General features: G+C 31.9%; 2 protein-coding genes across 2 annotated transcripts; both read right to left on the bottom strand.

Moving 5' to 3' along the window:
- Window positions 1-21,191: 21,191 nt before the first annotated feature.
- Window positions 21,192-22,849, bottom strand: LOC149987991 (NDR1/HIN1-like protein 10). Its single transcript, XM_090254577.1, has one exon. It carries the CDS (start codon window positions 22,847-22,849, stop codon window positions 22,094-22,096), a length of 756 nt encoding a protein of 251 aa, XP_090110703.1. The 3' UTR covers window positions 21,192-22,093.
- Window positions 22,850-26,135: 3,286 nt separating this feature from the next.
- LOC112290019 (uncharacterized) lies at window positions 26,136-29,557 on the bottom strand. The gene is made up of 8 exons (XM_024535891.3): window positions 29,388-29,557; window positions 28,780-28,901; window positions 28,586-28,620; window positions 28,265-28,368; window positions 27,693-27,896; window positions 27,347-27,434; window positions 26,873-27,029; window positions 26,136-26,573 (listed from the first exon to the last, which is right to left on the bottom strand). Exons 1-8 carry the CDS (start codon window positions 29,492-29,494, stop codon window positions 26,455-26,457), a joined length of 936 nt encoding a protein of 311 aa, XP_024391659.1. The 5' UTR covers window positions 29,495-29,557; the 3' UTR covers window positions 26,136-26,454.
- Between the last annotated feature and the right edge of the window lie 42,532 nt (window positions 29,558-72,089).

Raw genomic sequence — 72,089 nt, 5'->3', positions numbered from 1 at the left:
ATAACTGAATCAATCATTCGTCCTCCTAAACTGACTTTTCTATCAACTATTAGTTTATTTTACCAATATCTTACAAAAACAAACTAATATCTATTCTACAAGGAGCGATCTTTATATGTTGAGTAAATGCAAAATGCAACAAATTATATTTGGCACAAACTTGGATCTTTGTTCTCTTTAAAGATGGTTGATAGGCCCTCTCAACCATCGATAGTGTTCCATACTAAGGTAAAAAGACTATCCTATTATTTAGTCATTGTTGAGGCCTTTGTAACTTCCTTCAAATAAAATATTTACAACACTCTCAAGAGTTGTTCCAAATTCTAATAAAATCACCAAACATCGAGAATCTCTTCTAAAGTTGTGATATCAAATACGTTGTATCATGCCATCTATTCAAGGAAGGATATATCATTCTTGAGGATCTTCATCTAGATTTTGTCATCTTAAAGGTTGTGACAATTATAATGTCTCATCTAATAAATCCGCAAATGAAAGCTCTTGAGTTGAATTTGCTCATTGTTGATTTTTCTTCTCCTTAAGATCACAAATATATAGAAGCTATAAAAAAAGATAGAAGATAGAATATTATCTTACTTTCATCTTATTTCTTTTATAGCAAAGATTTATTATTCTTCATCTTGATTTTGATGGATGTTGTTGATAAAAGGTTTCAACTTTCTTTGCTGCATTTGCAAGATTCATTGATGGCTTCCATGTGCATTCACTAATATCATATTTGTGCCAATGAATAAGCTATTATAACCTATTTTGATGCTGCCTTAGATCTAAGACTTCTTCTACCTCAAATTCTTCTTTATTATCCACTTCTATAGGAGGAGGTGGCATTTATCTTCTTCTCAAGATATTCATTGTCTTTTATGGCTCAAGAATAGACATGTGAAATATTGGATGGATCTTCATAGCCTCCAATAGATATAATCAATATGCAACATGCTTGATTTATTTACAAATAGAAAAAAGTCCTAGCCTATGATTGTCCAACTTATCATAGGGATGAATAGTCTTGATATTGCAATAAAATAACCTTCCTTGTCACCTTTGTTGAATTGTGGTTGTTCCTTGCAATAGGCATGTGTATTGATATTTGTCCTTCTTGAGCTTCCTTTGATTGTGTCTTCATTGTTATATGTAGCTCTAATAAACGATTTGCTAAATCTTTTGTTATAGGATTATCAACTTTTGAAAAATTAAAAATATTAAGTAATAAATAAATAATCATAATTAGTAAAGCAAGGTATTTATTGAATAGAAGAATGTACCAAATTATCATATGTAAATTCTGCCAATGGCAAAAGAGTTATCCAATCATCTTGATGATAGTTGATGGTACACCTCAAATACTGCTCTAGAACTTGATTCACCCATTCCATTTGTCTATCAATTTGAGGATAAAAAGCCAAAGAGAGCTTTATATTCATCTTTAGAATTTTGAATAGGCTTCTCCAAAATCTTGGTACAAATTGAGTTCTTCAAAATCTTGATACAAATTGAGTTTTCCTATCTGATATAATATCTTTTAGTAATCTATTATAGTGATATATATTTTCAATGAAAAGCTTAGATGTTTCTTCAATTGAAATAGATTTTGTACATCGTACATAATGTGCCGTTTTGGTAAAGCAATCTATAATTATAAATATAGAATCATATGAACTTGAAGTTAGAAGATCTATAAAAAAATCTATAGAAATAGAAGACCATAGTTGTTTAGATATAGGCAATGGTTGGAGAAGTCCATAGGATTGATGAAAAAGAGTTTTTGATCTTGAACAAATGTCACGTTGTCATGTTGTAACACGAGTATACCGTGAATATATAAAGAAAGGAGACTTTTATTAATATTTAGTTGCCTCGAATATTGGGAGCAACGACCAATTCCAGTGCAAATACTGAGAGGCTAGGTTCAGTCACCCCGTTACAGTCAGCCGGGGCATACTGAAATGCTCCATTCGATTCAAATAACTGGAGTTAGTAGGAAGGGAAAGGACCAATTCACACGACAGGTGAGCCTGGTTCGAAGAGCCAATTGGATCCAATTTCAAGACATCCAATCTAGATCCTATTATGGGCTCTTACCCAATATGAGACCTGACTTGGTTAGACAACCCAATGCGGACGAATTTTGGGAACATCCAGGTTACTATGGGCCTCTTAGCCAATATGAGACCTAAATTGGTCGGGCGACTTAATGTGGTCCCGATTACGAGGTACAGGGCTCCGATTCCGTTTCAGGCTATTCCATCCTTTGTGCCGTTCCGAGAACGTCCTTTCGGTAAAAGGATCTCTTAAAGGTAAAAACGGAGGAGAAACCTCTAACAGCGAGAGCCAATTTTGGATCCAAGCTCTGATGGCGGGAGCCAATTTTGGATCCAAGATGGAAGATTGAAGAAATTCAGAATTAAGGTTAAGAAATGAGGGGGGAGAGAATAAGTTTTTAGGGGGTTTTGAAGGATCGGGGAGCGAGCTTCATGCTTCGGAAAGGAGAAAAAAGACAGAGAATTGGATTTTTTTTCTTCATAGGATTTTGGAAAGACGGAGGCAATCGTTGCTGAAGTCAGTGTTGTAATGGTGAATCGGGATTTTTAATGAAGTGGGTTTGATTATTCTTGACTATTTTATGAAATCGAGTTACGTCTGTGATGAAGAATTAAAAGGATGTCTATAGGATTGAGTATGCAGAGTGAATGAAATTTATTGGATTAATCTAACGAGACAATCAGTAGATACAAGATCATGAGTACAAAGCGGTATCGAAGATTAGCAGTTTGGATTGTTTGGGGTTCTCTGTAACGTCTAGAGACCTATCGGTTGGGGCAAAAAGGACTTCGACGAGTAATCGAAGGGCAACCATATAGATTTACGATGTATTCTTGCAGTTGTTTATATTTCAACAGTCAAAAACTGATAAACTGCTTGAATATTAGTGAATCTCCATACTACCTTCTACAGCCAGACGTCCAGCGCATTCTCGAGCAGGAAAGCACGTAATATGACAACGTGACTAAACAAAGTCTTTTACTACCTTTCACATTTGCGACCATCAAAAATCTCTAGATATGAGCTCTAAAGTCTTATTGTTCTCAAAATGTCATACTGTTAGAAAGTCTTGATGTGCTTGAAGAACACTAAAATATCCTTCTTTTGAAATGTGTAGGCATCGTTCAAAGTAGAGTAGGTTATTTTTGAACTTGAACTTTGAAATATCATGAGACTTAGAAGAAATATTCTTGATATCATGAATAAGAGGATCAAAGGATATACTTAATTGAATTTGTTTGATAAAGATCAAATCAATAGTCAATATTGATTTCATTACTTATATATGAAAATGTCCTAGCTTCAATAGAATTATTCTTTGTTGATCAAAAGATACATCTCTATCTTTTTGTGTAAGGTAAGAGTATTTAAAAAGAATATTTGATAAACCTTGTTATTTTTCAAGACAATATGTGATCTTAAAATCACATCTTGATAATAATATGTTCCAATAAGCTTGGCGACGATTTAAAATATGTGTCGATATAAAATACTCAAAGGTCTTATGATCAATATATACTATGAGTAGACTTGAAGCGCCTTCTAGATAATGATGTCATTCTTGAAATGAATCCATAATTATAAGAAGTTCTTTATCGTGGATCTCATAGTTAATCTCGACTACTAAAAATTTCTTGGAATAGAAAGCTACTAAATGGGATTTGTCATTTGTTCCTATTTGTAACAATGGTGCATCCAAGACAAAGTTTGATGCATCTGTTTCTATAAAGAATATCTTAGTAAAGTTGACATAATACAAAGTTGGTGCAAAAGTAAATTCCTTCTTCAAAGCAACAAATAATGTTTAGGCTTCTTTATTCTACTTAAGTATGTTTTTATAAGTCAAACATGTAAGTGGAGCTACAACTTGAAAAAAATTCTTGATAAAGATTTGGTAATAATTTAGAAAGTCAAAAAAGCTTTGTAAATTTTTTACTGTTCTTGAGGTCTTTTAATCTATGATAATTTCCACCTTCTTTAGACCCATTATAAGGCCTTCATTGGAATTGATATATCTCAAAAAGTCAAATTAATTAATGTGGAATATGTACTTTTCTATCTTTGTATATAATCTTGTATCTCTTAGTTTTTGTATAACACGACTAATATGAACTTCATATTTTTTTATATTTTTAGATTAGATTAAAATATTATTTAAATAAAAAATAATAAAATCATTAAAAAAATCACAAAAGACATCATTCATTAGATGTTGAAAAGTAGCTGGTGCATTCATGAATCCAAAAAGCATGACATTATATTCAAAATGTCCATATCTAATTCAGAAAGTAATCTTCTATTCATCTTTTTTTTTTTATGCAAACTAGGTTATATATTCCTTGTAGATCTATTTTTGTATAGATCTTTCTTTGATTTAGTTGATCAAAAAGTCTTAAAATTAAAAATAGAAGATATCTATTTTTGATGGTGATCTTGTTATATCCTCAATAATCTACACATATCCACAAAGTTCCATCTTTTTTCTTCACAAATAAGATAGGAGTATGAGCTAAAGATTTAAAATAGTATATAAAGTTCTTAGCCAAGTTCTCATCAATGTATTCTTTGAGTGCAGCCAACTCATTTTGTAATAGGCTGTAGATTGGTCCAAATAGTGGTTGAATTCCTTCTTGAAGATCAATGGTATATTCACAAGGACGATGCTTTAGAACTATATTTGCATTCTTCTTTTCAAAAATACTTAGAAATCTTAATAATTATTAGGAATATCACTTGATATCCTTTCACCATCAACAATGGACATGGCATATATACCAAAAGCTGGCCCTTTATTTGTGACATACTTGAAAGCTCTTGCACCTATCAATAAGGATTTGGATATACTAGACTTATAGATTTCTACTTACCTAGCACAACCTTAAGCTAAACTATAGAAAAAATTAAGATTGCAAGAAATCCAATCTATCTAACGGTTATATCTTTTTAACCATGATAATCCTATAATGATTGGATTAGAAGGAGATTTAATTACATTCAATATTACTAAATTATTGTGACGACTAGTTACTACTTCTACAAGCATAGCTTCATGTATAACATCTCTAGAAGATAATGGATGTCCATTTATTACTTCTACATGCATAAGTTCGATTTTCTTAATTAAAAATATATCTTATTTTTTGACAAAATCTTCATCTATAAAATAAGCTGAGGCTTTTGAATCCAAGAAGTCTAAGACTTTGTGATTTTTTGGTCCTAAATAGAATTCTATTGTAAAATAAGGCGAAGGATGAGAAGAAAAAATAAGACCTTTATTAGATATTGTACATGGATCCAACAACATGGTCTCTATTGTAATTGGAGCTACTTGTTTTCCAAGACATTGTCTTCTTTGGCAATCATACTTCTTATTTTGTAATTGCATTGTTTCTTTGGACAATGTTGGATAGTATATTTATCTTCTCTATAATATAAGCATAAGCCTTCTTGACGTTGTTGACTCTTTTTTTGCTCTATGAGGAGTTTGAAATATATTGTATCAATTTGCATTGGTTCTAGCCTTGATGAATAAGTTTTTGAAAACTTAAGAGCTACCATTGTCATATTACGTGCTTTCTTGCTTGAGAACGTGCCGAGCGTCTGGCTGTAGAAGGTAGTATGGAGATTCGCCAATAGTCAAGCAGTCTATCAGTTTTTGACTGCAGGAATATAAACGACTGGAAGAATACACCGTAAATCTATACGGATGCCCTTTGACTGCTTATCAAAGTCCTTTTTGCCCAAGCCGGTAGGACTCTAGACGTTACAAAGAACCCCGAACAACCCAATCTGCTAATCTCTGATACCGCTTTGTACTTACGATCTTGTATCCACTGACTGTCTTGTTAAATTAACCCAATAAATTTCATTCACTCCGCATACTCAATCCTATAGACACTCTTTTAATCCTTCAATCACAGACGTAACTCGATTTCACAAAATAGTTAAGAGTAATCAAACCCACTTCATTAAAAAATCTCGATTCACCATTACAACACTGACTTCAGCAACGATTGCCTCAGTCTTCCCAAAACTCTATGAAGAAGAAAAATCCAATTCTCCATCTTTTCTTTTTCGACCCGAAGCATGAAGCTCCTCTTCAATCCCCTTGATCTTCAAAAACCTCCAATGAAAACGAACTAGTAACCTTGAAAAGAGCTTAAAGCTAGCTCCTCGATCCAAAAAGAAAAAATCCCCCCAAAACTTATTCTCCCCCTAATCTTATCCTCTGAATTTCTTCAATCTTCTGTCTTGGATCCGGAATTGGCTCCCATCGTCAGAGCTTAGATCCAAAATTGGCTCTCGCCATTAGAGCTTTCTCCTCTGTTTATACCTTTAAGAGATCCATTTACCGAAAACAACCTTCTTTGAAACGGCACAGAGAATAGGACAGCCTGAAAAAGAATCGAAACCCTGTACTCGGGTCTACATTGAGTCGCTCGACCAATTCAGGTCTCATATTGGATAAGAGTCCAGTACTAAGACCTGGATTATCCCGTAATTAGATTGCATTGGGTTGCCCGACCAATTCAGGTCTCATATTGGGTAAGATGTCCGTAGTAACCTGGATGTTCCAGTAATTAGACTACATTGGGTTGCCCGACCAATGCAGGTCTCATATTGGGTAAGGGGACCCGGATTGGATTCTCGAAATTGGATCCAATTGGCTCTTCGAACTAGGCTCACCCGTCACGTGAATTAGTCCTTTCCCTTCCTGTTGACTCTCGTTGTTGGAATCGAACGGAGCATTTCAGTATGCCCCGGCTGACTGTAACGGGGTGACTGAACCTGACCACTCAGTATTTGCACTGGAATTGGTCGTTGCTCCCAATATTCGAGGTAACTGAATATTAATAAAAGTCCCCTTTCTTTATATTTTCATGGTATACTCGTGTTACAACACGACATCCACCCCCTCTGAACCTGTGCATCCTCCGCTATGCATCAATTTATCCAATTGTTGTTTGATTTATAATATATTCTCTACGTCTTTGTCCAGTTCATCTTCGTCACCTTCATTATCCAAATCACTTTCATCTTCTTACTGTGGAATCTTTATACATTTATTAAGGTCTTCCATATTCATCTTCGAATGTCTTCGTTTAAATATTTTTACTCGCTTCCCTGCAATTGGTATTTTCAATTTTGTACCATCTAACTCCCGTAATGAGTAAGTCGCATTATCATGAACAGTTGTTACTACATATGGTCCAAACCAACGTTTTAAAAATTTCCGCAAAGTACTATGTTGATTATCCAAATTATTGTCATAAACAAGTACCCAGTCACCTTCCTCGATTGCTTTAGGTCTCAATCGATGTTGCTTATCGAATCGCACCTTGTTTTGTAACCTTGCTCTTTTTAACCTTTCCAATGCTATTTGCACATCTTTCGATCTTTGTTCCAATTATCAAATCCTAACAACCAGAAGTTCTTCTCTTGTCAATCCATCTTCCCATGGTAGCATATTCCAAGTAAGTATCTTTTCTTCAATCGGCATAATTGGTTTTCGACCTGTCATAAGTTCTACTGGCATATATCCTGTCACCGAACTATGTGTTGTTTGATCAGTCCATAATGCAAATGACAAAAGCTGTAGCCACTCTTTAACTTTCCCATTACAAGCTTTAACCAATGCTTTCACAATCGGTGGGTGACCGCGTTCGCTTTTTGCATTCCCTTCTGGATTATAAGCAGTAGTCAGTGATAGTTTAACTCCACATCTTTCAAAGAACTTACGAGCTTCTTGTGCATTTAATTCTCCACGATCTGCAGTGATTTTTCCTACGCACTCGTAACGGCAAATGACATCTTCGAGCAAAAACCTACAAATTCAGTCTGTAGATTTCGTCCTCAATGCTCTTCCTTCTACTTGATTTGATAAATCTTCACGAGCTAAAACCAAATATCTCATCTGCTATAATCCAGCTGGCATAATAACCAAATCAATAACCCATTTAAAATGAATAGCCAGAGGATACGTAGGATGAAGACCATCTCGATGTCGGATATTAGAATACGATTGACAGATTTCACATGACTCTACAAATGAGAGCACATCTCGATACATATTTTTCCACCAATATCGTTCCTTGAGTTTAGCAAAAGTAGCCCAGATTCCTCTATGCCCTGCCCATAAACTATCATGAAACTCCTTTAATAATTTTAGTCTTTCTTGCTTTTTGCCTATCACTCGTTGTGACATCCCAATTCCTTTCTTTAGTCTCTTCCATAAGAATCCATCTCGAAGTAAAAATCCATATGTTTTTTTTCTTATTTGTTTGAATTTTTCTGTAGACCAATTCCCCTGCTTAGTCAAGGTATTCAAGTAATGACCAATATCCAATAATTCTCCTTCATAAGATTCTTCAAGAAATAGCTTGTCTTCTCTGTTGAGATTTGATATTGAATAGTATTTCAATCCGACGTCATCAATGTCTTCAACCATTTCGTCTTCCCTCTCGTATCTTGCTCGAGATAGCATGTCTACTACTAAATTGTCCTTCCCAGTAACATGCTTAAATTCTAGATTTAGTGACTTAATATAAGCAATCCATCTCAACATTGCAATATCTGGCGTTGAACAGTTAATAATCATTCCAAGCAATGGCAAGCAATCTATTTCAATTACTACTACTGCCCCAATCAAATAGTCCTTTTCAGTTTTCATAGCCAAAACGACTCTCCAAAGTTCTCTTTTGACTTGCGAATATGCACGCTGACGAATACTTAAAACTTTAGTCCCAAACGAAACTGCAGATCTATTTCCACTGGAATCATCTTGACCCACTACCCATCCAATGGCAATTGGACTAGCGTCCACAGTAAGAATCACTGGTCTATTTCACTTATAATTAACCTTCCTCAATATTGGAGGTGACATCAATAATTTCTTCAATCTTTGCATTGCCTGAATATGCCTTTCTTCCCATTTAAATCGGTAACCCTTGCGTAACAGTTCATACAATGGATCTGCTATGTGAGCAAAATGACGGATCCAGATTCGATAAAATACACTTGCATCCAAAAACCTACGAACCTCTGTTAAAGAATCACAATCCTCTTTCATTCTTCCAATTGCATCAACTTTAGTCGGATCTGGTTTTCTTCCGTAAGATCCACATAAATGTCCAACAATCACAACCTCTCATACTCCAAATACGGACTTCATACCCAATAATGTAAGATGAACTTCTCCAAGCCGAGTTAAAATCTTTTCACAATCTTGTATATGATCAAGAACATATTTGCGACACCTCCTCGTATCTAAAGTTTCATCCTTGTCTCCTTCTCTGCACCCTTTTATAGGAACATCATCCAGAAAAGGCATAGTCTTTTTCAGAATAAAATCTCTCAATACCTTATTCATCCCATTCATCATATGTGCAACCGAGTTGGTCGCGCCTTGAGGAAGAGTGCACATTCTAACCAATCCAAGTGGTGTCCTCATTGTTGTCATATCTCTACTTCCTTCGGCAAGTTGAAATTGATCATAACCTGAATAAAAGTCACCCATTGAATAGATCGCCCTTCCAGCAAACGCCTCAGCAAATTCATCCACAATAGGTCCAATTCCTGTATTCTTGACAGTTACTGCATTCACCGGTTGCATATCTTGAATAAACCGTAGTGACCCATTCTTCTTAGGTACCGTAAACCATCGACTAGAATACGGCGCAAATGAAGGTTTCAATATTTTCATCTTTATCTTTTCTTTTAATAGTTCAACCAATTTAGGTAAATGTGCCCTCGGTACTGGAATCGGTCTTAGATTCCAAGGTACATGCGATACAGTGAAGATAACCATAGGTGTTATAATATTTGGATCCACACATCCAATTTCATAAAATTTGAAGGCAAACGATCTACCTTGTTTAGCCAACATCTTTTTGAAGCAAGTAATTTCCTCCGGCAATAAAGAACCATCAGAACCAATCTTCAATTCTTCAAAAGTCTCTTTAATAAACAGATGTCCAATACTCATTACATCTCTTAAACTTGCTTCTTTTGATGCTTCTCCCATTTGTTCTTTAGAATCTTCTGGTAATGGTCCGGCAATAGGCTTTACCTTCTTATCTGCCGTTTTATATCTCGTCTCTATAGTGACTTCTGGTGCTTGAAAAGATTCAAGCATGGTATAAACCTCTCTTGAATGAATCTCAACAATCTTATCATTATCCCCTAACCGAATATATGTAATCAATTCCAATGAATCTTCCAGTCCATTTTCTTCATAAACACCTAAAATCCTCTCATCATCTTGCAATGTACCTAACTTGCGTAATTGTCCTTCAATATTATATAATCTTTTTCTTTCTTTTCTTTTAAAATCATCAACTTTTTTATACATAATATTTCTATTCTCCAATATACCAATAAAACTCGCATCAAAGACACCTTCATCTCGCGAGAGTACCTCCTCTTTTGTACCTCCATAATCTCGCTTTACAGTGGTACCTCCTCAAAATCCTTAAATCCTTCAACAATCTTTGGCAATGGTTTCTCCTTGAACCTATCTCGATTCCGTTCACGGTTAGGAGGTACTGTTAGAAATTGTACAGCTTTCCTCCCATCTTCGCTCCGTACCCTTACATAAGCAGAACCATCGTCAAGTACTTTTGTTTCCATCCGTATTGCCGTAATATAAGGTTGTCCTAAAATCAACAAATAAGACATTGTATCTTGAACACAAAAATGTTGCTCCGTCGCAACATCCCCAATCCGAATTTTGACATCTGGACAAGCTCCATATAATTCGCCCTGTGTATTATTAGCTGCTCGAATTGCCCATCCATGTTCCATATCAATTGGCCATTTTTGCTTCTTATAAAGATCTTTAGACATGAGATTTATTTCAGAACCATGGTCGACTAAAGCAACAATTGGTTCTTCTATATCTCCTACTTTCACCAATACCTCAGTAGTTGCCCTTGCCCAATGTTTTCGAGTATAATGGCTCAAAGTTTCCATTTCCTTGTCACTAGAATCTTCGAAACGTACTCGTTGATTATACCCATTCTTTTCATTTGTTGGTTGCTTGTAACCAATATCAACTTCTTCTTCATCTTCATATATTTTTGCATCAATAGCACGATTCATTCCAGTTTTACCCATTAATTGCCTCTTTCGCTTAATGCTGTCAATGATAACATCATGAAATTCCTTCTTTGCTATTCTCAAAACTTCTTTCAATGTGAATTCCACCTTAGTATTTAATATACATTCTTCCAACACTCCTTTCAAATTTGTTGCCGCTTCAATGTCAGAAAGTTACTTATAAGCAATTGATTTGTCCTTATCTTTTGTCTCCCTTGTTTTTTCTTCCAATGATGCTGAGGTATCCTTTATAGGCAATTCTTGTGAAGTTGCCTCTTGAGCCTTGTCTCCTCGAGTTTGCCTCTTAGAAGAATTTCCTTCTCTAGTATCATCAAAATTTCCTCGTCTCTTTTCTTTCATCAAAGCTTCATGTTTGCTCTTAGCAATATATGCATGAACTGAAAGAGACTCAACAGGATCCTCCCAACCTGTTCTACCTCGTATTGTAGCTGCAGTTTGCAATAACGCTTCTCGAGGTAATTTCCCTTCTTGCATTGTAGAAACGGCAGAAGCCCAAAACTCACTAGTTTCCGTACTTCTACCAAGGTCATCATCTACTCTAGCACCATAACTTGCACTTTCTCGTGCTGCTGTTTCATGCTCTTTTAGGTAATTTTGAACCAATGCTCTCATTCCTCCCTTGTCAAAATTGGTTTGAAGAAGATCCTCTCTATTTTTCAATACTATCTTCCCATCTTTCCAGCAAATAATTCCCTGCCGTATCATATTATTAAATTCATTGCAATCTTTTCTAGTGTGTGAAGCATCATCACACCAAATGCATCTTTGTACATATCCTTGTTTTGAAACATTCTTCGAATTGTTTGTAGAAGTATTCTCTTCAAGTCTTGCTAATTTGATTTGAAGATCTTGCATTCCTCGTATAATTTCTTCCATTCCCATATCTGCTTTCTTTGATAAGGATGTCGAAGGTTGAACTGTAGGCATTGTTAGTGGTGTTGTACGTACTGGAGCTTTGGGTGCTTGTACTATTTTCTGAATATTGCTCCTATCCTTCCTCCTTTCTCTTTTTGTAAGCAACCCCACCGCATCTTCAATGTTCTTCCACTTTGTTGTCAATCCTTCATCTTCTTCTTTGTCTTCAAGAAGAAGTTCTAATTTCTCTTGCAATTCTCCATCAGCAGCTTGAAGAAATAGATCAACTTTGTTCGGCTCCAATGTCAATTTTTCTACCTTCGATAATTGAGAGTACTGCCTCTCAAAATCTCTTAGTAGCCCTGTTGCTTGCAAATTCTTATTGGGCCGTTCAATCCATTCCAGAAACAGCTTCTTAGTAACGCGATCAACATCTTCTAAGAAATATTCATCTTTCAATGCATGTGAAAAAACCTCCCATGAATTCCCATAACAATTCGTAATCGATGTAATGTGGTCTCTTATCTCCGGTATCGTAGCAAGTCTATATAGTGCAACCATTTTCTTCTCAGAAACTCGATTTAATTCCATTTCACGAACATAACATCTTAAATACCTTGAAATATTCCTTCCATCAAATTGATCAATTTTATTGACCACTACTTGCAATGCTTTGGTTGCCAAAGCTTCCTTTTGATCATTGCTTTGCTGTTGTTGTATTGATAATGAGAAGGCTTGAAACATACTAGTTATAGGCAGATCTATGTGCATACCTTGTCCTTTAGAAGAACCTCCACGAGAAACTGCTCCCAAAGATCCTTCAAAATTTTTATTTTCGTTCTCCATAAAAATAAAAATAAAATCAACCGAAATTCAATACCTTCCACCTCAAGCTTTCACATCGGGTTCACCACTTTTGTCGTATTACGTGCTTTCTTGCTCGAGAACGTGCCGGGCGTCTGGCTATAGAAGGTAGTATGAAGATTCGCCAATAGTCAAGCAGTCTATCAGTTTTTGACTGCTGGAATATAAACGACTAGAAGAATACACCGTAAATCTATACGGATGCCCTTTGACTGCTTGTCGAAGTCCTTTTTGCCCAAGCCGGTAGGTCTCTAGACGTTACAGAGAACCCCGAACAATCCAAACTGCTAATCTCTGATACCGCTTTGTACTTACGATCATGTATCCACTGACTGTCTTGTTAAATTAATCCAATAAATTTCATTCACTCCACATACTCAATCCTATAGACACCCTTTTAATCCTTCAATCACAGACGTAACTCGATTTCACAAAACAGTCAAGAGTAATCAAACCCACTTCATTAAAAAATCCCGATTCACCATTACAACATTGACTTCAGCAACGATTGCCTCAGTCTTCCCAAAACTCTATGAAGAAAAAAAATCCAATTCTCCGTCTTTTCTTCCCCGACCTGAAGCATGAAGCTCCTCTCCAATCCCCTTGATCTTCAAAAACCTCCAATGAAAAGGAACTAGTAACCTTGAAAAGAGCTTGAAGCTAGCTCCTCGATCCAAAAAGAAAAAACCCCCCCAAAACTTATTCTCCCCCTAACCTTATCCTCTGAATTTCTTCAATCTTTTGTCTTGGATCCGGAATTGGCTCCCATCGTCAGAGCTTAGATCCAAAATTGGCTCCCGCCATTAGAGCTTTCTCCTCCGTTTTTACCTTTAAGAGATCCATTTACCGAAAACAACCTTCCTTGAAACGGCATAGAGAATAGGACAGCCTGAAACAGAATCGAAACCCCGTACTCGGGTCCACATTGAGTCGCCCGACCAATTCAGGTCTCATATTGGATAAGAGTCCAGTACTAAGACCCGAATTTTCCCGTAATTAGACTTCATTGGGTTGCCCGACCAATTCAGGTCTCATATTGGGTAAGATGTCCATAGTAACCTGGATGTTCCCGTAATTAGACTGCATTGGGTTGCCCGACCAATGTAGGTCTCATATTGGGTAAGAAGACCCGGATTGGATTCTCGAAATTGGATCCAATTGGCTCTTTGATCTAGGCTCACCCGTCGCGTGAATTGGTCCTTTCCCTTCCTGCTGACTCTCGTTATTGGAATCGAACGGAGCATTTCAGTATGCCCCGGCTGACTGTAACGGGGTGATTGAACCTGACCACTCAGTATTTGCACTGGAGTTGGTCGTTGCTCCCAATATTCGAGGTAACTGAATATTAATAAAAATCCCCTTTCTTTATATTTTCACGGTATACTTGTGTTACAACACGACACTGTCATCATTTGATTTATTCTTCTCTAGCCATATCTTTGTTCTTAATATCTTTCAAATAGTCAATTATTGCATATAATAGCTTCAGCAATAAATTCTTTTAAAAATTCTATCATTGGTATTTTTAGTAACAAATCTTTGATATTATCCTTCAACCCATGTTGAAATTGATTGATAAGGGCTTTTTCATTCCAGTCTACGTTGCAAGCGAGGTTTTGGAATTCAGTAGCATATACGATGGCTAATCATGATCCTTGACATATAAATAAGAACTTAATCTTTACTACTCTTTTTTTATCACATTTTCTAAATGTGGCCATAAGCTTTTCTAAGAATGAATTCAAATCATAAAGGAGTTATAAATCTTTTTTCATTAAAGATGCAAACCAAGAAAGAGCACTTCTTAATAGAAGTACAGTTATAAATCTGACTTGAGTAAATCTATTGGAGTATTGGAAATGATGCAATCTTAGATAGAGCATGACTTATTGCAAAAATCTTCAAAATTTTGATCTTATTCCATCAAACTTCTCAAGCATATTAATCCATATCCCTGTCATACTTGTAGAAGCAAAACTCCAAGGATTTGGTTATAAGGTCGATCTATTTGCTTCCTTCAACTGCACAACTTCTTGCTGCATACTCTAAACTTCTTCCATATGCATAAGCATAGTGCCTCCATGATTCACATTGGAAATATGTGAGATTTCCACTCTTAGAGTGTTCACAAACTCATGCATATCTATAATAGTTGTAAATCTATTTTTACTTCTACTAAAAGTAGCATCCATAATCTTTCCTTCTATAGACAACTTAAAAAAATTTTAAAAATGAAATTAGAGGAAGGTAATTTGCAACCTCTAATAAAAATTTCTATAAAGAAGAATAATCTACTTTCTTTAAGAAAAAGATTTATGTTAAAAAATAAGATTTTTTGTTTAAAGGTGGATAGTCTGTAACCTTCAAAATACAATAGTAGAAGTGGAATAATCCACTTACTTCTAAAATAAGACAAAAATAGTATGTTGGTACTCTTGTCAAACCATTAAGGACAAAAATCTCAAAGAAATAAAATTTTCAATACACTTTTGTGTCACTGAAGAGAACTAGAAAGTCACTCAAAAGGTGATATAATATTAAATTGGAATGGCTATTGCCAAAAATAAGAAGACTAAAAATTCTTGAAATAAGTCTAAATTTTAAAAAGGCATTGATGAGTGTGAAGAAGGCTTCATTCTTAACTCAATATATACTCTTAATTAAGAGTTCCATGGCGATGTCTTATAGGACCTTGAAAACATGTTGACTTTACAAGATACATATCTTAACTTGCAAGGCAAGTTTTCTATATATGCGCTACATAGTTAGCTTGTTTGACAAGCTACTAACAAGTAATTAACTTGTTGACGAATTTTCTAACCTACTAATCAACTATAAATACATGTAAAGTCAAGTAGTGTCTATGAAACTTCTAGGAAGCTTTTCTAAAAGGTCTTATGAAATTAACCTAATTTTATCTACTTTTACGTGATCATGTAACTATTTACTAGAATACCTATGTATTTCTATGACACATTGGCTTTGATATTAAGCAAAAAACACACAATTTTTTTAGTATTTTAGAAGATCAAATTTAGGAACCACTACAAAATAAATATATCCCACTAAGTAGAAAATGTCAACTTCAAATTTGATCCATCTTGTACACCAAGCTAAAGAATCAATAGCATTTTTTGGGCCTCAACTATGGAAAACTTCAAGGAATGAGAATAATTTTTCCAATCAATATAAAATAACCTCCATAGTCACAAAAATATTTTTTAAAATTTTTATTTTTATTTTTATAAAAAGTAATAAAGATCCTTGAAATCTAAAGAAGCCACAAACCTTTTTCTTTATAATCTTCTATGCAAAGTTACAAAAAGAATGAATATTAATTTATATAAGTCATTTATTTTATATAAAATTAAAAAAATTACTAGTAATATGATTAAAGAAAAAGTGCTTAGATTAAATAGTATTGGTATCAAATTTTCTAAAACTTTTTGACATATCTTTGAAAACAATTAAACATTAATGATCAACCAAATTTTAGGTAATGGCCAATTTTCCTATAGCATTGTGAAAGGCCATATTGCTCTCTAACATAAAAGTAATGGTAAAATTTTATTAAGCAATTAGAGGCCTATCATCTTAATTAATATCTCTTATAGAATGTATATTAAAATCATCTATTAATAGATTAAATTAATATTCATGAATATAATTCATTCTAGCTAATTTATATTCGTCTTTCTAATATTTATCTTAGACAAAATGCTACTTATTCAAAAAACTATAAATTGAGCTAAAACTTTAAAATTTAAATGTCTTTTCTTTCTATAAATTAATATTTTTAAACTTATGACATAGTTTAGTGGAGCTTTATATTCAAAGACTTAGAAAAAATTGGTTTTGATGCTTCTTTTCTTCATATAACTAAAACTAGTCTCTAAAACAAATATTGCAATTAGTATTAATAAAGATTTTTAAAAATATTTTTTAATAAAAAAAAGTATTAAATAAGATTGTTAATTTTTGGTATTTTTTTAAACTTACATGATGTTCAATAGTTCTTAATAAATAGAATGACACATAAACAAGACTATTGATTTCTATCAAAATCAATGTAGAAAATAAAGTTGTTATTATAAATAAGATTCTATTTTTATTATTATATTATTTTTAGCCATAGGGACCAAATTTATAAAGGCTATTTGTTAAATTAAAGATTATAAAGATAGTAGTCTTGATATCATTGATCTAAAAAAAATACCAAAGTACTTTGTCTAAATGGATAGTTGGAGCCTTTCAACCTAATTAAGTAAATATTTAATAATTTCTTAATTCTAGAATTATGAATCTTAAATAAATTGCTTATAAGACTTTGGTACCATACTATATTTAGTCACTTATCTTAAATCACAAATACAATACTAGGTCAAAAACTTGAAATAAAATTAGAAAAGTATAGACATAAATGTGGAATATCCTTTAACTTAATCTTCTAAATTCTTTTTATAATATTTAGAATCATTTCTTATGGTAGAATTTTTATATTTCGTTAATTAATATTTATTTATAATTCCATCAAGCTAAAATCTTATATTCATTGTATCAAAAATCTTTTTAAAAAATCAACACTTCCTTTCACTATAAAAAAATATTATCTATATATTAAAATTTACTCTATAAAAATCCATATTTAAAAATTCTTTTATACTTATTTTTTAGTTTTTAAAAATATCTATTATATTATGATAATTCTTTATTAAAATTCTAAGATTGAATTGGCTTAAATAAATATGTAATAGTCTATTTATTAAAAGTGGTATTTCAACTTCTTATTTAATTTGTCAATGATGCAAAAAAAAAATGGTTTTCTTTCTAAGTATTAACCACCATATATTTGTGCCATATAAGCTAGATGAATATAGCCTATTTATAATAATATTAATAAGACCAAATATCATTCTAATTAAACAAGAAGTTTTCATCTAATAGTGAAATCTATTTGGCAACTACTAAGATAGAAGTAGAAGTATTTCTTTGAAGAAATTTCTTGCCAAATTTGGCAAAAATGGTTTATGCCATGGCAAAATCAATTCTTGTATTAAAATTATTGTTTTTTGTATTATCTAAAAAAACCAAGATCTACTTTCTATTGATTTTGGAAATGTCATCAAACTTATAACATCTAAAATTCGGCCACCTTTTTTCTATATTCATTAACATCAAAGTCCTGAACATGAAAATTGTAGAAATCCTTTACTTAGAATTAAACCATGTTTGCTTAAGTTATATCTTCTCTATTTAAGTGTTTTGCAAAATATGGTCTTTATTAAGAAGACTTTGTCTATAGACAATTTAGAATTTTTTTTTAAATATTTCTATTTAAAAATAGAGTTTGAAATAAAGTCTATACTAAAAACCTGATTCAAAAAGGATTAATTAAGTAAAGACAAATTAATTAGAAGTTTATAAAAAAAACTAAAAAAATCTAAAATGTGAAACTATTATTTTTAAGAAATAGGTTAAATTATTGATGACAAAACACATATTAGGTTCTAGATTGGACTAGGACATAAAATCAAGCTTTAGAATATCTTAGTTTAGTGTGATCTTATACAAAAGTGTAAATTAAATTAATTCTAGTAGCTATTTAATTATCTTAATACTTTTATTTCTACTTTTTTGATATAAGGAGCTATATAGTCTAGTGTGCTTTTATCATTTCATTAATGCATTAACTATACCTCATTTTATATCATAAAAATAGAATAAGATAAATCTCAATTAATTATTCAAGTGTTTGACATATTGATTTATCAAGGTATCAAGCTACAAAATAATCTATCTATAGAAATAGTCTAAAATGGATTCATATCCACATTGTAGTAAGTATGTGTGGCAAAATATCATGCAATCTAATAGAAATTCATTTGCCCTATACATAATGATATTATTCATATAATCAAGGTGTTACAACATTAAAATATTATTTTACGTAATCAAGATGTTCCAATAGCAAAGTATAAATGATATTATTTTTTAAAAAGATTATTAGTTTTTAAACATTAGTTTAAGTATATGTCATTTGTAAGCAATATAAATTTTATAGAATTAGTTTTAAATTATTCTTTCTAAACAACCTTATGCCAAATCTTACTAAGTATGTTTTGTTTTTAAATTTTTTGTCACAAACAAGAAAAATAACTAAAGATGTGCTATTGTAGTAAAGTAAAATTTATAAGTGTATGTATTACTATTTAAAACTAATATTGGATAAACTATAAATAAGTATACTACACAAATGAATTTTTGTGTCAGTTAATTAAACTATTTCTTCTATATTTTATAATTTAATATATAGTTCATATTTTATTCTACTATCTAAGAAAGATTGTAAAACAAATTAAGATGTTCATAATTGTTTTTCTTAAGTTTATGTCATGTGATCCGATCCAATTGTAATTTCTAGTATTGGTCTAAATTAAATATCTTAAATAGGCATTTCTTTAAAAAATAATTATTATATTTATTATTATATTTATTTATTATATTTTTATTGTTCATATATGCATAACACAATATTATAGTATGTAAAAATAGATTTTCAAAATTGGTTTTAGATATTAGAGCCTTTATAGAGCCTTTTTAGATCCCTTCTTCAAATTAAAAACTATGCACTTTTGCTGTTTTTATTGTTTTTTAATATTTCTCTCTTTTCATTGCAACCATAATATTATTGTTCTTCTATTTTGTAATTGGAATTACTCTACTTCTTCCTTATTATAAACATATGTAGTGTACATATAATCCTATTTTTGTAGCTTTAAATCCAACTCTAATACTAGTCATCAATTTAGTTGTTATAACAAGCCTTCAATCTCTTTGTTTTAATTTTGCAAACATTGAAATAATATGTACATTTTGTGCATCTTATACTTTGTCTAGATTATATTCGTTTGTTGCAATCAAACACAATGAAACTAACTGAACCACTTCTAGCCACCTTTTTTTTTATTGATACTTTGTCTCCTAGAAATTACAGCTTAACAATGTAGAATAAATCAAACTTCAATAAATTTTTGTCATTTTTGTTATCTTTGCCATTTTTTAACATAGTTTAAAATTTTTTCACGAATACATATGTAATGTAATTTATAATACATATTATCTTAAAAAAAATTAGCAACTAAATATATATTAAAATTAAAAATTCCTTCTTTTTTGTAGTATTTTCTAAAACATTAGAAGTTCAATTAATTTATTAATTCAAACATGATTCCAACAAAAGTGTTTATTTTAAAAGTTAAAAAGATATTTATACAAATTAAAGTTACATCTGCATAATAAAAAAAAAAAAAAGGATACTTTTATGTGCAAGAAATAAAGTAAAATGTATTTAAAATGATTATTTGATTAGTAAAAATTATAATAAAATAATACTGAATTTCATTAAATATAATCTATTTAAAATTAAATTAAAAAAACTAACAATCAAAAACTAAAAAGTAGTTAGAGGCGTCATTTTAAAAAAAAAAAAATAATAATGTAAACTGATCTATTTTATAAATCTACTGTCCATATTTTACATTATTATAAATTATCACAATAATGTAATAATCTATAATAACGTTTTCTAAAAAGATCATATTAAAAATGAATCAAGCCAAATATAAAGTGGCAAAGGATGCATGACATTGTGTTTATATATATTTTTAAAATTGCACAAAGATTATTTTATTACATAAGAATCAGAGGAAGTGTCAGAATCATTAAGAATAATAATAATAATAATAATAACCTTATTAAAACTATGAATATATTTAATATGTATAAATGATACAAAACTAATTTCTTTTAATGCATTACAAATAAAGAAGAACACTGATTAAAAATTCAAATTAATAATAAAATCACTGATGATAATAGTTTTTTATTTTTTATTTTTTAAATGATATTTTTATTAAATTAAATTAAATTAAAGATAATATATCATTTTAGGAGGTAGAAAAGCACAAAGATGAAACAAACCTATACAACATTTTATGTGATTAATTTCAAAAGTATTTAATTTCATTAATAGAGTGAAAAAAATTTTACACTAGGAGAATCATCAAATTCCAACTTTACCCCTCACCACACACAATCCTCATCTCTAAAGTACAAATGCGTTTGTAGCAAATTTAGTGTAAAATCTCCAAAGTCCATTTACTTAGTAATGAAACAAAGTTATCCTTGCAATTCAAATTCATCACGAACTAACTGAGCCACTTATTTTCTCATACAAAGATTTCTTTCACACATTTTCCTATCCAGCGCCTACTGTTTCACATCCCAAAACCATGTGAGTTTAAAAAAATCATATATATATATTGTAAAAATGTCTCATATATTGTGATATATGCAGTACCTCTCACTTTAAAAGCCATCGCAAACACTATCTACCAAAATCCAATGTACTCTCCGGAAACAATGTGGAGGCATTCAATGGACTGAACTATCAATCCATCTCTCTCTCTCTCTCTCTCTCTGTGCACACAATTCGGCACGCATCTTTCGATTCATGCCGTCGGTGACGACGTCGGCGAATGGAGGACGATATTCACGGCACGACGAATGCGTCCCAGACACGAAACTAGCTGCTCTGCTCTCGTATGAGAACAACAAAGCAGCGTGCCAAGAGGAAAGAAGATGACAATCTGTGGCGAAAAAACACGTTGAAGCTCATTGCTCATGTGAGCTCGTCTGAGTGAGCCTGGAGCACGCACCGCACCCTCCACAATGACTAGATTTCCATCGCTAGCGCTGATGGTGGCAGCCTCGTGCCTTTGCGCCACTCGCAAGAGCCTGCACCAACGTTGAAGAGCTTGCAACAAGAGTTGTTCAAAATTGGATGCCTAGATGGGACCTGAAACTCGGCACTCGGAAACCGATGACTCGCAGTTTGTTGTGTCTACTTCGGCCAAAGATGCGGGGTTTTGTTCATGCTGGTGCAAGAACAGCGGTCGCGCTCTACGCTCTTTCCAATTGTTTGTGGCCCACGCCCAAACTATCGGCGCACAGTTGACAAGCACTGCAGTTCACTGGGCTCTTACCCGACTGCGTGTTCTGGGAATTCCTGCTCGATGTTGTGAGGGTTGCAGAGGATAGAACGAAGAATCTACTTAGAGGTTAGAGTAGGAACTTGACTTGAAGTGGAATCGGACCTGAGGCAGTGTCTAAAGATCTGTTGAAGTCAGCGTTTTACTCAAACCTTCTTGCACGTCGGGGCTCGAAGCACCGTAGCGGAGGTGGTTGCGGTTGGAGGTTTGATGTTAACATCGCAGTTGACTTTTACAGTGTAGCTGGGAGTCGTGATGGCGCCAATCTTGAGGTTAAATCTGGCACGCACGTGCAAAAGCAGAGGAATATCTCCTGTTGCGATGTGTCCTTGAAGCGTGGCACCTGTGGTTGGGTCCAAGATGAGTCCCTTTGTGGCGATAGTGACCGGGAACCTCGTGATGTTGCGGTGACCATGGTAATATCCAGCGGCGACGGGAGTGGTACCCAAGAACTGAGACTGGTATTGGGTGTCGATGTCGACCGACTCATACTTGATGCCGATCTTGCCATTCGGATTGTCGGCTTTGATTATGAAACTGACCTGAGAATCAAGGCTTCGCGGAGTAGGATTGTAGACAAATGCGCCGACTCTGAAGTCCTCCACGTCGTACTTCGGCGTGTGAATGGGCCGCAAGACGAGCCACAATATCAGTGCTGTAATCCCCAAGACGATCGCGGCCGTGATGAGCATCGAAATGCAGCCAGTGAGGCAGCAGCAAAAGATGGTCCAGCATGCGCTATGGCTCTTTTTAAGTTTGCTAGTGGTAGGTGGAGGCAGTGGAGTTGTGTTCGTCTGGTGAAGCCTCGTGAAGTGGAAGGGCTTTGGGGAACTGGAGTAAGTCCTAGAGAAACCGCTGTTTGAGAATGTCCTCGATATGTTACTCATAAATTTGGTCGCCATGGTTGCCTACTCGTCCTGATTCTACTTCTACCCTGTTAAACCCAAACCGTGTAATATACTGCCCTAACGTCTTGTCCTCTCAAGGAGCCACCCTGCGCATATCTTATAACCCTCACGTCGAAGACGCAACACCACAAACTTTATCACCAGGTTTCGATATCCGTCTCGAATTTCCCTCCGACAACGCAACGGAATCGCCAGACAACAAGAAGGAGACCTCCGAAACGCCAGAAAACAAGAAGAAGACGTACTAGAAGAAGTAGTAGTAGTAGGAGACACCAGTTGCTGCAAACGCAATACTGAGCAGGATGCAAAAATAAATGGTGCTCCAAGCGAGCACACTGTACTAGTATACAAAGAACGACACGCTGCAGTACGCGGTCCACCTAACACACAACACGCTTGCCTAGTCGTCAACTTGTAACGCTGGGAACAGTCGGTAATGGTGCGGAACAGTGGAAGATACTCCAACCCCATGCCGAACACTCAAGGAAACTGTAAGTCAATGAAGTCGTCCACGAAACCCCCTCTTCCCCCCACCCCCACGAGCCGAGCCAATTCCGCCATGCGGGGGCCACACGGTATGATTCCAGCTGCATAAAGCGGGCAGTATCCTGATCAGGAGCTGACGGAGACGTATGCGTCGACATCGTCAGTCATTGTTCGGCGGTTGTCACTTGAAACACGAAGCCCGGTCTCGATTTGACAATTCAGTCTCACCGCGTCCACTCCCCTCCCCCTCGATGACGCTGTGGGACTCAGGGACGTTTCCTGCTTATATTTGTTTATGCATGAGATCCATATCTCATAGTCTTCATGGTAGATATTTGTTATTTTCTTTTTCTTTGTTGAAACTTTTGCAAATAAAGGCATGACTCTCAGCTTAAAAATAAACGGCGTCGATCGAAAGCATTGCTTGTACCATTTTAACCTTTCGGTATCGATATCAATACACACGCACAAATATATGTATATATATATATATATATATATATATTTCTACGTATATATTCAGATGCAACATATTTTGTCGATTGGGTTCAGATTCCGAATCTAACATGCAAAGCACCGTCCTGGTGTTGGCTCTTTCGGGCTGAATTGACTGGTTGCATTTAACAATTTGACTAATTCTTCGACCACCATCTTCACCTCTTCTCCTGTAGCTCGTGGGGTTTGAGCATATTCTAGGAGGAGTTTCTGAGGATCTTCGCTGAAACCAATTGGGCAACTCTTGACCTGCAGTAGGCGGTACAAGTGGCTCCTAACAAGAACAAGGGAAATAAACAAAAAACAATTACAAAAAAAATATACAAAAAAATGAAACCAACCAACCAAAAACATTAATCATGCGTATGTATGTACGTATGTATGAAAAACTGAGTCAAAGTTCCTATACCATTTATTTGCTTTAGGGCACTTGTGTTATCGATTTAAACGATTTTGGAGTTCTTCTTCTTCTCTTTTTCTCTTCAAGGATAGTAAAAGATGATGAAATATCTCATATTAAGATATTCAAATATTATATGTTGTCATTCTCAATCTTTTTGATTTCATTAAGTATGACTTGTTGTTTCATTTTTAATTAATTTTTGAACTATTCAAAATCTAAGATCCTTATTTTAGATCAAATAATACTTTAAATCAATTTTTAAATTTAAATATTATTTATGAATTTTACTTGTTACTTGATTCACTCCCTTTTTCTAAAAAATATTTTGTACATATAATTATTATGTTTGTATGTATGGTTTCTTTAACATGCACAATCCACAATAATGCTAAATAATCATGTGTATTCTACATAAGTCAAAGAATAGCACCATTTTTTTGTTTCAAATTTATAAAATTTAATTATAACGAGTTATTTATATTCTTTTCACATGTTTCAAATACAAATATTAAGTTTGACCCATTTAAAAAAAAAAAAAAAAAAAAAAAAAAAAAAAAAAACACACTTAGTGATTGCAAATCAGAAACTAAAATAAATAAAAATAAAATAAACAATAACTATTTATTCATATGTGCTCTCTTGTTGATATTATTTATTTTAATATAGATTTTTTTATAATCGTTATATTTTATTTTATTTTTGTATAAGATATTGAAATAACTTACAATTATTTTATATTATTTTCACCAAACTATAAAACTTCAAATTTGAATTGTATACAATACTTCATATTTCAAACTCAAATTCGAATTGTAGTCTTTTTTATTTTAACTTAGAACGGTCAATTAATTAATTGGTTTGTTTATTCACAGTAAACCAGAACACTTACAATCATCAAAATCACTCATTAGTTGCTTTTAGATCCCCAAATTTTAAAAAATCTATAACCTCAAAAGAAAAAAGATGTCAAAGGTCGATGTGAATTTTATAGACCAATGTGTATTCTCCAAAAATAAAAAAATCCTCTACCCATTCTGGTCCTTTGAGGAACTAATAGAATTAACGCAAGAAAAATAGAATTCTAGTGATCACAAAGAATCTACGATCTCCTAGCTTTCAAGGTAACGACATCTCGCCTGATCAGCGGTTGTGAAAAGAGTCATGAAGCTTTTATGAGAAAGACAAATTCTTGGCATCAATGGAAGAATGCACTGCCTGCCGCGACAGTTAGAAGTGACCCATCTGTGAAAGCAACCCAAACACAGACAATAATTTCGTTAAAGACTGCTTGCTGGGTCAAACACACTCACTTTGTGATCAATCACTCCAGTTGAATTTGGTGTTCAACTATAGTCGTTCCCTAGAAGTAGCAGAAGCCTGCAGAGTGTCAAGAAATTCAAAATCTATGAGCTGCTCTACATCAGGAGTCAACACCCAGAATACTGTACATCACGCCCTGCAGACTAAACAAGAGGAATGAAGCCTAACTCCGCCTTCGATACGTAAATGAATTTGAACGATAAATTGGAATACAATCTTTAAAATGTAGAATCAACGGAGAAGGGCTTGACAAACTTCCCTCCCAGGAATGGATTTCACATTTTGGTTGACCAAATTACTGTGGACTCCTATTGCCAGGCAGCCCCAATGTCATTCATCAGAGGAGGGACTCAACGAATTCTTGGACATCGAAGGAATCAGCCAGGCTTTGAACTACATCTCAGCTTTTCAATTATTTTCCTATCATGACCAACGTTTGATATTCTGCATCAGCATTCGAGTGATGGTTTGGAGATCAGACTGCGGATGCAGTTTCTGTGAAGATCAAAATGAACGTCTGCCAGGGGAACAATTCCATATGTTCACAAGAATCCTCTTCAGCTAAGTGCTACTGGATGAATGAAACATGTTTATATTACATACTGTACTGATAACCTTCATACGCAGCCTCAGCCAACCTAAGGAGTTAGCTATGATACAGAATCTAATCTTTTATTCACTGCGTCATGAAATGCTCCTTTCGTTTCCATCCTGTCATTTGATAGTAGATCCTGGTGACTATGGAACATCGTGCTACATAATAACTGTCAGAACTATCAACTTTGATTTATCCTGTCTTGGTTGCACATTATGAAGTCTCGATGCCGCAGAAATGGAATAAAACCAAGAGAGAAACTGATCCCTGTTCCAGCGGTTCTGGAATACAAAGCACGCTCTAGGCTTTAAACTCTGAAGATGGTTCAACTTTTGGGAACACATTCGAGTCCAAAGGTTCGCCTGCTTTCAAATTTTGTAACTCCAACCCAGCATTCAACCACACATAATGCATTGTCCCTGCAATTGTTACGATAAATCGCTCATTCTTACGTAACACCAATTTAAGCTTTCTCGTATGAAATAATAGGAATCGGCTTCGAATTGCTCCTATGTTCAAAGTATCTGATTCTAGGATCCTAACAAAAAAAAAACCTTCCGAGATCCAAGTAAGCAATACAATCAACCATCCCAATTCGACATCTAAAACAATGTAATTTACGATATCAAGGTCAACACTGGGACATAGCAAATTAAATCATACTGGAATAAAATTACCTCAAAAAGAAACAACTCAAAGGTAAAGAGCAGATCAATACCAGGGCGAGGATCAAATCGAACATCTTCCCCAAACCAGCGAGTGGCATATGCTCTACGCCGTCCACTTTGTGAAGAGATACCAGGAGCACCATGAACAGCAAAGCTATGGTGCACTAAACAGTCACCAGGATCCATATCCCAGGTCAACAGCTCAAACTTGAATCCCACATTATTTTCAAAATCAGTTCGTAAACCCATCACGCTTTTCAAGTACATAATACGCATAACCCTTCTAACTGACAGAATGTATACTTCTTAAGCAACTCATCTCAAGTTCAGTTTCCGTGATTTCAAAGACAGCGTCGTCATAACAATCAAGAACTTACAACATGACTGAATGAGCATTGAAGTCATTATAAGATAATGATGATAATACTGTGAGACTTAATTAGTAAATTGTGTGTGTGATTCAGTAAGATCGTTATTGAAAGATGCAGGGAAGATAGTACTGAGTTATACATGTCCAAAAGTACCTCGTCACGTCTATTTTCAATATCTGGAGCATCAGGTAGGGCAGCGGACTCTTTGTAGCGCTGCTCATCACCTGAGAATGAGGCAATCCTAATTAAAAATGCGGTATCACAAGCGTCAGTATTGCAGAATTAAAAAGAATCTCACGTTTCAACAAAAGCTGCAACATGAACAATGGATAAAATCAATGCAGTCAAATAATGGTAAAAACAACACGCTGTAATCCCACAGTTATGTTTCATAGCGTGGTCGGGAAATTTGAAAGGTGTTACGATTGACCGTGACAACGAAGCTTGCAAAAACATATACAGGTTTAAGAACGTCTAGACAATGTGTTCAGGAACTTGCTTGTGAAAAAGCTGCCACTTGTGCGATCCTTTGACATACTTGACACAGGAGGATTTCGGGACGGGATCCAATGCCAGCCACAAAGAGACGACTTGATTACCCTTCAGTTGCCAGTAGCTGTGATCATTGTGCCAAGGGGTGGCCTTGCGTGTGCCAGGCTCCTTCACAAATAGTTGATCATAAAATAACTGGACCTTCTCTCCCCTGCATCAAGTTCTTCCCCATTAGTGATCAATCCATCAACCGAGGTTCAAATTGAAGCTGTAGAACTAGAGTACTATCGATATGTAAAATTAAAAATTCTCAGCTGCATTAAGCACATACGAATAGAACCAGGACTAAAATATTATTCAAATGAACTTTACTCATCAGTTTAACAAGTTTCAATTCAAATTGCACGCCATTTGATGCTCCACAGCATTTCAGATAGGATTGGTTGGCTGGTAGATGAGATCTGCTAGTAAAATGAATGCATTGGCTGCTACATATTAACTGGTGTGACAAAAAGAGCACTAAAATCATCCTAGTGCTGCTGTTTCAAAAAGACGAACGATGAAAAGAAAGTGGCCAACCGCATCATTTGTCGTGCTATTTCGGCGGCAGGAGACTCGTAGATGAAGCGCCGCATCGTCTCATGCCGTCTCCAAAGAAACTGATCATCATGAAAGCGTCCTGGCTGACCACATTACCCGTACTCCATACATCAAGCTAGCTACAAGCTTCAAACGGTCCGTGGGCAGAGATCGTAAGCGTAATGAGGTTTGAAATTACAAGCTATCCGATTCGATCTATGCCACTGCACTTCGGCGATCCACTTGATGAAATTCTATAAGTTAGAATTTGAACCTAGTATGACAGAAACATGAACGTGATGCAAGGAATGAGAATGCCACCTCGCCTGGTTTTACGTGTTCGTCACATAGTATGCCTGCAAAGAAGTCGAAAGATTGACGGTCAGGGGCTATGCCTTTCAGGTAGAATTGGTTGGCTGGCAGATGAAATCTCACAACGATGTCTACGCGGAGACACTAACTCCAATGAAACAGTAATTTCCATTCGAAATCATATCACATAAACGCAATACAACCTGGATTTTTCATGTTTTCTTCGGCCGCAGCGCGAAGTTGATCGATCCACTCAGGCGGGAAAAGTTGACGCACCACAGTGGCCCCATCCTCCTCAAAACGCCGAATCTCTTCCTCAGAAATACTGTCATATGTTCCAGACACTGTTCGTTACGCAAAAGCCTAATTCTGTTCAAGATTCTATAACCTCACGACAACAACGCTCACTCTAGAATCCGTTAAGTTTGATCAGTTAAGCAATGTTCACTTCACTCCATAGCCGCAAATAAATCATCACAAATTCATTCAAATCGTAAGCATTTCGATATATTCCTCAATTTCACTCCAATAACTTAAAAGAGAATCCTTCGACCTTGCTCTAATCTCCAGCCATTGGTTGTACACCTAAAGCGTGACACCTATGTTCATCGTAGTTGGTCACCAAAAAAATTTGAAAACTCGAAAAAAAGATTTACTAAACACTTTCAATTACGCTTGCGACCTCTAACACCACATTCTATTCGATCAGCCTTACCACAGAATCTCGCCACAAGAAAAAAAAATGCGCCAAAACTTCCTGCAAAATCCTCCTAAAAGCGACGAAACGAAATCGAGAGCACGGGGCGCTTACGAGTTTGAAAACGACGATGAGAAGGCGCGAATAGACAGCGTACTTCGCCTAAACGCCCCTTGTTCAGTCAAACCACGCCATAGCACACTCGTGAGCGACAACGCCATCGCTCTCCTCCTCCTCCACCGCCTCCGCTTCCTACACCTTTGTCTAAGAAATCACCGAATATCATCGAATTTGAACATGGAACAACACCCCTATTTGGCATAAATCCTCAGAAGCCTGGCGCAGACAGGACTCACACAGCGACACTGTGCGATCGATGAGCATGAGCGTTTTCGGCATGGAATCTGGCAGAAAAGAACGATTCGGCTCCCTTTGGTCCCCACACTTCCTTTTCGTTGAGACCTCGACGAAGGGTTTCTTCATCGTCGAGATGGAAACGGAAAGCTATCGGACGTCAACTTTGAGGACGTAAGAACTTGTCGTCCAACACTTTCGTTGTTTACCGAAAAACTACAATGGAACAAAGGCATTTTGATTCGCCGAGGAATGGCTTTGTTTGAGCATGTTTAAAATAAATCATTGGTGCAAATATAACAAAAAATTTGTAATTAACTATGTAGTTTTTTTGTACCTGGGGACTGTGAAATATTGATCAAAATCTAAACTTAATTTTCTTAGAAAAGGAGAATTCTAAAAAGAAAAAAAGAAAAAAGAAATAAACATTATATTGACTTGTGTATAAATAAATTGTAATAAATAATTAATTTTTTATAAATTTTATAAAATTTAATTTAATTTTTTTTACAATAGAAATTATATATATATATATATATATATATATATATATTCATATCATAGTCTTTGGATCTGAAAGTAGAAAAATATATTTTTAAAATTATCATTATAAATTTAAAAAATTATTAATTTTTTATAATTAAAATATTATAAATATATATATATATATATATATATATATATATATTAGAACCATTTAGTATTATATATAATTATATGATGTAATGGGATATGGATAAGATATTCGTATTGTTGATGCATAGAGATAGGTAGTTGGAGTCATGTTTGAGAAGTTTCTAGAAGTTTCTAGAATTGGAATTAGGTTGGTGGTTTATATGGGACCTACCATAGAACTTTCTAGAAAGGGCTTAGGATAGTTAACTAGGTGGAACTCACTATTAGGAACATTCTAAAAAGCTCTAAGATAGTTGGATAAAGTATAAATAGGACTAACTAAGATCATTAGGATATTTGGTTAGATATAGCTTTGATCTCTTTCTCTTACAAAAATTTGGTTTTGCACTTTTTTGTTTAATTTAGTTATATTTTCTTTTACTTTGTTCTACCTTTCATAATCTATTTTGTTTAGGTTTGTTTAGTTTTGTTCTGTTCTATGCTATTCTACATTGTGACGAGATTCATATTGCTATGGATTGAAAGGATCATAGATCTTAGAGATAATTCAATCTTGTTTCATATGATGTTTTATCAAATGCTTTAAGTGCAAAACTTTAGAATTAGTAATTTTTAAAAAAATTCATTGTCTTTACAAATTAAATTCAACAAGAAAATCAAATTAATAAAATCTTTAAAATCTATTTATATATCATTTTTTTAGTAAAATGATTTAATTTAGTATTTTATAAAATATATCTAAATTTTAATATATATATATGATTTTATTTAAGGTATAAAGACAAGAGTCAAGAAATTGATAATTATAAGGAGATACGTCTCTAAATTTGTAATAAGATTGTATATAAGAGTGTAAGCCAAAACAATTTAGGATTATATTGCAAAATACCTTTTTTATCTTATAGAAACTTCTAAATGAAGCTTTAAGGTTAAAAAAACATTCTAGAATTCTAAAAAATCTTCTATGATTTTTTTTGAAAAATTAAAAAATATTTTATATAACTTTTAACAATTATATAATTTTTTGAATGCTAAAAAAAGACTAAAAAAGCTTCTAGAATCTTCTATAGATTTATTGATAGTAATAAAAATACTCCAAAAGTCTTAAAAGGTTTAAAATTATTTCTTTGGTCCTTTAAGGCATGACATTTTGTTAGTTTGAAATAGATTTTAAAAATTCTAATATTAATAGTTATTTTATTTTTCTATTATATAGATATGTTGATATTGTTGTATGCATTAATTTTTAAAATTTTTAATATTATTTTTTATAATTTTGAATATTAATCTTTAAAATTAATTATATTATTTTATAAGTAAATGAATCAATTTTTTTATCTACTATATTTAAAATATCTACTCTTATTTAAAATAATTATTATTTTAAATAGTAAATTTATTTTATATTTATCATCAAATAAAATATATTAATTATTTTTAAATCATAATAAATTATTTAATTAATATTTGATTTAAATATAAAGTAAAAATATTCAATTTTAATGGCTTATTGATTATACAATATATTATACATAAAATACTTATTTTTTGATATGCAAATTATAGTTAACAATCTTTTGAATAATATAATTAAATATCTTTGACCATTATTGAAAGTATTTTTGGAAGGAATCTTCTTTATAGAAAACAAGCTATTATTGTGTATTTAATAAAATAATTTATCTTAACCATTGTTAATTCTTCATTAATGATTATTCCTTTTATTTTTGTTTAAATGTTTTTGAAGTACCATAGTTCTTTTCACACTTCGTCAAAAAATATCTCACTAGTAACCATTCTAATTTTGTGATAAAATAACATGTTTTATTTAAATTAAATATATTTACATATAAAATATTCTTATATTTTTATCTAAAGAAAACTTAGTATCTATCATTAATAGGTCTTTTTAATGCATATTACTATTGAAACATAGCCAATTCACAATTATGTACTAAAAATCTAAATTCTTAATCCTAACTTTATTAAGAAGGGTCATAAGGAGGTTTGAAGTATGTCAAAAAAATATAAAACTTGTGGGATTTAATTTACCTACATAACCTCACAAGTATTCCATCTTGCTTTTCATTACCAAATATTACCACCTCAAATTAAATATCCAACTAGAAAAAAATCCTATTCCTACAAAGTCACCTTTCATTGTTGGCCTACTTCTTTTTGGCATCAAAAAAGGTACTATGCTTTGCTCATGCCTTGACGTGCTGCAACTTCATGTATGTTGTGATGTTATTTTAAGGCATCTTACAAACTAAGGTATTTATCCAAAAAATCCTAATTTAAAATGGCATAGTTGTGATAGTCATTAGATACCTAGAAAATGCATGTTAAGATTGCCAATTTTCATGATATTGCTTGTCATGAGGTTTTTCTATAAGAAATTCCATATTGCGGTTTTTATTTATCATCACCACTTGTTCTAATATAATGTGATCATAACGTCACAGCTCATCTAAAGATTAATTGAGTTCTTATCAAATATGGAAACTTACCAATTCAAAATAGTTTCAAGGAGTAGCATGTGTCATGGACATATATATTTACTTTAATAATTACTAAGATAATATAAATAGTTAGAAATAAATAAAAGTAGATTAATTTTATAATATCTTCTAAAAAAACTTCTTAGGAGCTTTATACATATAATTGCATCTTTATACATGTTTAAAAGTGATTGATAGATTATAAATTTGGCCAAAAAATTAGCCACATGATGCATGTGTTTGTAGCTTGTGATAAAAACTAATGATGTGGCATATTATAAAAGGGGTAGAAATTTGTTTTTGTAAGATATTGGTAAAGTAGATTAATCTTTCTTAGGATAGTCGATTCAGTAAGACGATGATTGAATTAGTTGTGAAAAACAGTTAAGTAGGGAATGACGGTTAGAATTTGGAATTTTAGAAGTAAAGCATAAGTACGTTGAAGAAGATATAGTAAAGACAGATTGTGATAGTCATGAGCCAACATAAGCTTGGTGCTACATCTTTATTTTTTTTGTTGTTGAAGAGTAATGGATAGTTTTTGAATACTGAGAAGTGACTCTCTGGAATAAATCAAAGATTGATTTATGAGTTATTGATTATGTAATTGGAATACTGTGTGATTGAATTATATGAGAAGTTATTAGAAGATTGATTATGGATGGAAGATTATAATTGTTGTTTATTGAGAGTTGTGTGTATTTTGACAAAGGAAGTTTGTGATTATAGAAATGGTGTGAATCCAGATTGGTTAAAATGAAGTTTGTTATTTTTTGTGTTGGATGGAATTTATGTATTTTGAGCGATCTTTTGGGAGTACAAGGTTGCACCTTGTTGTTATAACTTGTTGAAGGAGTGTTATTACTAAGAGAAAGCATTGTAGTATTTCTTGGTGTTTTAGTAGTTTGGATTAAGATGAATTGTGTGATCCTAATGTGTAAGCTCATGCAATACTCTTTCCTTGTATTCGAATACCCCTCTACAGATTTATTCTGAAAAGAATTTATAAAATAAATAAAATGATAATCACATTTTGGCACCGCTGCCAAAGATCGATAATAATATTGAGCATTAGGAATTAACGGCCAAACAAGTAGTTTTGGATGTTACGTGAAGAGGTTATAAAATTGAAATTAGTTTGAAAGTGAAGAGAATTGTATAGTTAGATGGAAGATAGGAAGCAAATTGAGCAGTATATCATGAAAGATTATGATTATTAAGAATGAAAATATTACAATAAAGAAAACATGCTAGTCAAAGGAAAGACAAGAGAGAGTATAAGCAAGAGAATTGTTGCAAAACGAGCAAGAACGTAAGTTAAAAAGAAAGTGTTGATAAAATTAGATTAAGCCATGGTTGCATGCCTATCGGCATATCTGAGCATATCTAGAAGGTGATCGATCTCTAATATTTTAAACATATTTACCATTAAAAAAATTACCAAGAGTACTTGCGGACAATTTTGTCCATAGCCCAGCATATCTCTTGAGCTTGTTAACTATAAATGGAGGAAATACAAAAAAATTGGATATTCCATTAAGTACCTTCCTAATAGTGGAAATTGTGGATTCTATTAAAATTGGTTCAATAGAATGGCAGAAATTCCTTGCCAATATGGGCCAATTCTGCATATTTTAAAATTTGTCATTTTCATCTCTAATTCAACTAATAAACTTATTCAAGGATACTAATAATAAATTGAGGAGGTCAAAAAGTTTGAAAAAGATAATTGGAGAAGCCAATGGTAATTTTAATAAGAGATTAAGCAGCATATTATCCTCTTCAATGATGACGAGTGGTCCAATAGTTCTAATAGTAGTCCAAATAGGTGACGTAGGTGATTGCACAACTAGAGTGGCTCCATTACCTACTTTTAAGAGCTTCCCAGGTATAAATCTAGATCAACACTTGTCTCAACCCCTGATTGCATGTATAGCTAATAATGGCAGAACTAAAGATATTTAGTTGTGGTGGCTTTCAGCGACCTTAAAAGACACAATGTTTGAATGATATAACTGCCAATCAATGGATCAATTTCTTAATTAGAAAGCATTGAAGAATGCATTTTTAATCCATTTTTGCCTAATTGGTTTTGAGAATCGACTTCAAAAAAGATTAATGAATAGCAAAATGAGTCCAAGTGAGGCAGTGAAATTATACTATGGCCATGTGGCAAATATACTCCGCAAGTGGCCAAATCATCAAATGCCAAAGGCTTTAGTATTATCCATATTAATCAACAGATTGCTTCCAAACGAACTAAAAATGTTTGTAAAAGAGGTTCAACCAAATACGATAATTGTATCTCTTAATCGAGCCAAGGTTTGAAAGGAATGCCATTATGATCAATTTTTAACTACAGGAGCTACTATGATTCCAGTTCAAGGAGGTTATCAAATCTGAGTATAGAATAGAGCAGTGGTTAGTTATCCGAGAATGTTCGATACAAGGGTGAATTCATGTACCAATACATACGAAACAGTTAATGTTACCCCATTGCAAGCTATACCACCAAGCATGGTAATATCGTAGTTCCCATACTTCTCTTATCACCAGCAACCATTAACTACGACAGAGTTGCCAATAATATCAGCTCTGAAGGATTCAAATAAAACCTTGTTATTAAATTTGACTAAAAAATAGAAGAAATGGTAGTCAATATGGAAAAGGATAAAGAAAAGAGGCAAAACTTACCAATACTAGGCCCAATGTATGGTGTAGTAATTATAAGGGTCAGAGTCATTTGGTGACAAAATGCCCCTCTCCTCCACAAATGATTGTGTAATGTACATTCTCTTCAAGAAAGCATTTGGCAGCTTATTATTGGAATTATAAAAAGTAACAATAGTTTGGTAATTAGATCATGATTCTATTCACGTAGTAGAATATCAATTAAGTTCAAACAAAAAATACATTGTCGGAGTAGAGAGAGTTTGCTTCAAGAAAGCATTAGGCTTCTGGCTATCACTAATAGTTCAATCAAGCTTCAAAATAAGGAAAGCCCTAAGTTTATATATAAATTTTTCCTTTTGAGCAATTACACCAAATACACAAGCCTCAAGTAACCAACAACATCCAAAATATGATAAAATCCTCTAAAACCTTGTATATCCTTATGTGGAAATTTTCTCGAACTTCAACATGTCATATCTCCTAATCCGACAGTCCAAAAAAACTCAAATTTTACATGAGGCATTGATATATTCTTATTAACTTCTACAACAAATTTCAACTACAAATTCATTGCTCATCTTGAAATATCTTGAAAATCCTAACAATCGCTTTAAACCCTTGACTTTATATACCCACATGTAATTTTCTTCATATCTCACAAAATATAAGCTCAAATGCTACGAAATTTATATGTATAGCTTCTTAACACAAAACATTGTATTTTCCAAAAAATATTTGAGCCGAAACTTTGTCCAAAAATTGAAGTTATGGCTCCAACCATTACTATAAATAAAACCACTCACTTATTACCTTTGATTTAGAAGCACCGCCTTCAACTCCTTATAACCCCTTTACATGAACTTCAAAAGCAATAATTCTTTCATAAAAGATGTAGGCCTTAAAATTGCCATTCCAGCTACATATTTCAAACTTCAAAAGCTATCGTACAACTCTTTGTATCTTCAAAAGAATAAAAATATGTCTTAAATTAATTCCTTAACTTTGAACACCTATATCTTCTTCACAAAAATTCGAAATTACACAAACTCTTCACCCAAATTATATCCAAAATCCTAAACTTATTGACTCTAGCCTCCAAAGCTCGAATGACTTCGATAGAGAAATCCTAATCCATAATAAGGCCTCAGATAGCCTCCTTGAAGCCCATTGGATATGGCCTTCGACCAATAGGGATGAAGTTTTCCATTCTTTTCCTTCATTCAACCATGCCTTGCTTTCATCCCTCCCAATAAGCCTCCTATTAGTTGAGATTTTCTTCTTTAGGCTCTAATCTCCTTTCAAGGCTTTATACTAAACATTTACGTCTTACAATTATTTTAAATGTTATAATCAAAAAAGATAAAACTCAAAATAAAGTTTTTAAAATCTACTTTCTTTAAATTAATCTACTAACCATTCTAACATACATCTAGATTTATTAACATATAATATATTTTAACTAATTTTTACATATTGTAAGATTTTCTAGTACGACATCTACCTCCTCTAAACTTGCACATCGTCCGATATGTGCCAATCCTTCCATCTCTGTTTTCTTCATCTTCATCTCTTTTTGCATCTTCTTTATGTTTTTTGTCCAAATATTGAAGTAAGAATTCTCCAAGGTCTTCTATTTGAAACCACTTATTTCTTCTCTTAAAAGTCTTCACCATCTTTCCTGCTATTAGAATTCTAATGATAGCTCCATATAACTCACAAAATATATATGTTTCATTGGATTGCAATATTGTAACTATATATGACTCAAACTATTTTTTTGAAAATTCTTCTATCTATTATATTAGTAGTCTAAAATATCCTTCAAAACCTCTATTCACATATCTTCCATATTATTTGAAACTCTCAATATCCATTTTTGGCTGATATCAATAGACCATTTTCTTCTATCAAAAATTCTCCTAGACATGATTTTTTTCTCAGATTCATGAATAATCAAAGCTAAAATCATATCTTCAAGCTCTCTAAGCTTTATTTTTGTCCAAAATAAATGATAATAATCCACCTTTCCTTCTTTATCACACTCAAAGTTGTAATTAATAGCATAAATAAATACCTTTGTATCCTTGTGAACCATCTTTTCATTTGATATTTCTTCAATCATGCATTCTTGAATTTAGATGGTCTGGGCTTCTTTTGTTAAGCCTTGTGCTCTTCTATATTCAAATTCATCTTGATTTTGGATATATGTTGTATCCGTAATAATCCCTTTATTAGTCATATTTATTTCAGCAAATATTTGTAAAACCTCATTTTTCATTTTTCCATTGAAAAATTCTTCTATTTCTTCAATTTTTTCTTCTTGAACTTCACTAGAGTCAATTTCTTACTCTTTTTTGTAGCCTTTATTAATCACAAGGTCACATTTAAGAGCAAATACTTAACATTTTTTTTTTTTTTTTTTTTTTTTTTTTTTTTCTTCTTCTTCTTCTTTCATTGTGTAAGTATCCAATGCCTCCACTATAATAGCTTCAACTTTGAATGTCCATGTGTCATCCTTCTCCTTCTTTTTGTCTTTTTCCTTTCATTCCTTTGGTATTGATATATTTCTAAGATGAGCAGAAGAAGGCACCTTAACTAACTTTTGTCCTTCATAAGCTTATTTATTACTTAGAGACCTTTTCTTGCTTCCAAGTTCAACATCCTCCTTATAAATAGCTCTATCTCTTTTTTCCTCCACCATGGCATCATGTAAATCATCATCATGTTTGTTTCCACATAAATATGCTTTAATACTAATAGCATCAACTGGATCATTCTACATAGTCATTTTTCTGATAGCTTCAGCTCTCCTAATCATGACTTATGTAGTTGGTAAGGAACTAGCTTTAACTACTATTTGTTCAACTATAATATAGTAAGATTCAGCTCCTTCTCCTTGTATGGCATTATTCTTTGATGTTTGCTCCTCCATCAATTTTTTCATGCCACCTTTTCTAAAATTAGTCTTCAAAGGCTCATCTGATCCTATGAGTCTTATCCTACCCTCTTTAAAATATACAATACCATCCTTGATTGCAACCTTATAGCTGTCACACTCACCATACTTATGATTTGAATTATCACACCACATACATCTCTCCACAAATCCTTTTAAACCTTCAACTATCTTTCATGAATTTACGATCTGGGATTTTTTTAACTTAGTCATTTTTACCTTCAAATCTTATATGTTCTTGATCAATTCTTCAAGAATAACACCATTAACAATCTTGATCATCCTTTGAGGCGGTCCTTGATTCTGAGATGTAGGCACTGGTTCCAATCTCGATATTAAACCACAAGTCTTAAACTTCTGTTGTTTAATCAAAAGTCTTACTGTCTCTTTTACTAGCTTTCAATTATTTATAAAACCACTCTCAGATATCTTATCTGCTAGATAAAAGACAAGCTTGTCTTCCAAATATTCATCAGCTGCTTGTAAAAATAATCCAGTTTTTCTTGTTTCCAAGAGCAACCTCTCTTGCCATGGTAATTACTCAAATTTGGTCTCAAATTTCCTGATTAATTCATTTGGAGCCAATTGATTCCGTAGCCTTTGCTCAATCCACTCCAAAAAAGTCTGTTTTGTCATTCTTTCTAGATCTTCTTCAAAAAATTCATATTTCAAGAGTTCTTCAAATTTCTTCCATGATATAGTCTCCGTATGTAACTCTTGCATCCTCTCTTTGATTTCTGGTACTACTGCCAAATCAAAGGTGGTAATCATCTTTATTTTTTAAACATGATGCACCTCCATTTTACATATATAAATCCTTAAGAACTTGGTGATATTCCTCCCATGAAACCTCCCAACTTTGTCCACTACTACTAGTAAGGCCTTAGTTATGTTCCTATCCTCTCCATGCATCTATTGCCTTTCTTCCATAAATTGAGCAAATACCCTAAATAAATCATGGGCATCCACTCTTCCTGATAATCTAAACCCTAGATTTTAATCCCCATTTCAACTTCTTGAAAAAATTAGTGCCTTAAGGCTCTCTCAGTGGAAGTACCAATATGTCGGAGTAGAGAGAGTTTGCCTCAAGAAAGCGCTGGGCTTCAGACTGTTATTAATGATTCAATTAAGCTTCAAAATAAAGAAAGCCCTAAGTTTATATATAAATTTTTTCTTTTGAGCAATTACACCAAATACACAAGCCTCAAGTAACCAACAACATCCAAAATATGATAAAAGCCTCTAAAACCTTGTATATCCTTATGTGGAAATTTTCTCGAACTTCAACACCTCATATCTCCTAATCCGACCGTCCAAAAAAACTCAAATTTTACATGAGGCATTGATGTATTCTTATTAACTTCTACAACAAATTTCAACTACAAATTCATTGCTCATCTTGAAATATCTTGAAAATCCTAATAATCGCTTCAAACCCTTGACTTTATATACCTACATGTAATTTTCTTCATATCTCACAAAATATAAGCTCAAATGCTACGAAATTTATATGTATAGCTTCTTAACACAAAACATTGTATTTTCCAAAAAATATTTGAGCCGAAACTTTGTCCAAAAATTGAAGTTATGGCTCCAACCATTACTATAAATAAAACCACTCACTTACTGCCTTTGATTTGGAAGCACCGCCTTCAACTCCTTATAACCCCTTTACATGAACTTCAAAAGCAACAATTCTTTCATAAAAGATGTAGGCCTTAAAATTGCCGTTCCAGCTACACCTTCCAATCTTCAAAAGCTATCGTACAACTCTTTGTATCTTCAAAAGAGTAACAATATGTCTTAAATTAATTCCTTAACATTGAACACCTATATCTCCTTCACAAAAATTCGAAATCAGACAAACTCTTCACCCAAATTATACCCAAGATCCTAAACTTACTGATTCTAGCCTCCAAAGCTCAAATGTCTTCGATAGAGAAACCCTAATCCATAATAAGGCCTTGGATAGCCTCCTTAAAGTCCATTAGACATGGCCTTCGACCAATAGGGATGAAGTTTTCCATTCTTTGCCGTCATTCAATCATGCCTTACTTTCATCCCTCCTAATAAGCCTCCTATTAGTTGAGATTTTCTTCTTTAGGCTCTAATCTCCTTTCAAGGCTTTATACTAAATATTTAGGTCTTACAATTATTTTAAATGTTATAATCAAAAAAGATAAAACTCAAAATAAAGTTTTTAAAATCTACTTTCTTTAAATTAATCTACTAACCATTCTAACATACATCTAGATTTATTAACATATAATATATTTTAACTAATTTTTACATATTGTAAGCTTCTATAGTACTACAATATTTGGTTGGAACAGAACTCGTTCAAATAGGCAAAATTGAGCCTTTAATAACTTTTAAGGTCTAAATTATAATCCAAATTTTGTATCAAACTCCCATAATTATGTGAAAGAACAGTTAGGATATCAGCAATATTTTCCTTCACCGCAATCAATTCCTGTTTTTTCCGTACCAACAGGACAACTGGGATCATTTATCAATTCAACTTGAAACAAGCCCAACTGGTATATATCGGTAGAGACACCCAATATGCCTGATAGAGGTGGAAGAAGACCACCTTATCATTATTGTTGTAGGTAGATTGGTCATTATACTAGTAAATATTGTAATCCAAGAGCCAATGATGACTATCCTCCAATTTGTGGAAATTATAAGCATTTGGGACATACATATTAACAATGTAATGCTCAGTTCAATTTCAACAACCGTGATCAGCAGATCTAGCTACAAAATAAGATCGAGGATAATAATCAAGATTCCTAAGATTCTTCAGTAAATCAGGTGGAATGTGTCTAAGTAGTACTTACTAGGAGCCAGTAAAAGGACAAAGAACCAATTCAACACTTGGGTGAACTATTTACAAAGGATCAATTTAATTGAATTATGGGGTCATCAAATCCAATTCTTATAACATATATCTTATTGATGATGAGACTTGGTCCGTCTACGTAAACTAATGAAGTTCCAACCACTGAGGTCTTGACTCAGTCTAAACCAATTTCATCCTCTATGCAGTTCCTGGAGATGTTTTACCCATTAAAAGATCTTTTTATAGATAGACATTGTGCGAAAGCTCTTTCAGTTGTTTCAATTCCGAGTCTAGGAAAGAAAACTATATTATCTCAAGGAGTAAAGTTGAAAAAAATGAAAAGAAAGTGGACATTGGAGATTTTGTTAAACATGGAGTCTTATGACATTTTGAAAGATTTGAATACTATTTAGCCTTTTATTTCAATAAAGCAATTTCTAGCAGTAGCACCAAAGTATTGTTCTATATTGAATTCATTGTTAACACGACGTAGGCAACGCAACAAAGAAGTTCATGAGGTTAGTTTGAACCTTGATCCAAGTGCACTAACTATCGACATATTGATAGACAATGTTATGATTTCTGGAGTCTAAGTAGATGGTGGCTCTAGTGTCAATTTAATGAATGCAAACATAATAGATGCTTTAGACTTAACACATTTAGTATCTATGACATTGGTATTACGGATGGTAGATCATAGCCAGGTTAAATCCATGGATATCTTGTAAAATATTCAAACCATAATTATCAATATTGAATACAAAATAGACTATATCATTTTTTGGTTGCAATGTTCAACTTTATTATATCCAATTTTATTGGAATAATTCTGGCTTTACTAAGCAAAAATCAAGAATGATTGGAGTCGTGGTACTTTGACAATTAAAAAAGGTGATGATAAGATGGTGTTATAAATATATCCAGTACACTATCATAGAGAATCTCAAATATCAGCATTTGAATTGACATCTAACAATGAACTCAATTCTGATGAAGATGTCATTGTATCAAAGAAAGGAGCATCCTTCAAGATAGCTCAATACCATGGGATAGTGTATCAATGTAGAGGACTAGGAGAATATTTGATATACCTGCTAGATATGGAAAATTTTGATCATGTTATTATAGATTGGATGAGTAAATATGATATGCATCGAGTCAGTGCACAAGAATTAGAATTGAGTACCTCCACTATGTCGGACTCGGCAAATGGATCAAAACCAACAAGAGAGTTGAAATATGAAAAGGCATCTAAACCTTCATATCAACTTATTAACTTGGTAACAAATAAAATGCCTCAAACAATTAAAATTTACAAAGGTATTCAAGATCAGGAATTGACATGTTGAAAAGAATTTTTCAATCACCATAAATCCGCTTTTGCTTGGACTTATGCTGATTTGAAAGATATCCCCATGGAAGTCTGCGAGCATTGGATCATTTTGGAGGAGAATGCTAAACATGTCTATCAGAGACAACATCGACTTAATCTAAAATATTTCCTAATGGTGAAGGAAGAATTAGACAAGCTTATTGAGGTTGGTTTTATTTATCCAGTACCAAACAGTGAGTAGATTTCTCCAATTGTGATGGTACCAAAGAAGAATGGAAAAATTAGAATTTGTTAAGTCTTTCGAAAATTAAATGTGGCTACTAAAAAAGATTATTTTCTATTACCTTTTATGAATGGTATATTAGATGCCAAAGCAAAGTATGAATGTTATTCTTTCTTAGATGGATTTTTTGATTATAATCAAGTTAAAATTGTAAAGGAAGATTAACTAAAGACTACTTTCACTACAGACTGAGAAACATTTGCTTATCAAGTTATGCCATTTGGATTATGTAATGCTTCAGCCATGTTTGAATGGATGATGACTCAGGCATTTTAAGATTATTTACGAATATTTATGGAGATATTTTTAGATGATTTCAATACAAAACAGGATTATTTGAAATGCCTAGGCAAATGTTTGGATCAATGTGTTACATATGAGATATTGTTGAACTTTGATAAATGTCAATTTGGTATTTTGTCTAGAAAACTCTTAAGACACATAGTCTCTAGATGTAGTATTGCCATTGATACGGATAAAGTTCAACACATAATAAACCTGCCAAGACCAAAGACAATGTCAGATGTCTGTGATTTTGTTGACCATGTCAATTATTATCAACAATTTATTCATTCATTTGTAATTCTCTGTCAATTTCTGACTAATATTTTAAAGAAACCTCTATCAAATGGAACCAATCTAATTTGGACCAAAGAGTGTACAGTGGCATTTGAAGAATTGAAGCAAAAATTAATATCTGCACCAATATTAGTCGGTCCTTCTTGGACAAAGCCATTTTGTATATATGTTGATGCATCCAATGTTTCTATTGGATTTTTGTTAAGTCAGAAGGATGAAAAGGGACTAGATCATCCAATATATTATATTAGTCAATAATTGATGGCTGTCAAACAAAATTACACTACTATTGAATGGAAAGCTTTGGACATGACATATTTAGTTCAAAAATTTTGGCATTATTTGTTGGATTATCCATTTGTATTTTATGTGGATCATGATGCCCTAAAATACATGATTAATAAGCCTTAGTTGAGTGGACATATTGCCAGATGGGTAGTACTACTACAAGAATTTAATTTTATTATTATCATAAGACCTAAGAAGAACCATGCAAATGCTGTCCATTTATCCCGATTGTCCAATATCTGGGACAATGAACCTATTCTTGATGTACTTCTCGATGCTAATTTATTTGTTGTGGATGTGATTTCTCTGGAGTATAGTGAAATAATTTAGTTTTTGACATTCCAAACATTTCCACCTGCATTTAGTGAGAAGCTTAAGAAACACTTAATTTTGAAAAGTGCACCATATACAATGATTGGTGATGCTTTGTATAAGCAAGAAAAAGATGGCATTTTATGACACTGTATCTTTCAAAGTGAAGTATAGTCGATATTAGATGGTTGCCACTTGGATAGTTGTGGTGGATATTTTATCGGTGATAGTATTGCTTGCAAAGCTTTAATGGCCGGATATTGGTGGCCAACAATGTTTTCAAATGCATACTAATATGTTTGTTGTTGTGATCCATGTTAAAGAATTAGTTGATCAACTAGCACTTTTGCTATGCCAATAGTACCAATTTTAGCCCAAGTACCATTTAAAAAATGGAAAATTGATTTTGTTGGACCAATTGTACTAATGTCACAATATGGACAGAAGCAATATATTTTAATGACCTGAAACTATGTAATCAAATAGGCAGAGGCTATTGCAATACGACATGGTAATGCAAACACTGTTGCTACTTTTCTATATAAGAGTATTATCACTTGTTTTGGATGTCCCAAAGAATTGGTTAGTGATTGAAGAATCGATTTCATTAATTCTACAATTATCGCTTTGATGGATATATAAGAGATCAAGCATAGAAAAATAACTCCATATTATCTTAGAACCAATGAAAAAACAAAAAAGACCAACAATATTTTATCCAAGATATTAACTAAGACTATTTCGAGGGCGGGCACGGATTGGGATACCAAATTATTTGGAGCCTTATGGGCATATCATAGAGCGTATAATTGGTCATTCCAAATGAAAGATTTTATGGACCACCAATTCAATACATGTATTAACGGGCATTGGTTACGGCTGTATTATACTTAAAACTTGGGATGGATTTCAATTTTTTCTTAGAGCTATACTTATTGGTATAAGTAGATTAGGATATAGAGGCAACTGAAAGGATAGTTAGAATTGTGATTAGTCATAGGTCAAATGGAATAGTAGAAGAAATGAATAGTATGGGTACCATGTTGTTGTTATCACCACTAAGTAAAAGTGTAAGAATGGAGCACCCTTCAAGGTGATTATGTCATGTTACATTTTGTTGTTATTTTTTTATATTACAATTTCTTGTATTTTGGGAGTACAAGAGAGTAGCATTGACAATTAGAACTTAAAAGAGTATGCATCATGGCGATTTAGAGTGCAAAGAGAGCTATGGACAAAGAAGAAAGTAGCCAAAATGTGAAAGCGTAGTACAAGGATACATTATGGATATTGATGAGAAGATCCTAAAAAAGGCACTTTATCTTTCAATTGAAGAGCTTTCAGTGGAGGCAATGGACTCAAGCAATTTCAGCCTAGGAACATTTTTCAAAGGTTGAATGTCATCATTTGAGAAGAACCAAGGTTAGTGGACAACTAAGGTAATTACACCAGAGCTCATGGAATAGATGCGCTTCATATTGAGGCATATAGGGTTGTATCGACACAACACGTATATGTCAAGAAAGTTAATATTTGCAACGGTAGGGATGCTTGACGGGATGGTGTTTAATTAGGCAGCTTATATAGCAATCAGTATTTATGTAGAAATGGAATCCAAAGAAAAAATAAGAAAATTTATAACATTTCTCTGTTCCAACTATGTATATGCCATGATTGCATTTACATTGAGTCAAGTAATACCAGTAGTAGAGAAAAATGTATCCTGGTTAGTGCCTCAACAAGGTGAACAAAATTTATTAGCACTAATTGCCAATTTAGAAGATATAGTACACAAATTGAGGAATTCAATCATACATTAGTATAGGAGGCAGTTCTAGAAGTTGCACTAGAACCGGCTTCGATTAGTTCGATGGAAGAAGAGGAGAATGAAGTCCTAATTTTGTTAAATATCAATCAATTGGAATTTCCATAGGATCAACTACTAGAAGGCATACATCTTAAGAATGCTTTATTGAAGAATATTTTGTAAATACATTGTATTGTAAGAGCATTGGATATAGAGGGCAATGTCAAATAAGTATTCGAGGCAAGCAAAAAAGTGATATCAGAGCAGAATTGAAGAGTTGTAGAAAAAGAACGGATCATTCATGTGAATGTAGAGTCCAAGTTGGCATTGAAATGAAGGTTTTTAAAATATAGAAATTATTACATTGTAGAAGATTTTAATTCAAAATATTATAGCAAATTATCTTAGAAATATAGATAATAGTCAAAGCAATAGTAAAACTAAAAAGTACTAATATTTCCTTTAATAAAATATTTACTTTTTATAGGGCTATAAATAAAGAAAAATAAAATAAATTAGAAAATAAAATGATATAGATATGTGTAGAATAAAATTAAGAATAGATTTTAGCAAAATTTACCTCAAAAAGCAAAGAATTAATATCCAAAAAGGACACATTGTCAACTTGGATCGAAATCAGACCCTAAGGTACAAAATTTCACACCTATTGCATCTTTGGAATTCTTTTGGAGATCAAAGAATGAGATTTAATAGCAAACTTGATAAGGTTTTTATGAGCATTTATTTTGTGTGATTTGGATTCGTAATAACTTTGTAAGAGCCTTATAAAGTCAAGATTATTTTAGATGACTCAAGTTTTTATGAAATAAAAGAAGGTTAATATTTTAGGCAATTTTAAGAATTTTGTAGTAGATCTATAGGTTAAAATTTGTAGGTCAATGGTTACAGTTGTGTTTAATATGTATTAAGAATTTTAGCTTGATCTAATAATTAAATTAAGGATTATTGAGGTTTAAGTGAGTCAAGATCTCAGAAAGTTTGATTTTAGGTCTAGTAAGGATTTCTAAGATTTCTTACAATCTACTACTTGGATTGGAGTGAAAGTTATATATATAGATAGTAGATTTATTTTCCTACATATATAAGAAATTTAAGATCAATTTAATGGTGCAAAAGAGAGATATTAGGACTAGAAGATCAACATCAAGATTAGAGAAGGAGGCCAACCAATATCTGAGTAGATTTTAGGATTTTTCTTCTATTTGGTAAGTACAATTGTCCTCAAATTTGTTATACTTAGTTGTTACTAAGAGATTTGGAGGTGTATAAAACTTTAGATAAGATCAATGATTTAATTAAAAGATATCGAGGTTCTAAACTAACTTAGGATTTAGTTTAGGGTTTAGGATTTGATTAGGTTTTAGGATTTGGTTAGAATTTGGTTAGGATTTGGTTTAGGGTTTAGGATTTTGTCAAGGTTTGTCTAGGATTTGATTTAGGATTTAGAATTTGGTTAGGATTTGATTTAGGATTTTAGATTTTGTCAAAGTTTGGTTTAAGGTTCAAGATTTATCTAGGATTTGAATGACGAGTATCATGGTTTCAACTAGGATTAAATTAAAACTTAGTTAAGATTTATTTAAGATATATTGTGATTATTTTAATATTTCTTAAAGCTTCTTAATGATTCTTTTAAGGTTTAATGTGGATTATCTTTTCACTTCTTTAAGATTTCTTATTGTTAGCATAAGACCAAGTATATTAAAATAAAATTAAAAATAACTAAATAGAATGGAATATAAAAGATACAAATGAATAAAAGAAGATAAAAAGAAACAAAACCAAATAGATTCAAATAGAATATAATAAAAAAAACTAAACTTCACTAAAAGAAAGAATTTGAAGCCATACATTATTGAATGCTCTAAATCGCCTTAGTTAATTCTATTTATATTTTATTCACATATCTTAAAACTTTCTAAAATATCCCTAATGATTGGTCCTATCTAGATAACTATCTTTTTAAAAGATTTTAGTAGTAAATTCTACCATGATAACCACCTTAAGCCTTTTTAGAAGGTTCTATGGTAGATCCTACATATACCACTATTTTTACTTCAATTCTAAAAGCTTCTCAAAAATGACTCTAATTATATATCTTTATGTAGAAATAATACAACCATCCTATCTATATCCTATTATAGCTAATTCTTCTCCACTAATGAAAAATATTCTTATTTTTCTCCCAATGGTATTTCTAGATGATTTCTTGACAATGAATGAGATTTTTTGCAAGTTTTTACATTGCATCGTGGATGGAATAATCTTTCTACAAAACTTTGTACTTAAATTGTGGATGTCTATTGCTATTATAAAGGTAATAATGCTCCAAAATACTGTCTACTTCATACTCCTATTGGTCATCAATCTCAATTGATGGTAGTAGTGGTAATTGGTGTTGGTCCAAAAAGTGCCTTGGTTCAATATGAAAGTCCTTGAGCTACAAAATATGGAAGGCTGAATAGACTTGAATATGTGGCAAAAGCTTAAGGCAATATACAACATCAAAAATTATTACAAAAATACGGAAAGGTCCAAGCCATCAAGGTATTAGCTTATGAACCTAGATTAATATAGCAAGTAAAAGATTGGCATTGGAGAGTAATACTTGGTCACCTTCCAGGAAGGTCTAGTATTACTGGTAGTTATCTGCATATTGCTTTTGTTAATTTTATGCAATAAAAAAATAATGTCATGTCTCTTACAAGGCTATTGTAAGTTATTGTATAAATTCCTTTGTTGTCGGATTGTTGGTGTCTATAGAATAATGGAAGGTTGTTGGCATAATTGGATATTGATCATATTTAAAAAAAAATGGTGAATGACCAATACTTACTTAAATACTATCATTGTAAAAAAACTTTGAAGATGTCAAATATTCATTTCAATTGTTATGGTGAACTGCCACAAATGTCCATAGCATATCATCTAGGGTTTGATTTACATGCTCTACTTATCTATTTGTTTGAGGATGGAAGGCCATAGACATAGCAAATTGTGTGTCTAGAAGCTTGAACAAGGCTTGCTAAAAATTCCTTGTGAAGCACGGATCCCAATCAGAAACAATGACATGAAGTAATCTATGGTGATGAAAGACAATCGAAGAAGACTTGTGCTAGTACTGGGGCATCAATATCAAAGTACATTACAACTAAATGAAGTTGCTTCAAGAGTCCATCCACAAAGATAGCAACTATGATGTAATTGTCAAGTATCTGTGATAAATATATAATAAGATCTATAGTCACTTACTTCCAATGTATCATAGATAGTAAAATTAGCTGCAATAGTCTAAGAGATGCTATGTTGCGTGCCTTGTTATATTGGCATGACTTACAAGAGTGTACAAAAGCTTAAATATCACAATTCAAATCTATCAAAAATTATATCCTTGAGATTTGTGCTAGAATCTTTTCTCATCTTAGGTATTATAGAATAGGCAAATAAAATTTGTCATAAGTTATTAGTTGGTTATTGATAACCTTAAGAATTATAGTGATAGTTAGGCAGTTTAGTTGATAACAATAGGTTGTTAGTGGAATAAATGGTTAAGAATTAAAAGGGTCATAACCTTTGGAATCCGCTGGCTGACGGATCATCTTTTTGGTAGGATAAAGAAGTTGAGGAAAGAGAGATCGCAGCCAGACTATGAAAGTCATAGTCGAGATTCAGACTGTGAAAGTTGTAGTCGAGAGTCAGACTGTGAAAGTCATAGCTAAGAGCTAGACTGTGAGAGTCATAGGCCGGGGTAAGCTTGGTGCTACCTCTTTGTTTTTTTTGCTTTTATTATTTGCTTATGAAGAATTGTAATTGAGAAAAGTATTGTTGAATTGATAGTCATAGAATGGATTATGTATTGAATTAAGATGAAAGTAGTAAGCCTTGGTATTTTGTAGTTTTATAATTGATTTCAAATAGCAAGAGTACAGTCAATTGTGACACTAATAGATCCAATTCATATAACTAGTCTTATCCCGTGTTTGAACCCACTTCTATCAGTTCAATTGCTTTAGTATACTAAAGCTTGGACACAATGAGAACAACATTTTGGCGCCGCTGCCAGAAAAATGATAACAATATGAAATGTTAGAAATTGATTGTATTGGAAGAATGAAAGATTATAAGTGATAATCATGAAGGGGAGGATTATCAAAGAATTAATCGATAAGTAAAAGAAAGACATGAGCAATTCTGCATAAGAAATCTCCTACGGAAATGACAAAAAGGATTTGTAGGTCCAAGTAAAATCAAAGGGAGAAAAATTCGAATTCAAATAGCAAGGAGACCAGTGATAACACCAATGGCCGTAGAAGTACTAGAAGTACCAATTGCAGTACAAATAGGAGCAGTAGGAGATTGAACTACAAGTGTGGCACCATTACCTACTTTTAGTGGTGGCCAGGCTCTAATCCCGATCACCATATATCTCAATTCTTGACAGCCTATGTGGCTAATAATGGTAGAACTAAAGATATTTGGTTGAGATGGTTGCCAGCAACTTTAAAAGATACAGCTTTTGAATGGTATATTCGGCAATCAATGGATAGATTTCTCAATTGAGAGGCTTTGAGGAATGCCTTCTTAACCCATTTTAGACCAATTGGATTTGAAGATCGGCTTAGAGAAAGTTTTATGAATAGCAAGATGTTTGCAGAAAAATCAGTAAAGTCCTATTATGGCCGGATCGTAGATATACTTCGTAAATGGACAAATAATCAAATACTAGATGCTTTTATATTGTCGACATTAATCAATGGTTTACATCTACTAAAATTAAAAATATTTACAAAAGAGGCTCGACCAACTATGGTAGAAGCATCATTGGCATGAGTAAAGATGTTGGAAGAATGTCATTATGACCAATTATTAACAGTGGAGGCCATGATGATTCTAAGTTTAGGAAGCCAACAAATTCAACCGGAAAATGTGTTGATGGATAATTATCCACAAATGGCTGCGTCCAATGTGAAGAATGTTAGGTTGCAACAACCAATTAATGCTACACCACTCCAAGCAATAGCACCAATAACAATGACACCTTATTTTACATCGCCAACCTATCAACAACTAGAGTTGTTCACAAATACAACTGTTAAAGATCCAAATGAAGCCTCGTTATTAAATCTAACAAAGAAGATAGAAGAATTGATCCTGAATTTGGCTAAAGATAAAGAGAAACGACATAAGCCTTCTAATACGAGACCTAATGTATGGTATAATAATTGTAAGGAACAAGGTCATTTTCATACAGAATGTCCATCACCTAGAGAAACAGGTGTTCAATGTATATTTTGTGAAGGAAAGCACCCTATCTAAAATTGCTAGCATTTACAAAGGCAACAACAATTCAATAATCAGACTATGATCCCACCGACTCAATGGAAAGTCAATCAAGTTCAAATGAGAAATACGTATGGATAGAATAGAAATCGATCTAATCAACAAAATCGAACATTCAATAACTTTTAAAGTTTTAATTTTAATTAGAGGTCTGTAACAAACCCTCACAACTATGAGAAGGAGCAGTAGAGGTATCAGTAATATACTCCATTGGTATCATCGAAATAAGTACCCTCCGTACCAATGGAACAACTAAGATCATTTTCTAATCCTATATGGAACAAGCCTAGTAGGTATATACCAGTGGAGATACCTAATATGCTAGATGGCGGTACAAGAAGACTACTTTGTTGTTTTCGGTACAGACAGATTGATCATCATGCCAGTGAATGTTCCAATCCCAAAGCTAGTGACGATTATGTACTAATGTGTGTGAATTATAAGCAATCGAGATATACTTATCAGTAATGTAATGCTCCATTCAATTTCAATAATCGAGATCAACAGATCCAAAGCCAAGGAAAAATGGAGAAGATAAATCAAGGTCCTCAAGTTTTACCAGTTCATCAAGTAGAAGTAGTCCAAGCTGTCCTTATAAGAAGTTAGCAAAAAGGAAAAGGACCAATTCAACATCTGGGTGATCCTAAAGTGAAAGACCAATTGGATCCAATTATGGAGACATCCAATCCAGGTCCTATCATGGACCTCCTACTCAGTACAAGATTTGAATCGATTGTACACCCTAATGAGGTACCGATTACAAAGGCTTTGATTCCGTTTCAAGCTGTTCCATTTTCTACACAATTTCACGAAATGTTCTTTCCGTTGAAAGATCATCTTAGAGGCATGAATTCCAAGAAACCAATATCAACCCAATTGGGAGAACAATCTTACCCATTGAAAGAACCAATTTTACAAGCTCCATCAAATTTAGTTCGAGTAGCTTTACCAATTTTTAATATAGAAAAAACCAATTTACTTGCGTTAGTGTCTAGGACTAAGAAGAAGAAACAAACATTAGAAATTACCACTAATACAGAACCATATGATATTCTAAAATATTTGGGCACCATACAGCCCACAATCTCTATAAAGCAACTATTGGCGGTAGCACTTGAGTGCCACACTATCTTGAATTCTTCATTAATTCATCGTGGATCTTGAAATAAAGAAATCCGAGAAGTAAGTTTGAATCCCGATCCTGATGCACCAACGATTGATGTCTAAATTGATGGAGTATTATTATTGGAAGTGCAAGTAGACAGAGGATCTAGTATAAATCTTATGAATGCCGTTATAATAGAGGAGTTGGGTTTGGATCACTTATTGCCTACTATAGTAGTTTTGAGAATAGTTGACTCCACTCTAGTTAAACCTATGGATATTTTATGAAGTATTGATATAGTAATTGCAAAGATTACTTAAAAAATTGATTATATTATTTTTTGATTGCAAAGATCTATATTGTCATATCCAGTTTTATTGATGCGACTATGGTTGTATCAAGCTAAAGCTTGAAATGACTGAGGCCATGGTACATTGACAATTAAGAAAGGTGATGATAAAATTGTGCTTCAAATGTACCCTGTCCAATATCACGGAGAATCTCAAGTTGTCAATTCAGAATTTATGTTAGATTATGAAGATGAGTCTACAGAAGAAGAAATTCGTACACTTGATCCAATTTATGCTGATACAAGGCAAGTTGACGATAGATATTGTCAATGAAAAGCTTAGTTGTTTCTTTACTTAAAATATATTTTGTACATAGTATAAAATATGCCATTTTAATAAAATAATCTAAAATTATAAAAATAGAATCATATAAACTTGACACTAGAAGATCTTTAATAAAATCTATAGAAACAAAAGACCATGGTTGTTTTAGAATAGGTTATAGTTGAAAAAATCCATAAGATTGATGGCAAGGAATTTTTGATCTTGAACAAGTATCATATGATTGTACAAAGTCTTTGACTGCCTTTTATATTTGATACCACCAAAAATCTCTTGATATTAGTTCCAAAGTCTTGTTATATCTAAAATATGTAGTTGCTAGAAAATCATGATGAGCTTAAAGGATATGTAATCATACCTCGCCTTTAGGAATATTTAGGCAATCTTTGAAATATAATAGGTTGTTCTTGAACTCAAACTTTGAAGTATTATAGGACTTAGAAGAAGCATTCTTGATATCATAAACAAGAGGATCAGAGGACATACTTGATTAAATTTGCTTGAAAAAGATTGAATCAACAGTCAATGTTGATTTTAATGCTTGAAGATGAAAATGCTTGGGCTTCAAGAGAATTATTCTTTATTGATCAAAAGTTACATCTCCTTCTTTTGGTGCAAGATAAGAACGTCTAGAAAGGATATTTAATAGAACTAGTTGTTTTTTGAGTCGATAAGAGATATTGAAATTGAATCTAGATAAAGACATATTCTAACAGGCTATCATGGACATATATATTTACTTCAATAGTTACTTATATGATTAAGTAGAAGTAGGTAAATATAGAATAATTTCATAAAGTCTTTTAGAGAAGCTTCCTAAAAGCTTTATAGATGCGATTTTGACTTTAGGTGTATTTGTAGGTTAGAAACTTGGCCAAAAAGCTAACCATATATTGGTAGCTTGTGGAACAAGCCAACTATGTGGCATATAGATAGATAACTTGCCTTATAAGCTAAGACTTGTGGCTAGCAAAGTCAATACATGTTGGAGGTCCTATAGGACATCACCATGTAGCTCTTAGTTAGATAGTATATATGGAGGCAAGAGTGAAGCCTTCTTTATTCTTGTCAATGCCTTTCTAGTCTTGGTCTTGTTTCAAGATTTTCTAATTTTTTTGATAATAGCCATTCTAGTTAATATTACATAATCTTTTGAGTGACTTTCTAGTTTTCTTCAGTGATTGAAGAGTGTATAGAGGATTTTCTTTCTTTGAGATTTATATCCTTGACAGTTTGATAAGAGTGTAAGTATATTATTTTTATCTTATTTTAGAAGTGAATGGATTACCTCACTTCTATTGTTGTGTTTTGAAGGTTGCAGACTATCCACCTTTAAACAAAAAATCTTGTTTTCTAACACTGAACTTTTCTTTAAAGAAAGTGGATTATCTCTCTTTGTAGGATTTTTTTTAGAAGTTGTAGATTACTCTCCTTTAATTTAATTTTTGAATTTGTTTGAGTTGTCTATGGAAGGAAAGATTATGGATGCTACTCTCAATGGAAGTCAAAATACATTTGCAACTATGGTAGATCTTCATGAGCTTGTCAATACTTTAGGAGTAGAAATCTCATGTATTTCCAACGTAAATCATGGAAGTACTAAGCCTACACCTATAGAAGAAGTTTAGAATCCATGGCAAGAAATTGTGTAATTGAAAGAAGTAAGTAGATCAACGTCACAACCAAATTCAGGGAATTTTGCTTCTACAAGTATGATAGGGACAAGGATTAGTATGCTTGAGAAGTTTGATGGAACAAAATCAAGATTTTGAGGATTTTTGCAATAAGTCAAGCTCTATCTAAGGTTGCACCCTTTCCAATATCCTGATGGATTTATCCAAGTCAGATTGATAGGTACAATACTATCAAGAAGTGATCTCTCTTAGTTTATATTTTTAATGGAAAAAGATTCACGACTCTTTTATGATTTGAATTCATTCCTAAAAGTGTTTATAGCTACATTTGGAGAAAGTGATCCAAAACGAGTAGCAAAAATTAAGCTTTTATCTTTAGAGCAAGGATTATGATCAGCCACTATATATATTGCCAAATTCTAAAACCTCGCTTGCAACTTGGACTGGAACGATAAACCACTTATCAACCAATTTTGATATGAGTTGAAGGATAGTATCAAAGATTTATTATTAAAAATACCAAAAGTAGAATCTTTGAAACAATTTATTATTTAAGCTATTATATGCGACAATCGTTCATTTGAAAGGCGTCAAGAATAAAGATTTCATTAGAGAAGAATAAGTCAAGTAATGGCGGCAGCTTCCAAGTTATCTAGAATATATATGTCAAAGCCGAAACTAATGTAAATTGATATGATACATTTTAAACCTCTCACGAAGTACAAAAAGACTTGACGTCACTAAGAGAGGTTATGTTTATATAGAAAAGCTACGTACACTGCTCAATATTGTCTAAAGAAGCAATGCAATTACAAAATGAAGAGTACAATTACGAAAGAAGATAATGTGTCAAAAAACGAGTTTCTCCAACTACAATGGGGCTGTGCGGTTAAAATCATGTGCAACACCTAATAAAGGTCCTATCTTCTTCTCAGACCCCTCACCTTATTTTATAATAGAAGTATATTTAGGACCTAATAATCACAAAGTCCTTATCTTATTAGATTTAGGAGCCTCACCATGTTAATAAATAAAGATTTTGCAAAAAATCAAAAAATACCTTTAGTGATGAAAGTTAAATCCGTATATGTAGAAGTCATAGATGGTCGTTTGTTGTCTTTTAAAAATATTATCCATGAAACTATTCCTTTAGATGTAGCAATTAAAGATCATAATAGCATAATAGTATTTAATGTAATAAAATCTCCCTTTAATCCAATTATTTTAGGATTATCATGGCTAGAAAAATATAATCCTCAAATAGATTGGATTTCTTGTAACCTTAACTTTCTTGATAGTATAATCCAAGATCGCATTAGTAAAGTAGAAGTATATAAGTTTAGTATGTCTAAACCTTTACTAGTAGGTGTAAAAGCTTTCATACATGCTACAAAAGAAGGATCATCTTTTGGTATATATGCTATATCCATTTCTAATGGTGAAACAACGTTGAGTGGTATTCCTAACCAATATCAAGAATTTCAAGATGTTTTTAAAAAAAAAATGCAAATATTTTATCCGAGCATTGACCTTATGATTGTTTAATTGATCTGCAAGAAAGAACTCAACCACCATTTGGACCAATCTATAGCTTATCGCAGAATGAGTTGGCTGCATCAAAGGAGTATATTGATGAGAATTTGGCAAAAAACTTCATACGCTATTCTAAATCTCCAAGAAAGGATCCTATCTTATTTGTGAAAAAAAAAGATGGATCTCTACAAATATGTGTCAATTATCGAGGATTCAACAAGATCACCATCAAAAATAGGTATCCTTTGCCTTTGATTTCAAGACTTCTTGACCAACTCAATCAAGCAAAGATGTATACCAAAATAGATCTATGAGGAGCATATAACTTAGTTTGTATCAAAAAAGGAGATGAATGGAAGATTGCTTTCTGAACTAGGTATGGACATTTTGAATATAATGTAATGCTTTTTGGACTCACAAATGCATTGGCCGCTTTTCAACATGTTATAAATGTTATTTTTTATGAGTTTTTAGGTGATTTTGTTGTTTGTTATTTAGACGACATTCTTATCTACTCTAAGAACACAGAAGAACATGAACTTCATGTTCGTCGCATGTTACAAAAACTTAGAGATACAAGATTATATGCCAAGTTGAAAAAGTGTGTATTCCACACTACTCAAGTTGACTTTTTAGGATATATCATTTCTAATGAAGGCCTTATGATGGATCCTAAGAAGATTCAAACTATCATAGATTGAAAGATTCTAAGAATAGTATGAGATGTGCAATACTTTTTGGGCTTTGCTAATTACTATTCAATCTCTATCAAGAATTTTTTTCAAGTTGTAGCTCCACTTAAACATTTAACTTATAAAGACAAACTTGAGTGAAATAAAGAAAGAGAAGCATCATTTGATACTTTAAAGAAGGAGTTTATTTCTACACCAATCTTACATTACGTTGTCGTACTGTAAAATCTTATAGTATGTAAAAATTAGTTAGAACATATAATTTATTCATAAGTCTTGTTGTATGTTAGAATGGTTAAATAGGTTAATTTAAACAAAGTAGATTGAAGAAACTTTATTTTGAGTTTATTTTTTTACTTATAGCATTTCAAAAAAAAATATAGAACTTAAATATTTAATATGGAGCCTTGAGAGGAGATAAGAGCCTAAAGATGAAATTCTTAACTAATAAGAGGCTTATTGGGAGGGATGAAAGGAAGGCATGGTTGGATGAAGGTAAGGAATCGAAAACTTCATTCATATTGGTCGAAGGCCATACCCAATAAGCTTCAAGAAGGCTACCTAAGGCCATATTAGGGATTAGGGTTTCTCTTTTGAGGTCATTTGACCTTTGGAGGCTTGGATCAGCAAGTTCAAGGTTTTGAATATAATTTGAGTGAAGAATTTATGTGATTTCAAGTTTTTGTGAAACATATATATGTTTTCAAAGTTAAGGTGTCAAATTTGTACCTACTATCACTCTTTGAAGCATAACATATGCGTACGGAGAGCAATGAAAGATTGGCAACTGAAATTAAAGAGAACATTTTTTTGGCTATACTTTACATAATCTGTTTGACAAATTTTAAGTCTGAATCAAGAAGTTATAGGATATTGAAGAGAGCACATGTAAATAAAAGGCAGTAAGTCAGTCATTTTATTGATAGTAATGGTTGGAGCCATATCTTGAGTTTCTAGATGAAAGTTTGGTTCAAATATTTTTTTAAATGTGAGTTATTAAATTAAAAAGCTATAGATCAAAGTTTTATGGTATTTGAATACTTATTTTGTAAGATATGAAGAAATTAGCATGCAGGTGTATGTAAGCTAGGGTTAAAAGCTATTCTTAGGATTTTAGTGATATCTCAAGATCTGTAATGAATTTACAATTGAATTTTTTTGCAGTAGTTTTTGAAAGTATATCAGTACTTCATGTAAAATTTAGAATTATTTGAATAGTCCGATTGTGAGATATGAGCTGTTGAAGTTTGAGAAACATTTTTCATAAGGATATATAAGGTTTTAAGATACTTTATCATACATTTGGTTATTTTCTTCGTACTTGGGCTTATGTTTTGATATAATTGCCTTAAAAGAGAATATATTATATATATAAACTTGATACTTTTATATCTTAGACTTCATTGAGTATTTAGTGGCAGACAGAAGCCCAACACTTTCTAAAGGCAAACTCTTTCTACCTCGACAACGTTGAGTTCTTCAAGGCATTTTTTATGGAAATAGACACGTCAAATTTTGCTGTAGATGCCATGTTGTTACAAATAGGAAAAGATGACAAACTCCATTTAATAGCTTTCCATTTGAAGAAATTTTTAGTAGCCGAGATTAATTATGAGATTCATGACAAAGAGCTCTTTTCAATCATGGATTCATTTCAAGAATGGCGTCATTATCTAGAAGGCACCTCAAATCTAGTTATCATGTATATAAACCATAAGAACCTCAAGTACTTCATATCAACAAGTATCTTGAATCGTTGTAAAGTCCATTAGAACATGTCTTTATCTAGATTCAATTTCAAGATCACTTACCAATCCAAAAAACAACAAGGTCTATTGGACGCTCTTTTTAGATGTTCTTATTTTGCACCAAAAAAAAGAGATGCATCTTTTGATCAACAAAGATCAATTTTTTTGAAGCTCGAGCATTTTTATCTTTGAGCTATAAAATCAACATTGACTGTTGATTCAATATTTATGAAGCAAATTCAATCAAGCATGTCCTTTGATCCTCTTATTCAAGATATCAAGGATACTTCTTCTAAGTCCCATGATACTTCTAAGTTTGAATTCAAGAGTAATCTATTATATTTTGAAGGATGCCTATATGTTTTAGAAGGTGAAACTCGATTACGTGTTCTTTAAGCTCGTCATGACTTTCTAGCAGCAAGACATTTTGGGTACAATAAAACTTTGGAACTAATATCTAGGGATTTTTGGTGGTCGCAAATATGGAAGGCAGTCAAAGATTTTGTACAATCTTATGATATTTGCTTAAGATCAAAAACTCCTCGTCATCAACCTTATGGACTTTTTTAGCCATTATCCATTCCAGAACAACCATGGTCTTCTATTTCTATGGATTTTATCATAGATCTTCCAATCTCAAGTTCTTATGACTCTATATTCGTGATAGTAGATCGTTTTACTAAGATGGCACATTTTATACTATGTACAAAATCTATCACATGTAAAGAAACAGCTAAGCTCTTTCTTGATAATATCTATCACTATCATGGATTTTCAAAGGATATTATATGGGATAGGGAGATTTAATTTATATCAAGATTTTGGAGAACCCTATTCAAGATTTTAAAGGTGGATATAAAGCTTTCTTTAGCTTTTCATCCTCAAATTGATGGATAAATGAAACGATAAATTAAGTTTTAGAATAATATTTGAGATGTACCATCAACTATCATCAAGATGATTGAATAACTCTTTTACCATTGGTAGAGTTTGCATATAATAATTTGGTACATTCTTCCACTCAAAAAATACCTTTTTTTGTCAATTATGGTTATTATCCATGTCTTGATACTTTTGACTTTTCAAAAGTTGATGATCTTACAATGAAAGATTTAGCAAATTAGTTGTTAGAACTATATACAACAATGAAGATACAATTAAAAGAAACTTAAGAATGACAAAAAATAAATGCGGATGCCTATCGCAAGGAATAACTACAATATAATATAGGTGATAAGATATGGTTACTTTGTCATAATATCAAGACTACTTGTCATTGTGATAAATTAGATTATCGTAGGTTGGAACCTTTTCTTATTTATGAACAAATCAATCTTATCACCTATCGATTACATCTATCGGAGTTTATGAAGATCCATCCTATATTTTACATATCTCTTCTCGAGCCGTATAAAATAATGAATATCTAGGAAAGAAGATAAATGCCACCTCTTCCTATAGAAGTAAATAATAATCAAGAGTTTGAAGTGGAAGAAGTTTTAGATGGTATAAGATTCTAAAGGTGGATATAAAGGAACTACTCCTAATATTGAAATATCTTGTTCATTGGTGCGAATATGATATTAATGAAAGTACATAGGAGCCATCAAAGAATCTTATAAATATATCAAAGAAAATTGAAGTCTTTCATCAACGACATCCATCAAAACTAAGATGAAGAATAGTAAATCTTTGCTATAAAAGAAACAAGATCAAAAGAATAGAACATTCTATCTTCTATGTATTGTAGCTTCTGTGTATTTGTGATGAGATGGAGCACCAACAACCAGTAGATTCAACTCAAGAGCTTTCATTTGTGGACTTACCAGATGAGACATTACGATTGTCCCAACCTTCAAGACGACCGAATCGAGATGAAGATCCTCAAGAACAACATGTCCTTCTTTAAATAGATGGTGAGATACAATGTATTTGATATCACGACCTTGGAAAAAAATCTCGATGTTTAGTGATATTATTAGAGGTAGGAACTACTCCTGATGGTATTCCAATTATTTTATTTGAAGGAAGTTATGAAGGCCTTAACAATGATCAAATAATAGGGTGGTCTTCTCGTCTTGGTATGAGACACTATAGATGGTTGAGAGGACCTATCAACCATCTTCGAAGAGAGCAAAGATCAGAGTATATAGCAAATATAATTTGCTGCATCTTGGACTTTTACAACATATGAAGACTACTCCTCATAGAACTCGTCCCTAGAAAGGGAGGTAATGTCATGGATATATACATTTAGTTCAATAGTTACTTATATGATTAAGTAGAAATAAGTAAATATAGAATAATTTCATAAAGTCTTCTAGAAAAGCTTCCTAGAAGCTTTATAGATGCGGTTTTGACTTTAGATGTATTTATAGATTAGAAACTTGGCCAAAAAGCTAACCATGTATTGGTAGCTTGTGGAATAAGTTATCTCTGTGTAGTAGCTTATAGAACAAGCCAACTATGTGGTGCATAGATAGATAACTTGCCTTACAAGTTAAGACATATGGCTAACAAAGTCAACACATGTTAGAGGTCATATATAACATCGCAATGTAGCTATTAGTTAGATAGTATATATGGAGGCAAGAATGAAGCCTTCTTTACTCTTATCAATGCCTTTCTAGTCTTAGTCTTATTTCAATTCTTTTTAGTCTTTTGGACAATAGCGATTCTAGTTAATATTACATCACTTTTTGAGTGACTTTTTAGTTCTCTTTAGTGATAGAAGAATATATTGAGGATTCTCTTTCTTTGAAATTTATGTCCTTGACACTAGCTTGGCGATAAATCAAAACATATGCTGACATGAAGTACTTGAGATTCTTATGATCTATATACATGGTGATTGGACTTAAAGCACTTTCTAGATAATGACTCCATTTTTGAAATGAATCCATAATTATAAGGAATTCTTTATCATGGATCTTATAATTAATCTCAATTATTAAAAATTTCTTAGAATAGGAAATTAGTAGGTGGAGTTTATTATTTGTTTCTATTTTTGATAACACAACATCCATAGCAAAGTTTGATGCATCTCATTCCATAAAAAATGCCTTGAAAAATTTGATACAATACAAGATTAGTGCAGAAGTAAATTCCTTCTTCAAAGCAACAAACAATGCTTTTGCTTCTTTATTTCACTTAAGTTTGTCTTCACAATTCAAATGTGTAAGTAGATCTGCAATTTGAAAAAAGTTCTTGATAAAGATTTGGTAATAATTAGCAAAGCCCAAAAAATATTATATATCTTATACTATTTTTAAAATCTTCCAAACCTATAATAGTTTGGACCTTCTTGGAATCTATCATAAGGCCTTTGTTGGAAATAATGTATCCTAAAAAGCCAACTTGAGTAGTATGGAATATTCAATTTTTCAACTTGGCATATAATCTTGCATTTTTTAGTTTTTATAACATACAACAAACATGAAGTTTATATTCTTCTATGTTCATAGAGTAGATTAGAATATTGTTTAAATAATAAATGACAAAATCATCTAGAAATTCACAAAAAACATCATTCATAAGCGGTTGGTATATTTGTGAGTCCAAAAGGCATGACATTATATTCAAAATGTCCATACTTAGTTTAAAAAGTAGTCTTCCATTCATCTCTTTCTTTGATACAAACTAAATTTTATTTTCTTTATAGATCTATTTTGATATAGATCTTTGCTTGTTTGAGTTGATCAAAAAGTCTTAAAATCAATGTCAAAGGATACCTATTTTTGATGGTAATCTTATTGAATCTCTGATAATTTATATACATCTGCAGAGATCTATCTTTCTTCTTCACAAATAAGATAGGAGTCTTAGCTAGAGATTTAGAATGGTGTATGAAGTTCTTTGCCAAATTCTTATCAATATATTCCTTTAATGCATCTAACTCATTCTGCAATAAGCTATAAATTGGTCCAAATAGTAATTGAGCTCTTTCTTTCAAATCAATTGAACAATTATAAAATTGATGCTCTAGAAGAATATTTACATTCTTCTTTTCAAAAACATCTTGAAATTCTTGATATTGCTTGGAAATACGACTTGACATTTTTCCACCATTACAAATAGACATAGTATATATAACAAAAGATGATTATTTTTTTGCAACATGGATGAAAGTTTTCACATCTACTAGTAAAGGTTTGGATATATTAGACTTATATACTTCTACTTTATTAACTCGATCTTAGATCATACTACCAAAAAATATAAAGCTACAAAAAATCCAATCTATTTGAAGGTTATATTTTTCTAGCCACAATAATCCTAAAATGACCAAATTAGGAGATCTTATTATATTAAATACTACTATGGCTTTTACATGTACGGATTTAGTTTTCTTGAATAAAGATATTTTTTTGATTTTTGACAAAATCTTTGTCTATAAAATATGCTGAGACTTACGAATCTAATAAGGCAAAGATTTTTTGATTTTTAGGTCCTAAATAAATATCTAATAAAATGACTGTCTAGAGAAAATTAGGGAGGCATTCAAACATTGAAGGCTACTAAAATGACTGTCTAGGGCAAATTAGGGAGGCATTCAAACATTGAAGGCTAGGATTGGCAAGTTCAGGTTTTTTTTTAGAATTTTGGTAAAAATCTTGAGTCATTTAGAATTCTTATGAAGGAGATATAGGTGCTCTAAGTGGAAGTGTTGATTTGATACTTATTTTCACTCTTTTGGATATAACACATGCATATGGAAAGCAATAGAAGATCAATGATAAGGATTAGAGAGAACAGTTTTTTGACTACATTTATGTATATTATTTGATGAATTCTAAGTCAGAATAAAGGAGATATTAGAATCTAAGAAGTAAGAAGTGACTTGAATTGCTAGTGGTTGTGTTTTGACCTACATCTTCTGTAATTTGATAAGACTTTGGCTAAAAGCTTTTGAGAATGTATATTTTCATGTTATTAAAGTTTATATATAAGTTTTGTAGAATTTGAATTTTGAATTAGCAAGATATGGTGGAACTAGTATACAGATGTCTATAAAGGTGATATGTACCAAACCTACTACTGAACAGATATTATCTAGAGTTTGGTAATAAATTTATAGTTGGCTTTTTTGTGTGGTAGAAGTTAAGAGTATTATCTTGCTCTTTGAAAATTTTGAACTCAATCCAATAGCTGGATTAGAAAAAATTGAGTATTAAATTTCTATAATTTTGAAAGGGGTATTGTTATTGGTTATTGATTACTATTACTATTGAATATTGTTACTAGTTATTGCTTATTGTTACTATTATTGGATATTATTACTGATTATTGATTATTGTTACTACTAATGGCTATTATTATTGATTATTAGTAATTGTTACTATTATCAATTACTATTACTGCTATTGATTATTATTACCAAAATCAATTATTATCTTTGGTTATTAATTATTGTTACTACTATTAGATATTATCATTGATTATTGATTATTATTAATACTATTGGTTATTACTACTAGTTATTATTGCCAAAATTAATTATTATTTTTGGTTATTGATTTATATTATTATTGTTGATTACTGTTATTATTGCAATTATTGTAGTCATGGAGTTTTGATAATTTTTTATTACTGTAGATAAATTGGTTGTTGAGTAAGAAGTTATTAAACTACAAATAAGTTTTCTACAGCCAAATATCCAATGTATTTTGAGATAGAAAAATACATTACAATAGACTTGGTGAATTAGTCGTAAAACATCTAGGGAGGAAGGTATATGATCGTATTTGTGGTTATTTGGAATTGATGGCATAAGAAAGCAAGAAGGTTGAATTTGGTGTCTTTGATGGAGCTTTAGGTAGAGCTAAAAGTGGATCTTCAAGTAGAGCTTCAAGTAGATTTTCTATTAGTGAACAAGGTATATATTTTGATTCAAATACTATAAAAATATTTCAAGCATTTACATTATTTATGCAACAACAATAAGGCAATGATCGCAAAGAGGTTTTAGCAACCAAAGTATTACAAGTAATGGTTAACAAGATTGACCAATTTGATGGAAGAGATATTTTGAAGTATTTAAGATATTATGCATGGAAAATGGAATTAAATCAGATTTTTGAGAAAAAGATGATTGAACTATTTGAACTTGCCACAATATCAAAAATAAGAAAATATGTTTCAATAATTATAAAGCATTATAGAAATTGATGGAAGATTTTTTTACATATACTAAAAGATGAAGATTTCTTAGAAGAAATCGATTGTGTTACTAAGAAATTATTTCTAGAATGGATTGAGTAGCCTAGCAAGAATTTACAAGGAATGGAGCTATTAAGAGAATTTGAAAGATAATATTCTCAATTATCAAAGATAGAAAAATTGACATTACAGCCAAATAAGGTTGAATTATTTCTTCAAGCTACTGATGGAGAATTATAAGAAAATTTGGAGTTGCTTCTTGAAGACAAAGAACAAGATGAAGGATTGACAACAAAGTGAAAAAATGTTGAAGATGCAGTGGAATTGTTTGCAAAATGAGAAAAAGAGAAATGATAGGATTAATATTTCAAGGATAATACAAGCACCTAAAATTTAAGTACATACAATATGACCAGCAATACCTACTATTCAACCTCCAATATCTTTATTAAAGAAAGGAGATATGAGGATTGAAGAAATTATATGTGGAATGGAGCATCTTCAAATCAATTAACAAAACTTAAAAAAAAAAACTTCTAGAAATAATTTGAAGAGTGTTTCTAAGCAAGGATTTATACAAAGGAGCATTTGATGTAATGACGCTTCTCATATTATGAAGGATTGTAATGAATTTAATGATATGATACAGCAAGGGATTATTTATTGAAAAGATAGAAAGATAGTATTAAAAAATACAGAGGATCTCTTTCAAATCAATTTTGGCAAGGAAAGTATGAGAGTATTGATTTGAGACTATTTAATAAAACATGGAGTAAAAACACAAGACAATATAAGTTATGGTGTCAAAGTAGATGATGACTTTGATCGAAGTATACAAACAAGTGGATTTTAGACTTCTGTTATTTTTATGATGTAAAAAAGAAAAATGCATCGAGAAGCACTATTGAAAAGTGTAACTACAGTACGAGGTGTAATAAGTTGAGGAGATCATGTAGAAGCTCTTTCAGTTCATGCATATATTGCTAAGAGTCAACATGAAGCTTTGATGGAAAAAAAGAGATGAGAGAATTTTGATGATATAAAAGAAGGAAATTCTTTTAAGAGGCAAACTTGAGTAGACAAGGCTCATGAGACAGCTTCATAAGAATTGCCTATAAAATATACTTCAACAACATTAGAAGAAAAAATAAAAGAAATAAAAAATAAATCAATAGCTTATAAGTTACTTCTTGATATTGAAGCAGCAATAGATTTAAAAGAGGTATTTGAAGAACGTGTATTAAATGCCAAAGTGGAATTCATATTGAAAGAGATTTTGGAAATTGCAAAGAAAGAATTTCATGATCTTATCATTGACAGTATTAAAAACAAGAGACATTTAATGTACAAAGCTGGCATGAGTCAAGCTATTAATGCAAGATTATGTAAGGATGAAAAAAAAAATGATAAAGGTTACAAGCAATCAATAAATGAAAAGAATGGTTATAATCAACAAGTGTATTTTAAAGAGTATAGTGAGAAGGAAATGGAAGTTTTAAGCCATTATACTTAGAAGCATTGAATAATAGTCACTATAGAAGTATTGGTGAAGGTAGGTAATATAGAAGAACCAATTGTTGCTTTAGATGACCATGGTTCCAAAATAAATCTTGTGCCTATGGATCTTTATAAGAAGTAGAGGTGGCCAATTGATATGAAACATGGATAGACAATACAAGTAATTAATAATATACAAGGTAAATTATGTGGAGCTTGCTCAGATGTTAAAATCCAGATTAGAGATGTTGTAACAGATTAACATTTTTTTGTTCAAGATACAACAACATATCCATTGACTTTGGGACAACCTTATATCATAGCAACACAGATGGAAACAAAAATTCTTAATAATGATTCAACTTATGCATGAATACGGAGTGAAGATTGATAGAAATCTGTATGATTTCTAACCATGCATCCTAAGCATGAACATAATCGAGATAGGTTGAGAGAAAAGCCATTATCAAGAATTATTGAAGAATTTAAGAATTTTGGAGAAGTACCACTGTAAAGTGAGATTATAGAGGTACAAAAGATGAAGTACTCTTACAAGATGTAGGTACCTTTGATATAAGTTTTATTGATATTTTTGAGAATAGAAGTATTATATATAAAAAAGTTAAAGATTTAAAACAAAGAGAAAAAAAAAAAAAAGAATATACAATATTGAAAGGAAATTATATAAATTAAGAACTTTAAAAGATGATGAGAAGATTTTAGGAATTTATGAAGAAAATGGATTGGAAGATCTTTTGGAGTTAATTAGATCTATTAGATTATGAGATAATGATAGAATTGTAGAAATATATTCAAGAAAATTTTATACTATTCTTGAATCTTTTCAAGCATCAAAAATTATTATCAAGAAAAAATATAAAATAATAGATAAGAAGGTAAAACATGTTGCCAGACTTTTATCAAAATATTCTATAAAACAAATAGAAGAAGCATCAAAGAAAAAAAATTTAAGAGATCCAAAGAATATTGAACATCAATTTAGAAAAGAGACTTTTGAAGAAATGAATATTGGATATGATGGTTCTTTATTACCAACAGAGATTGAATATTTTAAAAAAATGCTTAAAAAACGAAGTAAATCATTTACCTTTGGATCTCATGAAATAGGATGTGTAGATTCTAATATTATTGCTTCTATAGTTATCTTCATATTATCGCATGTATCTTAGAATTTAAGACCAATTCCTATGCTAAGGGCACATTTATCTAAATTGATGCAACTATTGAAGGAAAAAATATAAATGAAGATTTTGGAGCCTTTTTTTGCTCCATATTCTAATCATTGGTTTACAATGCCTAAGAAAAATGGATCATTATGCTTTATCCAAGATATGCAGCTAATAAATGCAATAACTATTAGAAATACAAATATAGGACCTTTAATAAATGAGTTTACAAAAGCATTTGCAAGAAGGAGAATTTATTCAATGGATGATCTATATTCAAGTTATGATCAATTTTAACTTGCACATAGAAGTAGAAATTTAAAAACAATGAGAATGCCATTTGGACTACTTATAATGTGTACTCTTTCACAAGGTGCTACTAACTGAGTTGCATATGTGATGAATGGTATAAACAAGGTATTGAGGGACTTCACTCTTGAAAAAACTATACTTTTTTTAGATGATGTTCCTATCAAAGGATCTAAAGAAGAAAAAAATGATGAGATCTTAGATGAAAGGAGGTGTCATAAGTATGTTATTAATCATATACAAGTTTGTGAAAAGATTTTAACTCCACTTGAAGAAATTCATCTTACACTTTCAAAAACAAAATCCATATTTGGAGTACAAGAGATTATTATTATTGAACACATGTGTGGATTTTATAGGAAAAAATTTGGTCTGAGTAAAATTGATGCAATTAGAAGGATGAAGGATATATGTGATTCTTTAACAAAAGTACGTAGATTTTTAGGAGCTTGTGTATTTTATTGATTTGGATTTCTCATTATGCTTATATAGCAAATCTATTGTATGAATTATTACATAAAGGTTGTCGATTTAAATAGAAAAAAAAAAAAAAAAAAAAAAAAAAAAAAAAAAAACATACTGAAGGAATGCAAAAGCTAAAGGTGTTATTATTGATATCTCCAATATTAAGAAGAATTGTTTATGAGAGTAATAGACAAGTAATACTTACTGTGTATACGAGTCCTATTGTTATTGCATGGGTTGTAGATCAAGATGATTGAAGTGGAAATAGATTTGCAGTTTGATTTAGAGCTAAAATTTTAAGTACTTGTCAACCTGCATATTTGCAAGTTAAGAGAGAACTATGGAGAATTGTTTCAACTATGAAAGTTAAAAAAGATTATTTGATTGGTACTGTGATAGTAATTAAAATAGATTATTTGCCATTACTTGGAATGATAACTAATTATTTAATAATAGATATTTCAATGATAAGATAGATTATTTATATTAAGTCATTAAATTTAGAATTTAAGCATGTTGTTAAAAAAGATAATTTGATGAAAAACATGTTATTTTAAGCAAGATATGAAAGAGAAGACAAGATGTTTGAAGATATTGATGATATTGGAACAAAATTCTATTCAATATCAAATCTTAATAAAGAAGATAAGATATTTTTTGAAGAGCTTTATTAAAGAGAATTATTAAAAATTGGTCTTTATTTGAATACCTTGACTAAACAAGAAAATTGGTCAATAGAAAAATTTAATCAAATAAAAAAAAGACTTATGGATTTTTGCTTTAAAAAAGGTTCTTATAGAAGAGACAAAAGAAAAGAATTGGAATGCCAAGCTGAGTAGTAGGTACCAAGGAAGATCAACAAAGACTACTCAAGGAGTTTCATGATAGTCTATAGATGGAACATAGAGGAATTTGGGCTACTTTTGCTAAATTGAAGGAACGATATTAGTAGAAGAATATGTATTGAGATATAACTTTGTTTGTAGGAATTGTGTAATTTGTGAGATATATTCAAATACACAATATCAAGATGGATTACATCCAATATATCCTTCAACTATTCATTTTAAATGGATATCAGGGACATACCCATGTAAGCCACTAATTACTTGTATAAATAAGTAGAAGTAAGTAAAAACAGGTAAAAGTAAATTAATTCTATAATATCTTCTATAGAAGCTTCCTAGAAGCTTAATAGATTCTACTTTGACTTTATATGTATCTTTAATTGACTTTTTGAATTAGAAACGTGATTAACAAGTTGGCCATGTGCCACACATGTTGTTAGCTTGAAGACCAAGCTAATTATATGGCCCACACGTAGAAAAACTTGCCTTATAAGTGAAGCCATGTGTCTTACAAAGTCAACACATATTGAAAGTCCTATAGATTATTTTCTTTTAAAATGATATTATTCTTAGTATTTTCTTTGTCCTCAAGTCCTTTCTTCTAGTTTTCTTCAGTGGTATTAGATTTTTTTTGACTATTATTATAAAAAAGCTTGTTGAAATGAAGAGTGCAATGGCACAAATGCAAGAAGAATTGAGGGAATTGATGCTTGCGATGCATCAACTTAACTTACCACCTCAAGAATCAACAAGAATAGCAAGAAGTGAAGATATAGAGATGATTAGAGCTGTTTCAACATGTACACCAAATCATGTCCCTCCACCTATGGTGGAACATCCTTTAAGTGTTAGAGAACCAAAAATTTCTTTGTCCAAGAAGTTTGATCATACAAGATCTAAATTTTAAGGATTTATCAATCAAGTACAACTTATGATTGAACTTTAACCTCAAAGCTATCCAACTTCTAGATCACAAGTTAGATTCATTAGTACACTTCTTTCAGATTCAACACTATCATGATTTTTATCTTTTTTTAAAAGATAAGATCCAATATTATATAATCTGGAGGCATTTTTGGGAGAATTTTGGTCTATATATGAAAAACATGATGTAATTCATGTTCGAACTAACAAGATTTCTATTTTATAACAAGGCAATCAATTTGTAATATTATATGCTTCACAATTTCAATAACTTACAATTGATATCAAGTGAAATGATGTTGCACTTATTAGCCAATTTCTCTAAGGATTATAATATGAAGTAAAGAAATTGATGCCCAACTTAGTTGATCCTCAAACATTGAGTGAAGCAATTGACTTTGCTCTTAAATACAATAATTGACTATTTGAATTTTGATCTAAAAGTTGTACAAATGGGCCTCAATATTACTACAATTTGATGGCAATACTAATATCTCCTCAACACATACATTCAGAAGTAGAGGATATGCAAATTGATGTGGTACGTTTTAAACCTCTTACTAAGTAAGAAAAGACTTCTTGCCATCAAGAAGGATTGTACTTATATTATTGAGAACCTAACACACTGCTCAACATTATCTAAAGAAGCGACAAAATCACAAAATGAGGAGCATATTTGTCAAAAAAGATAATGTGTCGAAAAACAAATTTATCTAGTTACAATAGAGACAATGCAGCTGGAATCTTATATAATTTCTAATGAAGGCCCTATCTTCTCTTCAAAACCTTTTCTTTATTTTATAATAGATGTGTATTTAAGATCTTATAATTATAAAGTCTTTGGCTTGATAGATTCAAGATCCTCACCTTGTTTCTTAGACGTAGAATTTGTTAAAAGTCATAAAATACCTTTAGTACAAAAAATCAAACTTGTTCATGTAAAAGTCATAGATGATCATCCATAGTCTTCTAGAGATGTTACTCATGAAATACTTCCTATAGATGTAGCAATAAATGGTCATAGTAATTGCATAATCTTTAATATAATTAGATCTTCCTCTAATTCAGTCATTTTAGGTTTATCATGATTAAAAAAGTATAATCTTTGCATAGATTGGATTTCTTATATCCTTAACTTTTCTAAAAGCATAATTAAGAGTAAAATTAATTTAGTAAAAAGTCATAAGTCTAGTGCAATTAAACCTATGTTTGTAGATGTAAGAGTTTTTTTGTATGCTCCAAAAAAAGGATCACCTTGTGTCATTTATGCCACATCTATTTCTAATGATGCGAAGATTTCAAGTAGCATTGCCAACCAATATCAAGAATTATAAGATGTATTTGAGAAGAAGAATGAGAATACTCTTTCAAAATGTCGTCTCTATAACTGCTCAATTGACTTTCAAGAAAGAACACAACCACCATTTGGACCAATATATGATTTATAACAAAATGAATTGGCTAAACTCAAGGAGTATATTAAAAAAAATTTGGCCATGAATTTCATAAGCCATTCCAAATCACCAGCAAGAGCTCCAATCTTATTTGTGAAGAAGAAAGATCAGTCATTGTGAATGTGTGTTGATTATTGAAGAGTCAATAAGATCACCATCAAGAATAGGTATCCTCTACCTTTGATATCTAGACTTCTCGATCAACTCAATCAAACTAAGATCTATACAATCTAATATATATTAAAGAATGATATTTTTTGAGAATTTTTAGACAATTTTTTTGTCTGTTATCTGAACATCTTGATCTATTCTAAGAACACAAATGAACATGAACTTCATGTTCGTCATGTGTTACAAAAATTAAGAGATGCACGACTTTATGCTAAGATAGAAAAGTATGTATTCTACACTACTCAAGTCAACTTTTTAGGATACAGCATTTCAAATGTTGGACTTATAATGGATCTTAAGAAAGTTTAAATAATTATGAATTGAAAGATTCTAAAAATGATAAGAGATGTTCAATATTTTTTGGACTTTGCTGACTATTATTAGAACTTCATGAAAGACTTTTCTCGAGTTGTAGCTCCACTTATATGTTTGACTTACAAAGACAAACTTGAATGGAGTAAAGAAGCTAAAGCATCTTTTGAAACTTTGAAATCAATCTTTATTTTTGCACCAATCTTATATAGTGTCAA

This window comes from Physcomitrium patens, chromosome 12, assembly GCF_059467195.1.
Source record: "Physcomitrium patens ecotype Gransden chromosome 12, ASM5946719v1, whole genome shotgun sequence".
Taxonomy (NCBI): Eukaryota; Viridiplantae; Streptophyta; class Bryopsida; order Funariales; family Funariaceae; genus Physcomitrium; species Physcomitrium patens.
Note: the sequence above shows the minus strand (reverse complement) of the source record. Positions and strands in the feature narration are given on the sequence as shown.

Bases quoted from the DNA above. Each gene is read 5' to 3' on its own strand.
- LOC149987991 (XM_090254577.1), bottom strand. From the start codon at position 22,849: ATGGCGACCAAATTTATGAGTAACATATCGAGGACATTCTCAAACAGC.
- LOC112290019 (XM_024535891.3), bottom strand. From the start codon at position 29,494: ATGGCGTTGTCGCTCACGAGTGTGCTATGGCGTGGTTTGACTGAACAA. The intron at 28,369-28,585 runs GTGGCATTCTCA...TAATGTGGTCAG, and splicing joins AACACGTAAAACCAGGCGAG to CCAGGACGCTTTCATGATGA. The intron at 27,435-27,692 runs GCAAGTTCCTGA...ATTTTTAATTAG, and splicing joins AAGTGGCAGCTTTTTCACAA to GATTGCCTCATTCTCAGGTG.